Genomic DNA, 58,612 nt, shown 5'->3' on the forward strand with positions numbered 1-58,612 from the left:
ATTTCAGTAATGTTGTCCTCAAGTGCTGTTGTAGTTGGTACAGTTGCTGTTGCTGCTCTTGTTGTTGCATCAATTATATTTTGCAAATTTACGCAAGGCACAAATGCATGTCTCACTTTATAATAATAGCTGAAATACGATTGCGATTACAAGTACATACTCTCAACAGTAAGGAATATATCAAACTTTATGCATCAATGCAATCCACCAACTTATGTATATGCTAGGGGCATTAATATGGCAAGCATACAATAGTTTGGAGCAGCTTGACGTTCACACACATGCAAATGCACACAAATAATAATGATGATAACTAAATAACAATTTGCTTGCCACCGACGATTTGCCCTTCCCGAGATTGGGGCTTGATCAAGTGCTCAAATTGCAGCTCTTGCGGTCATGTCATTAATATGAATTTCAACTCGTTGAGAGCATCTATCTATTGAATCTAACCCAATATTATAATTTATTTGTCAAGTCCATTGAAAATCAAATTTTGGTTGCTGGTAGCCAGGTATTTATTTGACTTGAATATGCTTTCAGTTATTTATCTTAATTAAATTCACTAAATGTTAAAATTTATTTTGACAATACTCTATAATTTACAGTTTACCTATAAATTAAAAATATAGAATGTGGAATATTCTCGCTCTTGCTTTATGAACAGAAAAAATAACTATTACACACATAATTTATTTGTAAATACTTCTTGAAACCCGCAGCTGCTATACCAAACCGAAAGCCTTTAGCACTGATTCTAAATAGAAGATCGGAGTATATATAAAAAATCACACAATTAAAACTTAAGTTTTTTATTTTTCAAAAGGTTTTGTAAGCTAGAAATTGACTATCTTGCGACACCTGCGGCAAACCAGGCAGCATCCGCAAAAGTATTTTTGTATTTCTGGTTGAATAGTGCGCATATGTATATGCCTATTGTGTGTGTACATGCATGTCCTTGTGTATGTATGTGTGTGTGTGTGTGTGTGTGTGCGTGTGGTGAATGAAAGTGGTCATTTATGACTTGTCTTTGGTTGTTGCCCGCTGTGGGCAATTCAAATGAATTTTTGTGCGCTGGTCGACGGTTTTAATTGAAAAGCATGTTCGTTTTGGTTTGGTTTTGCTTTCGGTTGGGTTTTTGGGCTTTGGCTTGGGCTTCGGTTTAAGAATTGGCTGAGAGAGGGCTTGAAAAAAAAAAAACCTTCTGTATGCCTTCTCGCCTTCCCACTTGCCACTAGCTGGCTGTATGTCGCTGGGGGACTATCGCTGCGGCTGTCACTTGGCATTGTTGCTGGGCTGCTCTCTGCAGGCGGCTGGCAAACAATTCCAGGACATACAGCGTACTGTGCGCACGCGTTCGTGCATAAATTCCGCCAAGTGTCCATTTTTCTGATTTGTGTGCAAAGCTTCGATGTTTTTTTTTTTGTTTTTTAATTTTTACTACGCCCGGCGCTGAGTGACTGGCTCTAGCTATTTTGCCTTGCTGCTGGTCATGCAAATGCCGAAAACACAAAAATAGAAAATGAATTCATTCAAAGAAGAAATAGTAGTAAGAATTTTCTATTACATTTTGTGGCTGCCAAAGAAGGAGAAGAAAGAATGAAAGAAAAAAAAAACGCTCCTCGCGCAAAACAAGAAATTAAAATACAAGCAAAAACGTTTTAAGAATTTTTAATTAAAATCATCGCCGCGGTCGCTGGCCAACAGAAATGCCTACAATTCGGTATAATCAATGTCTAACCACATTGTGGTCCACGCAATGCCGGATATATACTTATTATTTACATATATATATACATGGCGTATACGCCGCATGCTAAACGGCATATTTAGTTGTTGCTTAATTTCTACTTAGAGCTAATCTCGCTTGTTTGTTCGATATTTCAATAAATTTCCTATTCCGTTTTCATTTCAGTTACTTTTTCTTTGTCGCACTTCATTGTCAGCATATTCTGACTGTGTTCGGCATCGTGCGGCTTGAGGAAGTCCGCTGCATCCCAGGGCTGCTGGTCAGTCGTGCCCCAAATGATGTACACCAAGTTGCCAATGAAGAAAACGATGGCTGTTAATGCGAACACAATTTGCCATTGGCTGCGCGAAGACTGAAACAAAAGTAGCAGTAACAATTATATTTCAAGTCGTCTTTTTGAAGATAAGCTGAACTTACGGGTTCGGTGACAATTACGCCCACCAGGAGCGGCGTTAGCAATGGAAAAATATTGCCAACTCCGTTCACGATGGCCATAAGCATGCCCGAATGGTTTGGCGACATATCGATGATGGTTAGAATGCTGCCAATGCCGGAGCCCGCATTCAAGCCCGCATTGATGGTCATCAGCGCAATGGCCAACTCCGTCTGGCTCTTGTCCAGAAAACCAATGCCAATCAGTGCCGCTGCCGGCCCCCAATAAGATATCGTATTGATGGACTTGCGCAACGTTGTCAGCGACATCCATTGCCTCGACATAGCGATATCCGCAAACACTAGATACACATACGACATGCACCACATGGCCAGGAATGGCAGTGCCGAATATAACGCATTACTCTTAATATCCATCTCCAGTACGCCGTGCATATAGGCGGGCGTCTGCAGCTGCATTGTTGAGTTTGCCCAGCCCTGGGCACTGCGCACTATCAGCAGTGCGTAGAACGGCACAGATGTCCAAATCGCACGCCACGGTACGGGTATCTTCTGTTCGTGAAAGCCATCATTGCGCCGCATGGAACGCTCAATGTAATCACGCTCCAGTTGGCCAACTAAACGTGAGTCGGGAGCATTGTTTGCCCCAAAGAGCAACCAGAGCACACACCAAATGCCGCACAGACCCGCCGAAACGTACGATATACCCGGCCAGCCCAGGGAGCTATGCGCAATTAGTCCACTTAAGCCCATGGCAAAAACGGAGCCACAATCGGATCCCGAGTAGGCAAATACGCCCAAACGATTTCGATCCTTTGGCGGCGACCATTTCGCCAAATGCTCGTGTATACAGGGAAATATTAGGCCCTGGAACAGACCCATCATGATGCGCAGCACACTAAACGCCACCCAGCCGCCCCAGCTGATGAAGTAGGGCGTCAGGGCGCTCAGCACCGCTGTGGCACAGGTGGGTATGAAAAGCACGATCTTGGCGCCAAAGCGACGCACCAGAAAACCTGCGGGGAACTGGGTCAATATATAGCCCCAGTAGAAGCTGGAGAGTATATACGATTTTTGCGCCTCCGTCCAATCATATTCCTGCAGACATAAAATGATTAGAAATCTATTTTAGAAATACATGTCTTGCATTTATACCGGGAAATCCGGATTGGAGGATTCCGCATTCGTCATGGCCACAACAGCAACGCTGACATTGAGCCGCGCAATATAATTGACAACAATGGCCACGAAGAGCAAAGCTGCCTGCAAATGTCGTATGCCAATAAACGGCCCTTAAGGGATGGGAGCAACAAATCCAAATTGAGTTTATCAGGTATAAATTCACTAAATATATAAAAGTAACTAAAAAACAAAAAGTCATATTGGTCGAATTGCCTAGAAATATTCACCGCACATCCCTCAAAGTCTATTACAGATTTACATATTTCTGATAAGCACAGAATAAGAAGATCATAGGCAATAAATACATGAATTGTATATTTCTAATGTGTATTTAAATAAATAATTATTTTATTAAAATGAATATACATCGATATATGGGTTTCCAAAAATATTTTAATTGCCTTAGATTTGACTATATTGAGATACCGCACTTAATCACTTGCCAATTTATAATTTACTATCTATAATATTATCTAAATGAACATAATTTTCAAACACAAATATAATTCGAGATTGATTAACTTCCAAGTTTTATTCAGCACACTTTCGATAAGCAAACCGAGTAATTAGAACAGTTCGATCATTAAAATTGTATTGTGGGCGAGATAAACCATTTTAAAATCACTGACGATAAGCTTAATGGCCATCCAATCAATACCACCTTTAGGGGGTTGATGTTTATGCAGTACATATGTGGAATAGATTAGGAACTCATTTTTTATCTTATCGTGAGAAAAAATTCCTTCCAAAGCCAATCAAATATGGATTTTCAACAATTTCATCCAAGCAATGCAATTAGGTTTGAAATTATGAAAAGTTGTGGTTTATAAAAAAAAACGCAGAAAAAAATGGAATGCATGACTTAATGCCACCAAGCAAACAATACAATAGTGATTATACACAATTCTGTTGTGATTTATAATTGAAGTAAACTACAATACAAATACAGTATTGAGATTCATATTTAATAAAAGTATTTTACAGCACAATTTTGTATGATTTTGATTATTTGTTAATTCGCAAAAATAATAATTAATGTACACAATTTGTTTATAATCTCGATTTCATTTTTCAATGTATTTATTTCAGCATTACAAGCATTACAAAAAAAAAAATAATCTCCAAATAAAATATCACGATCTAATCTGCTGCTTTTTGCATTCACTTTTTGCACATGACCTACATAATCCTTTTTCACTGGAAATATTCACCTGTATTTTCAACAACAGCGCTCATATTAGCAATTTAATTAGCTGCGACTATATTGTATTTTATGAGCGTCTACATAAATATAAATATTAAAAGGCTAACCGTTCACAGCCAGACAGTCTACAAACACGAAGCGTCCACACTTGTCAATATCAGAAATACGTCTGAGCGTTTTCGAAAGACCCCAGTCATATACAATACTACTGCACGTGTATATGAAGATTATCAAGCATTTATTAATGCAATTAGACTTTCTGGTTGGGTTCTGTGCTGTTCAGCTATAAAGTCCATTAAAATGTTTTACAATACGTACGATAACCGCTGGCATTTTTTTTTTTTATTCGCTACATAAACATATAAGCACGAAACAATTAATATATTGCATAACAGCTATAGCTAAATGAATAATATAAAACTTCATAACAGTTAAATGACGTTTTCATACGAATTTGTAAAGCAATTATTTCAAATTAACATATGTAAACATTATCGAACGTGAATCTAAAAAAAGATTGTTAAATGCATCAATGAAAAACTGCGTATCTAGAAAATGATACTCGTCTTACAAAAATATATATTAATTTCAATTTAAATAAGCCATTAAAGGTTGAGCAAATAGAGTCGACTTATCTGAAACCGTAAAATTCGAAATCTCATTTCTTAATCAGCTAAAGTATTCTAGTCAAGAAATCTCGCTTGTTGTTTGCTCAGTAAACGATTTCCTCACAAATTATCACAACCCATTCAAAAGTAGGCAGTATATAAAGTATATAGTATATAAATCAATAAAAACTTCTGTTTTAGGCATATCAATGATTACATACCCTTACAGATTGGAGTGTACCTAATGGCATATAAATCCATTGTAACTGTAAAATCCAACCGATTGTTCCGATTGTATGACAGCTATATGATGTATTGAGCCGATCTAGCTGGTTACTGTGTCAAGTTTCATGGCTAAAGGTAGCTTAAAAACTAGTTCACATAGAATCAGACAGACACGCAAATCAGTGATGCTGATCAAGAATATAGATTTACCTTATTTGATCGGAGACGTTTGAAACTTTATGACCAAATTGTATAACAAAAAGCTTTTCTAATATGCAGTTTATTTATCGAAAACCATAAAACAAAACAAAGAAAAATATACTAACTTATATATATGTATATAAATTATATAACCACTGTAAGATATTGTTTGTCAGTAGAGCAAGCACTTTAAGCGAAGAACATCTGCAAAATAAATGTGAAATTCATAAAATAATGGTGCAAAAATAGTTGATGATGACAAAATACATGGCATGGTGGCTATAGCAACACCCTCCACTACACCGTTTTAGGGGTTTACTGCCATGCAGCGAAGCTGAGCAGCTACAAATGGCTGCGGATGCAGTGGATGTGGCCCGAACAGCAGCTAAGCGGGCAGCAGCTGCCACAATCAAGTCAACAGGAGTCGAAAAATGCACACACCCATAAACATATGCACATATTCATATATATTTATATGTGTGTGTGTGTGTGTGTTTGTGTATAAAACAAGCATAGCATGGTAAATGGATAATGCTCAGTGTGCGCGCGTGTGTGTGTGTATCAGGGTCTAAGGTCATTTTCAATTTGCATAAATCATGTATGTCCATGTGAGACCCAGTCTGCATTAGTGTGTACCCTCAAATAAAACCACAACAATTGCTTGGTAAATAAAGCTCCGGGTAGACTAAGACAGCAGCTGCATTAAATTTCAACAAATTTATAAAGACGTATGCTACATTTATACATATATATGTATGTACTAAATAGCAAATCATATTTTATAAACGAATTTAAAGAAGCTAAGAAATACAGTGGTCACTGCGAAACTAGAACTTTAAAATGTTATATATATATATATTATCTAGAATAAATAAATCATGCCTTTGTCAATAGCAATTTTATATTAAAACCATTTATCAGTTGTCAACAAAGGTATTTCATTTACCCAACTAGGCGTTTACACAACGCCCCGAAACGCTTGTTTATGGCAATCAAAATTGTTGACTACCAAAAAATTTGTATGCTAACTTAGCAGTGGCAGTCAAAAAGTCAACCGCATCCAATGGACCTGGCCAGGGCTAAAACAGCCAACAACAGACAACAAACAAGAGCAACAGCAAGTTGATTTATAAGACTTTCATATGGCGACGCTTAGTTTTGGGCGAGCTGTGCCAGGACGCTCGTCTGTTTTGATCATTTGTGAATCATGTGTAGCTGTTATGACTTTGATTTATATGCTGTGCATATGCATAAGACCACAGGCCCAATTGCGCGACGCGTTCGCAACTACAAATGCCGACAAGCCCGGAAACGTATATGGCAGCGGTTAGCGCCCATAACCTAGTCCAAATGCATACACTTCACTGCGACACAAAACGACAAATTCTCGTAAAACGCAAATGGCGCCAGCAGCAACCGCCCACATTGTCCACATCCAAAAAGCACATCCCCAAAATACCAATGCTCTAACCCAAATTATTTGATTCAACCAAAAATACCATCGCACTGTGAATCGACTAGTTGGTCAGATTGAGGATTGCGGAAGAGTAAGGGAGCATGTTTGGGTACGATTTGGTTAATGCTCGGTTGCCGCCGCATTGTAAAATTTACGTAAAACCGCTTAATTGGGTTGCAATTATTTTGTTTATACGCGCAAAAGCGAGTGCAAATTTTAAATAAAACCGCCACTATAACGGTACAAAGCATTCAATTGCGGCGAACAAAGAACATTTGAATATTATTGGAAATAATATTAGGAAATAAATATGTTTATTGAAGACAAGACAAATACATACGTTGGTCGCGACTTGAATTTAAACCTAAATTAGTTGGACACAATTCTCGCTGAATTCAAACAGAAATATGCGAAATTTTACATTAATACACACAATTGCATACACAATAATGTTAACTATTTAAAAACAAAACAATTTAAACATTTTTAAAAAACTTATAGGACCGAATTTCGCAATTCCCATCGTCATTTATCCTAATTTGTGCTTTTCATAATCATATTGAACTTGGCTATGGCCGCCTCGGCACATTTCTCGTTTTCAGCCAGATCAGATTTGAGCAGCGTTCGCAATTCCTGTAAATTTGGCATGCTGCGACAGTCGCGTACATTGAGCAGCGTCCGGAATATGGACTCCCATGTCTGACGATGAAAGTAGCGAGGAATTGCCGTCTTCGGCATCCAAACGCCGCCCGCCTGACGCTGCGTCACTTCCATGTAACTGCCAAAGAGCAGCACATGCATCACTCCCACCAGACCAAATAAATCCAGTTGATACGTCCAGCGGCGTTGGGTGCGCATCTCAATGCACTTGAAGGCATCCTCATTGTTCACATAGTCGAACGTCTGATTGGGCGGAAAAAGTTTGGTGTCAATTGCCACACCAAAGTCAATCAACTGCACACTGAGCTCATTTGGTTGTCCACTCAAGCTGTAAATGGAGTATGGGAAATCAATGCTTAAATTGCAGTCGCTTCAAATTTAAATTTACAGAATATAAATGTTTTATGAATATTTTTCGATAAAAACTGTAATACGCTTGTATCGATTTCAGGCAATAGCTGTAAGATATTTATAAATCAAAGATAAGACAGATATAAATTGAATGAAATGGTTGATTCAGTTGTCTACTTACGGTCTCGTGAGTAGAAAGTTATCCGCTTTAATATCGGCATGAATGATGCCCAAGGCATGCAGATGATCGACAATGTCGAGCAGCTGACAGCAGAGATGCATCACAATATACTCATCCAAATTCTTGGTGGTGTGCTTCTTGTATTTGTTGCACACACAGATCAGCGAGCCGTAAGTCGAAAGTTCCATTATATAAACGCTGCTATTATTGCCCACCAGAGCATAATCGATGTGCATATATGCGGGTAGCTATTGAAAATTCAACAAACCAGTTAGTTAAGTGTTGCAATGAGATATACGGCTATAAAATATATTATATTACCATCTCCTCACTGGCCAGCCGAGAGTGCACCTCCAGGCAGATGTAATACTCCCAATAGTTGGTGGGCTTCTCCTGTTTGAAGGCGACTTTTTTGCCCGACTTGCAATGAATACCGCTAAATATGGAACCATAGGCGCCCTTGCCAATCATTTTGTCGACCTCAAACCTGTCGCCATTGACCTCGAGCGTGGACTGTGGCTTTAGGCGCTGTACATGTCCTTGCAGCTGGCAATTCGGCAGCTTCTCAATATACAGCGAGAACTCAATGGAGTCCAGCAGTGAATTTATGACATCCATACTGAAGGGATTCACATTGCGGCTGGCCAGCGTTTCGTTTAGCACGGATTCATCCACACTGGCCTTGCGGTGCTCAAAGTTCTCATTTGGCATCGATTCGTGCCAGGAATTGTGGGACGATTGCTTTGGCGTCAGCGGTGTTTTCTTGTAATATATGCTCCTATCATCTAAATCATTGCCGATGGTTTCCTCTATGATAATCGTCGGTCCAGGCTGCCTTCGGTGAACCGGTGATTTGCTGGGCTTGCCTCTGCTTGCCTCGGGCAGCACCGTCGAGTTCTTTATCATGCTGTTGTTGCTCGCAAACATTTCGGTCGCCGCATTTAGTTCAAAGTAATCGCCAGACTGTTTCTCCGATTCCGCCTGTGAGTTCGATTCCTGAAGAAACTTGCGCTTTGTTTCAGCTGTTTTTGCTGTTGATGTGCTGGAAGACGTTGAGGGGCATTTGCTTAGCTCTGTGAAATCATTCATAAACGAGGCGGTCAGATGAGCGGGTCCGATGGTCTCCAGCTGCTCGACAACAGCAGCTGCTGCTCCTCGTCCTTCTGGCTGCGTTTCGGGCAATGTGCAATCCAATATGACGATTGGCAGCGGCGGCAGCGGCGGCAGTAGGAGTGGATTGGACTCATCCCGAAATACATCGAACTTGTTTGTCGTTTGACTCTTATCCGGGATGGGGCAGATGCTTAGCTGCGTGCAATCCTTCATAAACGAGGCAGTCAAGTGCGCCGGCCCAAGAACTTCCACATCTGGTTGAGTTTCCGGTAATGTGAAGTTCATCAGTGGTGGCACCTCTGGCGGCGGAGGTGGCGGCATTGTATCATCCAAAAAGATTTCCAATTTCTTTTGAACAGTCGCTTGACTTTTTGGCGGCAACTGCGTCTCTGGCACAAAGGATAAATCAGCCATAAATGAGTCGGCCAATTTGTTAATGCTGGCTTTGGCCACAGGTAGCGAGTACTCTTGGTCGTCAAACACCTCAAAGCAATTCCGCTTGGGCTGCTCAGCTTGCTTCCTTGTCTTACTCATCTGGTTCGGCGTCTGCTGATTACAAAAGCGCTTCGAGCTGGCCGCGTAGAGTGGTGAATCAAATGCCTTGGACATTGGCGGCGACTGGGCAAACAGGCCGCAAATGTCATCTTCATCGCTCTGCGTTGGCAGCTGTGGCACCGATGGCTGCGCCATCCGTTGATGCATCGGTGTGTTCGGTATGGTCAATGGCAGTCGGGGCAAAGTTTCGGTTTTATCATCCTGAAAGCAGGATAACAGTGGACGGGTCACCGTTTCAGTTTTATCCTCCTGGAATCGCAACGATTTCAGTAATGGCACACTGGGCGCATTCGGCTCCCACATCTCCGGCCGCTGAAAGTTGCCAGCAGAAGCGGGATCGGTAATGGAAGGCATCTCCTCGCCAACGATGGATAGTTGACGCTGCAGTCGCGTCGGGCCCGGCGTGCATTCGCCACCCTGCAATGCCTCCGATTTGCCCGTCAGCTGCGAACCGGGCGAAGCGGAGGCATTCGATGTGAGCGTCGATTTGGTGCTGCCACCAATGGCATGCTCCGATGTCTCCAGTATGGTGGAGAGCTGCTTGCGCAGTATGGGCGAACCCACAGGTGCCGCTTCCAACTCCGCGTGCTCCTCAGTGGTCGGAGTCGGTGGAGCCGCCACTGGCGTCTCCTTGAGTATGGTGCCAAATTGACGCGTTGACTGTTGCTTCTGTGGCGCCTTGGGTGTGCTCACTGCCTGCGATTTAATGAATATGTTGAACATTTGCGTGGAGCACGTTTCATCCGCATCGAAGAATCCGCTCGAAGCTGGCTTTACTGCCGATTGTGGCGGCGGCATCACCTCATCCTCAAATATTTCTATTTTACGTGTGGGCGGCGCTGGCATTACAAATTTATCCTCCATAGGTGATGCTGCACTTGGAGCAGCAGTTGTAATTGCAGTTTCAATTGGAATTTGAGTTGGAGTTAGAGTTTCAGTTGTAGCTGCTGCAGGATCTACCCATATTTGGTTGGCCACTGGATCAGGTGTTTTGGGCTTGGCAACCGGTTCAGTCTGCTCTTGCTGCTGCAGCTCCTCTTCTTCATCCTCCTCCTCTTCCCTCAAACACGATATTCTGGGCATAACGGATTTTCTACTAGATCCTGGCTGCATGGCTGGGAAGAAGCTCTTTCGTCGCGGCATCTGTTCACCTGGCAGACACACCGTCTCCTCCATGTCTGCGACGCCTTGAGCAGCGCGTTCCTTCTGTCGCCACTTTGCCACCAGCTCCTCCAGCTGATACTCCTGCTGCTGCTCATCGTTGTAGATCTTGTCCAGCAATGTGGTTATAGATGGTGCCACAGGCGGCTTATAGTAGGCATCCAGCTCATCGCGTGCCTGTGGCTTGGAGACGCTTGCAAAGTTCGGATAGCGACGGACACCGTAAGCTGGACCATTGCTCCACCATGATTCGTTGCGCAGGACATAGGGATGCTGATCGCTGCGACTTTTGAGCCAGCAATAGGCACGATACTCCTCCGGCGAGAACTCCATGTTGGGACGTGGATACAGCATGCATTTGTTGTAGCACGGCAACGTATTTCCATCCGGCTCATCCTCAATTGTAACAGGCGTCACCCAAGCAGTCTGGGGTACATTCTTCGGTACAAAGTTCGCTGGACTTTTAAAGGGCTTAATGTCGTTGCCCTCGGGATCAATGATAGGCGGGTGTGTCTTCTCATCCACGTGTATGGCAAAGGCCGGATCATGTGCAGCCGTCGAGCCAAAGATCCTGCCGTGCTTGTGCGGTTTGCTCCACGCAATGGTTTCCTTGAGATTCTCCTGTTGCCGTGTCGCATCAATAATCGAACGTAAACTGGATTTGCCCTCAGCTACGGCCTCTGCTTCACTAGCAGCTGGCTGCTCCGTTGGCGGCACGTTCACATCGGCATTCTCATCATTGAATACTGCCAGCTGACGGTTGGGATTGCGACTGGCTCGACTCGTGCTGGGTCCAGAGTTCTGCACATTGCCGATGAGAAAGAAGAGTTCGATTAAATGGCCATGCCCAAAACTCAAATAATCTAAGATAAATACGATTTTTCTCATTATTTTTATGGGAATTCAACTTACTTGCACCACGCCGGGCGTATTACTTTTGACAGCAGCTCCCGTCCGTACGCTGCCCACTGTGACGGTGTTCTCACGCTTCTGGCCATGCAGCGAGCGCAGCGCTAAACGGCGATCGTTGAGCTCCTGTGTGACATCGGCTATCTCGCCCTCGTTATAAAGTAAGCGCTGGGCAACCGTATAGCCGAAGTGCAGTTGGGCCTCCTTAAGCTTCTCCAGTGGCTGGGCACGGCATTCGATGCCGAGGCGAAAGATTTCGTTTGCTTTGCGCATGTTGCCACTCAGATCGTAGCTATAGGCCCAGGCTATATAAAAATCGGCCAGCATGGTGCCAATTCCGCTGTTGTACATCTGCTGATAGCACTCAATCTGATCGCCTTGGTTGCCCATCTGTAGTAAATGGATAGCAAGCGTTTTATGGCAATGCTCTACAGCTTTACAGGCACACTTACGAATTTAATGAAGAGTTTTATAAGTCTTTGGTCCTGTTTATAGCGCTCATCCTGCTCGAAGCGGGTGAGGCATTTCTGCATGACCTTCTGCAGGCCGCAATTGGTGCCGCCCGCCGGATAGCTCTGTTCAATCCAGCATATGTAGGCATACCACGGCTCCAACGGATCGTCACCCTTGTAATTGTTTATATTCAACTCGAGCTGCTTCCGCTGTGCGCTCAGCTCTTGGGAGGCGTCTTGGGTAAGCGAGGCTTGCAGGAGGCACACATTGCGTCCACTGGCCAAGGGCTGTATGTTCTCCTTGGCATTATCGAAATCCATTGTATTCTTATCTTAAACTCTCAATGCACAAAATTTAGCAACTAAATCAAAAGCAAAAATCGCGCGAAAATAACTCAAACGACGCTTGCTTTTAATTGAATGGCGGCGCTACCTTAAAAAATATCGTTGACTTTATCGATAGATTTAGATTGTAGCAAAACTGCGGGGTACGCAGGTAAATTTACTAAAGCACCAGAGTTATCAACTTTGTTGAATATTATTACAAACCATTATTAAAATAATAGTTATGCCGCTTAAAACAAATGTAAAGGCTCTTAATTTAAGCTATTAATATTAACATAATAGTAATAATATATATATTTATATAATAACATACAATACTCAAAGCATTGAATTTATCGAGTCGCCTTGACTATCGATTTATCTGCAGACCTGCCGATTACATTTGACCCCTATTCGAACATAACGGCTAATGACTATCAATTGTACGCAATTTCACAATAAATCCAAATCTACGCGTGTTAACTGTAGCATTTTTATTAAATTGTAATTATAATAATTATAAGAATATTAGATTAGAATAATTTAAAAGCTCTGATAGGAGTAGGCACGCCAGTTATTGTTGCTGCCACCACCTCCCCCATAGCTTCCATCGCTGCCAAAGTTGCCTCCGCCGTTTCTTCCTCCGTCTCCTGCTCCATCGTTGAAACCGCCTCCTCCACCTCCGTTGTTGTATCCGCGGCCACCACCTCCTCCACCTCCATTGTTGAATCCGCTGCCACCACCTCCTCCTATATTGTTGAAGCCACCGCCGCCGTTGCCGCTGCCACCACCTCCTACTCCATTGTTGTAGGCACCTCCGAATCGTCCATTGTTGAAGCCGCCGTTGCCACCGTAGCGATTTCCAAAACCACTCGAGCGGCCGCCTCTATAGCCACGACCACCACCTCCAAAATTTCCACTACCACCGCCACCACCGAAGCTGCCTCTAGATTCGCCTCCACCGCCATCTCTTACATCTCTTCCACCATAACCACCGCCATCGAAACGTCCACGCTTGGCTGCTCCACCAAATCCACTATTGTTCTCGCGGAAGGTACGGGACATAAAGGGCATCACACCAGATTCACGATGCAGCCCATAATCGCCAGCATTCTGCTCGCAGAGTTCGCGGACCACGCGCACCAGTCGGGCGTAGCGGTCATCCAGCTTTAACACACCGCTGGGATTGTCGCAAGCAATGGTTATTAGATCTTCGAGGGCCGGCTTCAGTGCTCCAATCTTGGCGGCATGCTCGGGATCCATCTCGAAATTGAGCCAGTTATCCACGCGCACAATGCTGTTGGGCGCCAGATCGATTTTGCGCGAACCGAAGAGCATCACCTGAAGCGGCGTAACCATGGACATTTGCTTGCAGGACACGGCACGCGTGCGAATCTTCTCGCCGAAGACAAAGAATGGATAGGGGAAGTTCACAGCCAGATTGCTGCAGTTCACCGAAGTCTTGTGGAGCAAAGCCGCCTTCGACTCGGTGGTGAGCACCTTGCGCTTCTCCTTGTGCACACAGATGTTCGGATATAGTCCGAGACAGAGCAGCGCCGTTGCGACATCCAGCTCGGGATCATTGGCATTGGCATCCACCTGATGACCCAGCATGCACTCCTCGGGGAAGCCCGCCTGCTGCAGCAGATCGAGTAGCTGCATCTTGGCATCGTACATCACATTCATGGTCGACATTTGCAGTCCCTTCCAATCGCAGAAGCGCGCCTCCTCCTGCTCCCCACGATGCTTGGCATTCTGCCACAGTTGTGAGGCAACGATCATGGCCACATGATCCGAGCACTTGCGTCCGCTCAGCGCCTTCTGATGGTTGGCCAAACGTCGCTGGCCAATGTCCAAAGCAAACACCTCCGAAAAGGTACTCGAATAGGAGGCCATTCCAGCGACGAGATCAGCGCATCCAAATACTGCGCCCAGCACCATCATCTTGCCCAGACGCGGCTCAATGGGCAGCCGGGCGAGAAGTCTGCCCAAGGGCGTCAGATTATCGTTGGCATCTAGGCAGCGCATATCCCGCAGCAGCACCTCTGCCTCGATGACAGCATCCACTGGCGGTGGCTCCAGTGCCTTGGACAGGAAATGATGTATGGCGCCCAGGCGTAATAGCTTCACCGTCAAGGCGATCTCATGCAACGGTGTGCGGAACATTTCCGGCGTCAGATTCTCCTCCAGCTGGGCGAAGCGTGCGCGTGAGCATAGCGTGAAACAGAAGCCAGGACGGACGCGACCAGCGCGTCCCTTGCGCTGCTCCAGATTGGTCTTGCTGGCCCAAACGGTCGCATAGCTGGTCAGATTGTTGTGCGATGTGAATAGCTTCATGCGTGCCTTGCAAATGTCCACCACAAATACAATATCATCAATGGTAATCGATGTCTCGGCAATGTTTGTGGACAGAATGATCTTGGTGACGCCATCAGGCACCGATTCGAAGACCTTGCGCTGATCATCGCGCGGTATCTGCGAGTGGCAGGGCAAAATGCGATATTGCGGATTGCCAAAATTGGTCGAGCTCTGCAGATACTTCATCAGGGCAAATATCAGATTCCAGCCGGGAAGAAAGACCAGAATGGCACCGGGTATATTCTTCGATTTGATGTGCATCAACAATGACTCGAGCAGCTCGAAGCTGACGTCCGATTCGGACAACAAGGCCATGGCATTGCGAGTCTGCTGCGAATACTTGTCCTCGCACACCTTGTTCAGATTCGATTCGCCCTCCTCGTCGTTGTCCTTAAGCAGAAGTCGCTCCTCGTCGTCGGCCTCCTTGCGCTTGCGATGCGACTCTGCGGACGGTACGAAGCCGGTCATCTGAATGATGTCCTCCAGGAAGAACTGTTGCACGGGAAATGCACGTCCAGGCACCTCCAGCACCGGACAGTCGCCAAAGTATTTGGAAAATAGAGTCGTATCAATTGTAGCCGACATAAGAATAACTAAAATAAGAGAATGAGAATGTTATTTTTGGACCGTCAAAGATGAGACAAAGATGAGAGATAGTCTTCAAATTGATAACTCACTGTGCAAGTCCGGATAAGTGGCGACCATGTCGCGCAAGATGACCAAGAGAAAGTCGCTGTTCACATCGCGCTCGTGTATCTCATCGACAATAATGTGCGAGATACCGCGCAGGCCCGCCTCCAGTTTGCGCAGTAGGACGCCCACGGTGCAGAAGAGGATGGCGCCGTACGGACGCGGAAAGACGGACTCAAAGCGCACCGAATAGCCAACACTATCGCTCAGTTGCTCGCAGCGTTCACGTGCGACGCGCTCAGCCACCGAAATGGCCGAGATACGACGCGGCTGGGTCACATAGATGTTGGCATAGCCACCCTGGCCCGATGTGATATAGTCGTCGAGGATATATTGAGCAATTTGTGTGGTCTTGCCACACCCGGTGTTGCCGCGTATGATGACCACTTGACTCTCGTTGATGGCGTTCATGATCTCGGAGCGCATGGCTGCAATTGGCAGCTTGTCGCGAAACTCCAAAAACTGACGATATTCGGCATCGCTCTCGCGACGATCACGCAACTGGTGCTCGTAGTCATCAGAGAGTTCATCCAGCGAGGCGGTGGCCAGAGTGCCCTCATCAATGTTGCAGGCATGCCAGGCATTCCAGTTGGGCTGCGGCGGTGCCCAGGGAATGACAGCAATGTTGTCTTGACGCCCGTCGCTATCCTGGCTCATATCCAAGCGAGCTGGTGTAACCTGATTCCAAATAACACATGAGTTTAATGAGGGATTCAGTGAATTAATGTTAACTTCAAATACTCACGATTAGAGACATGGGCATGCCGTCTGGTTCGACTTTAATGTTGCGTGGATTGACCACAGGCAGATCGAGATCCCTGATGACCTCATCCACATCATCAATGAGCAGTTGATTCAGCTTGACTGGATATGGCTTCAGTTCCTCATCCTTTTTCTTTTTGAGCGTGCCGCTGAATGCTTCGATAACTTTCAAATGAAAGAGTTGACGCACCAGGGAAAGGGCGCAAGATTTGCTCGCCGCTTTCTTGTTGGAGCCAGTCTCCCTTGCGGTGACCTTGCGCTTTAGGGCCGGCACAAATATGGACAGCTCGGCCATATAGCTCCTACACACATAGCGATGGAGAGAATGGTTTAATTGTTTAATTGTTGGAGCTGTCTGCTTCTGCCACACTTACCAACTTACGGTCAAGGACATCAAAACTCAACCTGTGCTGTGCGCAACTGATGCAACTCTCTTTTTCTCTTAGTTACACACGGATGCCAGACTTTCAGAGCTACAATGTGCACCTATCTCAATATATATATTTTTATATATGCAGCCAAAATGATGGCTACGATTCTTTGTAATTGTTGGAGATTATTGGACTCAAGCCAATCTGCTGTCTGCAATGTGTGGACGTGTCTTTTGTATTTGTTGTGCCAAGTTGCTCTGAAAGCCCAGCCCAGTCGCGCTCGGCACAGTTCTAATCATGTACAGTGCACGCTCGATAAAGTGAACACTCTTTCAAAATACACTAACTACATTCTAAAACTAATTCTGTATGAATACGAAAGAGAAGCGAAAAATCAGATTAGATTTGATAGCATCTAAAAACTAAAATTACATTACATATATACCCTTGCAGAGAGCGTTATTATTTTCTTAAGATACTTCAGTTATTGTGACTAAGCCGTTTTATCATCATCGGATTATTATAATTTGGTTTGATTAAAAAGTCATACACAGAGAAATTGTTTGGACACAGGAAAAAATGCAAAAAAAAATATTATAAAATATGCTTTTATTTCTGTGTCCAAACACTTTCTTGACATACTGTATCTGCAAGGATATTTTATCCTCGGCACACCGAAGCGAACAACAATTAACAATTTACATTTCGACAAATAGGAAAGAGTCTTGCTTATTTGATTGGTTCACCTTATCGAGCGTGTGCTGGATTTGTGTGCATTTACTTTCAGACTCTCGGTGCCTGTTCATAAATTGCGCACAGCCCGGCATTTATAGCCATAACTACGAGCTGCGCTCCAGATTTGGGCCAACAAACGCCAAATCCAATGCGCAGCTTACCAGACGCAAAAAAAAAAAACAAAAAAACAGCAAAGAAAAATAGAAACCAAGGCAGTGGATAATGCAGTGGTGGATGCCTGGCGCACACTTACCTGGCATGATTTGGGCCAACGGGCGTAAACTTGTAGTCTTCACGAATGTTATTCGATTGCTTATAAATATTCAAGCAATCTTTGGCATTCTCTATGGTCCAGTTGCCATGGATAGCCGCGTTCACATCAATTGACTCCGCCTCGTTCATGTCCTTTTGTTCCTGGACATGATCGAAAAGGCTGAAGCGTTCACGTCCACCTTCATGGTTAAGTGGACGATATGCCTCGCCCAAATCCTGCGGTCCCGATGCGCCGCCAAAGACACGACGCTGCTGTACACCAGGCATGCGTGCATTATTGCTATCAACATCGATGCCAGCGGCAAATGCTGGCGATGCACCGGCGTCTGGTGGCACATCTTTCACATTCAGTTTGCCGGCGCGCACCAAATAGTTGACAAAATCACGTGAGGCATTCTTTTCGGCATCCTTCTTGTTGGTGGAGTTGCCCACAGCGACATAGGAGCACAGATCAACGCGCACCTCGCACAGAAAACGCTGGCGATGTTTTGGCCCTTAAAAAGGGAATTGAAAATGCTCGTCAAATGTTATTTGCCGGCTTGTTGTAAATCACTAATTATGTGGGCACTTACCAGTTGGACGCACTTCGAACTTGGGCTCCGTTTGGTTCTTGGCACAATAGGAAAATAAAAATGATTTTATATCCATTTTGTGCAAAGACTTTAATCAATAAAACAAAAAATATTTTTAGGAATTGATGGAACCGATCTCCCTTCGCCCAGAATGCTTGTCAAATGCAGAATGAGAATTGAGAAAATTGTGAACGCTTCTCAATCGTTCCTTCTAAAACTCGTGAGCGAACCAAGTTCTGATTCTTCTATCGAACATTTTCTGTTATCAGGGAACTAGTATTTGCACAAATTTAAATTATTCACAGCTGACACTATTTAACGGTTAAGAAACTAAGTAGTTAATAATATAAATGCAATTTGGAGGAAAATTACTCAAACATGCGTAGACTAATTATAGTAATCATAATATATAGCCAAATTGTACAAAAATTAGTTCGTAACAGGTACGAATTAGCAGCGATACAGTCCCTAACAGCTGTTAAAATTGCATTGTTAGACATCGCTGCTTAACATTATTCGATACAAATGTTACGAATTACATAGTTGCAAATCGATGGTAATTTATTTGCATTCCTGTAGCTGACACTTATGTATCGATGCTATCGCTGTAGCAGTGCTTATCGACTGTCGCGTAGGTTTTCATCGGGGAGCCATTTTCGCTGCAGCTGAAACTTGTAAATTAAATAACTTAAAAATGTGAAAAAAATGCAATAAATGGTCAAGCAGAATAGTGTAATAATGTATGTATGTGCCTCAATAGTGTATCAGTGTTTTTGAATTGTTTTCTTAATGGTCGCGTCCAATCCTGTTGTTTGGCCACCCAGCATCACACACATACATACATGCAAGAAATACCAGAAAAATACATACATCAATACGCACTCACAACAGAGCATAGTGTGAGCACTTGGTTTAGTTAGAGAGTAAAAATATACATGTACAATACATACAAATGCAATAGCAATAAGGCAACAAACAATTTAGTTAAATATTTAACCGACGACGCGCTACAAACATAGCCGAAATAGCAAAGAAAGAAAGAAAGAGAGAGATAAGTGCCAACACCCCATGTTGATCGCGAGTGAGCAAATAAGCAACAGCAACAATAACAACAAAAAATAGTGTACGTCCATATATATATATATATTTATATATATCTGTGTGTGCGTGTGTGTGTGTGTGTGAGTGTGTTGTCCCCAGTATAAACAAACGAGTGCAATTGAATTGTAATTGGCGTGCATTCAGTTGCGTCTGTGTGTGAGTGAAAGTAATAGTTATTGCACACACACACTCGTACAACAACAGCAACAACAACACCACAACTACAAACAACTTGGCTTCCATTCATTGCATTTACGTCATTGTACGTCACAAATCACTGCTGCTCCAGCGAAACAGCAACAACAACTTCTTCCATCTGCCTCATCATGGGCAACTGTTTGCGCACACAGAAACCGGACAACGACAAGCCGCACACGGGCGATGTACGAAATCCCCTCGACGATCCCGGCACCAGCATTGGCGTTGGTGTCGGAGTCGGCGTTGGAGTCCCACAGATAGCGATGCCCATGCCCGGTCAGCCGGCGGAGCAGATTCGTCCAGTACCGCAGATACCCGAAAGCGATGCTGCCAACGCGAATGCCAAAATCTTCGTCGCTCTCTATGATTACGATGCGCGCACAGACGAGGACTTGAGCTTCCGCAAGGGTGAGCACTTGGAGATTCTGAATGACACACAGGTGAGTGAATCATCACACAAAATGGGAGAGGGAAAGAACTGAAAGAGAGAGAGAGAGAGCGTGTGTGATAGTGAGCGGAGTGATAACAAAACTGAGCAATGAAGTTTTTCGAATATTATCTTATCAACAACATTTTCCATTTTCGTATATGTTTGAGTGGCATTAATCCAATTGGACTCGCCTTTGGCAAGTTATGCATAACTTACAGCATTGTACACAGTTTCTGAGTACTTTGATCATTTAAGATTTATTATAAGCCCGCCGCATGCAGTTGCTGTTTAATCATGAAAACTCGTCTTAGTCATGCCAATCACATGGTCGGAGTTGTTTTCAATAGTGCTGTAAATGACGATGTGACGATTGACTTATCGCTAAACCATTTGTGTGTTGATATCAAAATAGCAGGAATGTTCATGTTTCATTGAATAGAACTTATCAGAACTTGAAATCTATATTGTATAGTCATATATGGATATACTACTTATTGTCGTTAGCCAGATTTATTTATCGATGTACATAAATAACAAAGTAAAATAAATGAATAACTTGGCTCATCTTAGGTTGAACATAAAATCGATTGTTGAAAATAATATTGCTTATATTTAATGTGTATACACAAAATTCTATGCATTTCACATGAATAATTATAATTTATTAGCGAGCTCTTCTCGAATTAAATTCTATATTGCCAACATTTTGAGTCATGCGTCATCTCAACAATCTCAGCCAAACTTTGCAACTTTTTCATTTTTCGTTTCTGTTTCTGCATTTTTCTACGCTTTTCTGTTTCAATGTCACTGGCTATACATATATATATATATATTTTTTTTTTTTCTGTTTTTGGCTGGAAAAGGGGGGCATGTCGAGCTGGCATAAAACCAGACGCTGTAATTGCGGCCAACGTTGCCACCACTTGCGACTTGCCACTCGCCACTTGAACCGACTCAACAAAACTCAAACTCTCAACTTGAGCCCAGACTGTGCATTTTGTATGCACATCCATCCGTCTCTTTTGTATCTGGTTTTTATTTTTGTATGCATACACTTACTTCAAATAGTCTGCCTACTCTAACTTGCAATATGAATTAAAATAAAATAAAATATTTGTATATAAAAGCAAATTACAAACTGCCCACACGTTTGCTGTTCATAATCGCAATTATTTAATTAGTTGAAGTTATTAAAGTAACAATTGGCCTATTTACTCTTAAATAGAGCATACAAATATCCTTGTTTATGTTTGTCATTAAAATCACAATTGCAGCAGCTCAACTTGAAAAATTAGACCAACAATGAGAGCAGGCCAAGCACCGAAACATTCAAATACTTTGCATATTTTTGGTACAGATTCTATGATTAGCCCCTTGGAGGCCGAATAGCACAATCTCACAATACCACCCACACCGACTGGGGGCAGATTGTGATTCTATTGTGACATAAGGCGCATTCAACTCTTGTAGGAGACGACACATAAACACACATATCAAATTATGGCATGCATATTTAAAGCGTTTACGTCAGCACTCACAGCCATGACCACCTTACGACTGTGTCCGCTTGGCCAATTGTGGCCGCCTGGCTGACTGCTCAGACAAGTGGCGGCGCCTAAAAGCATGACGTCCACCTTTGGCTGTCGGCCAAGAGTTGCGCACTCACAAATGCGGAATGGCCATTCTGTATGATGTGCTGCAATTTTGTAGCCCTGATTACTCTGAACGCATTCCCCATCCCATTAAGATGTTTCTCTCCTCTCCTCTCTCTCTCTCTCTCTCTCTCATCTCTCTCACCCACTCTCTCTCACTCTCGCAGCTGTCACCAAGCAACCAGAGTAGTCAGCCAGCTCGAAGCCGTTTCCGGTAGCGCTGTGAGCAACCAGCAGACGCGTTTAATTAAAGTATAAGTACAACAACAGCAACAACAACAAAAACAACAGCAGCAACCAGACTTTCAACTTGTCATAGTAGCAGCAAAACAAACAAAAATCTGACCATAAACTTCTCTAATCGAAAGTGCACGACTGGAAGATTATTTATGCTTCGCTTTTAACATACTGTATTTGTAATTTTTGAAAGCATTCCTAGAAACCTTAACGGTTTTCTTGATGAATTATAACCTAAATATGAGGATAGAAGAGCTTATCAAATTTATGATAGGAACATATGGTTGCATAGATTGCTGCTTTTTTTTACTAATCAAAAATAGATGTGTGTTTATGTATTTATGTCTGATAAATACATTTTCACTAGCTCCTGATACCCCTTCTACAAACTCTTTAGTGTTTACAGGGTATGTAAACAAAAAAAAAGCTGCCCGACTTCCTTTTGTAAACTTTTTTTACAACTTCGCTCAGTTCAACGGCATGCATAGAAATCAAAATTGTATATGCTCAAATATTTTATGGGTGTGCCTCGTCCGCTTCGTCGTCGTCGTCGACGACATCGTCTTAGCTCGTCGTCGTCGCTACTGTTCATTGTTATTTACCAACACCCAACATACAACACAGCACAAAACAAACACACACAGCACAACACTCACACCAGCTTACACCAGCTCATTCATTCACACACACTTGCAGTTTAGTCGCCTTGCACATCGTATATTGCAGATTCTTTGCGTGCGCACTCTTATACTTTGCCAGAAGAAGTGAAAGAAAAATGAATCGCTTTCATGCTTTTGCTTTTGCTTTTGCAGCAAAGAAGTCGCTAGACTCATTTGGGCTCGGCTCTCAAGCAGCAGGAAGCTCAGTGAAACCCTTCAAGGATTTCCCTCTAGCGAGACTTTACTCTCTGCCTGCTGCATTATGCTTGCAAGTTTCTTTTGTTTGCTGCTGCAGCCTCTTAGTCGGAGATTATGCATACGCTTTTAGCTCTATACAAAGTTTTCAGATTATGTCTATGGCTATTCAGAGCATGTTACGTACACATATGAACACTTTTTAACCAAAGTCAATTCAAGGTAATTTAAATGTATTGTTGTACCGCTAAAACTTGATAAATAAATACGTATTTATATTTTCTTCATGCTGGAAGTTGACTATCTTAAAAGCTAATCGCTAGATTAACTAGATAGAAAACTCAGTTAAAGAAACAAGAATTATTTGAAATTAAATCATCTTGTTTTTTGAAACATTTGTATGCCATTGATTTGAGAAGTGATCCAAAAGTAAGCTAAGTGAATGTCTCGACTTGGGTCAATGGCTTAACTACGACTTTGGTTAACTGTAAAGTCTGGACCTAAACTAAGTAGGACAGCAGTCATGAATATAAATCTGGAGTCTACAATAAGCTGACAACAAAAGAAATCCCATTTCTATTTCACAATCTGAGCATGGAAATGTCCAATGAACGCGTATCTAAGAATAAAATCAATTTAATTTTCACTGGATTTTTTTGTGTACAAATACTTGCAACTGTAGCTACCAAAAAGGCAACAACCTATTATGAAATGCACTAGCAAAGTAAATAAAGCACGAGAGCCAGAGTGAGAGGGAGAAAGAGGAGGAGAGGCAAGTAGTGCATGCTAGAAAGAAAAACATCAAAATCAAAGCAAACAACAAATAAACAATGAACCCTAAAATGTTATGGTACATTGACCTTTCCACAGAGTTTATCGTGTACCGGGCTAATGATAGCAAAGGCACTTGTCTCCCAAACAATGAAAGGGAGAGGGGAATGAATGGTGTTGCTATCTGTCTGTCCATACATCAAGTGAGATGCGTATGCAATCAGCCAACCAATTGCAATTTATTGTTAACAATAATGCGTTGAAAAAAAAAAACAAGTTTTGATATTCCGATGAATATCTAACCGTTATTGTCGTTTATCCCAGCAACGCGAAAACCAAAGTGCTGCACAAATTTGGCAAAAGCCAGTTTCTACTATTGTTGTTGTAATGGTTGAGTTTTTCGGTTTTGTTGTTTTTGCTGTTGTTGTTAAGCTTTTTAACAAAAAGCAAACCAGACATGGAAAGCGCGTAAGCGAACCAAACAAAACAACCGAACAACGAGCGAACCGATTGTATAAAGTTTTAATTTAATTTTCAACTCTTATTTTTTCAACTTTTTTTTACATTTTCGCCAATCGTAACGAAGCAAAACCAATGCGTGAATGGTAAACTGCACGAATATAAAGCACAATATGTAATAAAAATTGCTAAGAGAAAAAAAGCAAATATATAAAAATATTTATGAGCGAGAAGGCGATGCCCTGTAAAAAAATATATGCAAAGTGCTGTATTCTGTACTTGAAATACGCTTTATATACAAAAAAGTATTTCGTTAAGAAAGCAAAATAATGATAAACAATTTTTACCTATTTTATGTTTACACTAAACGTTTTTTTAGTTGCCCAACTATATTTAGCGATATTTAACAAATTTTATGAATGCAAAAGTCTAAGAACATTGAAGATTAATCACCAAATCAAAAACTAGACTTTTGCTAAGATAAATGCATATACCCGCTGCTTGCGTGCTTACGCGGTATAACATAAAAACTTTGACTTGGCGTGTCTGGCTTCTGCGTGTTGTTGCTGTTGTTGTTGATGTTCACAGTTATTGCTGTTGGTTGAGTGAGTGTGCGATTTTTTAAACAGCTGGGCCGACGCGTCGCCCACTGTAAATTGATTGAGTCGACCAGCACAATCAAGAAAATGTTGATTACCCACCCAAACAAATATGAACTATGTGTTTCCAACTACCAACTACAAATGGACAAGTGCCGCTCTGGCAATAGCTATGCGTCCAAAACTGAAGGGTCTATGGGCACATACATGTATATCTTTCTATAGTTGTTAGCTGTTTGGCTCTGGCTCGATCAAAAGACTGCGAAACACGTTTCACATTTGCCAGATTGAAACTATAAAATGAAATTGTCCGAATTTTATTAATTCATTTGGATTTCGCCTTCATTTTTATTTTGCTCTTGACGACAGCTAAATTAATTATTGTTTAAGCTTTTGTGTGAAATGTTGTTCATTGCAACAACAACAACGGCAATAATAGCAATCAAATCAAACCGGCAGCATCTGGAGTTGTTAATTAATTAATCATAAAATTGTTAAAAATCAACGACATAAACATTATACATTTTCTTGTGAAACGTTTACTTGTCAAATTAGCGATAATCATAAATATAAGAATCATATATTGCAAATTTGATGATCAGAAAACAAATTGTTGCGTTATCAGCTTTTTAATAACCTTAGGTTCAGTTCGTAATAATTGAAGGCTTGCAGCCAACAAGAGCGAAGAGACTGTATTGACTACTGATTAGCGACATTTCGCCACCGTTCCAATGTTGATATGCTGATGCTTTCCTGTTGAGTAATTTTAATTGATGAATCAGAGATGGCATATGTCTAGCTTTCCAGTGCTATCTATCAGTATATAAAATGTTGATAATTTTTGTCGTTTATCTCATAATTAAACCAAAACCATTGATTTACTATGTAGCTTTTTGATAGCTTTATCTCAATGTTTTTCCACATTAAATCTCTTCACATATATCCGAATAATAAATACATAGATATTTACTTAATGCATTTGTATTGACTTATTGTCTCATTTACAGGGCGATTGGTGGCTGGCACGCAGCAAGAAGACACGCCAAGAGGGCTATATACCATCCAACTATGTGGCCAAATTGAAATCCATCGAAGCCGAACCGTAAGTACAATTTTCAGCAATATTTATCGTATTTATTGGTTTAATAAAGTTGCCAAGTATTGGACATTAAATATAGCCGGCATTATTTATTTAATGTTAACATAAGTTAAAATTTTAAAATAAAAAGGGATATAATAAATCAGGGAGTATTAAAATGTAAAATATTCCATTATTTATTGCAATGATTGAAAAAACCTAGAAAAATCCCAATCAGATCAAAATGGTAATAAGAAAAGTAAAAACGCAAAAAGAATATGAAATTTGTGATGGATAAGTTGACCGTGTTCAACTCGCTCAGCGGTTTCCCAGAGAAATGTTAGTATTGAAAATTTAGTTAAAGCCAGAGTAAAACGAATTGAAATCGATTTTGTTTGGTTTATTGACTGCCTAATACATATTAACATTGTGCTCTTCTACTTGTTAATAAATATTTGTTATTTGTATGTATGCATAATTATCTTTTCATGTATAGCTCTGGTTGCGGCATTCGCTAAATGTATCCCGGCCTAAATGTATGCAACATTTTTCGCCCTCGGGCATTGGGAAGCAGACATATTAAATTTTATAATGAAATCTGATTTGCATATTGTATTTAATTTGCCTTCATTCATATCCATTTTGTTTGTTATTAATGCTGCTATGGGCAATTGGCAAATTTTGTTATTGTTTTTGTTGCTATACTAACGCATGTCGTGGCTGGCGCCAGACTTTGTTCATATATGCTTTGATGGCATACATATTCAAATATCCAAAAATAAAAAAAAAAACCATTAAAACTGACACAACAGCCAAACTTTTTGATATTTTGCGGAATTTCAATGGTGAGATTTCCTTTTTTTAAAAAAAACTATGTCAGTTTGTAAGCAAACAAAACGAAAACTAAAAGTTAATAAACTGTAATTTTATGTGACATTGATTCATATTCTAGAACCGAACTAGGCTATATTTTAAGTACACTAAATAACCCAAAAACTCATTCAGCTGCGCGTTAAAGGTTTCTATTTATGAATTTTAATGTCGTGCTATGAATCTGTTCCCAATAATATTAATCATCATACTGCCACTTATTCAAACTAATTAGTTTTCATTGCATCATGTGCGTCCCTCGTATTGGGTTTAGTATGCCGGCAAAGTGATTTAGATTTAATGAGCAACCTTATGAACAGCCAGTAAGCCACATATCAATTCTATTTATCCAAAGTGTAAACACTGTATTCGATTACAACTGTCGGTGGGTCGTTAAATTCATTTATTTATTGTAAAACTATTATTTCTTTTGCCTCGTCTCATTTTGTTTGAAGCATATGTTCTGCTTGATATGAAAATAAAACTGAACGTGTGTCAGTGTCAAGTTCAAATGGCTCATGAAATGGCTCAGCTAATAGACTTGACACAATTTCGTGTCAATTTAAGTCAATAAGTGCTAAGCAACTGCTGAAGGATCACTTCTAGAGCCTTTTGACACACATTCCAGGCCAAGCAGAGAAATGCATTTTACAGAAAAAAGCACCGAATACCAAAACGAAATGAAACGCACAGCAAAGATAAGCATAAATTAACAGAGAGGGATGGGAATATGCTGTATAGAGAATGAGAGACAGAGAGAGGGATATTTAAATAAATGGCTGACTGGTCTGGGCGTAGGGAAAAGTTCAAAAACCGGTAAATCGAACGAAAAAATACACAACACAAAAATCATCATTAATTAAATTTATCTTTTCGCTGCTGCTGCTCTGTTGTCCATAACGGTAAATCTACTCAGACCCAGCCTCTCTCTCTCTCTCTCTGTCTCTCTCGCTCTTGGAGCCACTTGAATTGATATGCAGCACTTGGAGCAGACAAATATTTAACAATGTTTTTTAAAATCAAGGAACACTCAAAATCCCCGCCCGAAGGTTTAGCTTAACTGAAATTCCCAGTAGTGCATTAGTTTTATGCATTTCATGTAACATTTCTTAAGCATTTTCAAGGCCAGTGGATGGTTGCCTGTTGCTGTTGCTAATATTATTTTGGCCTAATTGTAGCCAATTGTAGTTGCCGCTTGCTGCGGGCCGCTTGCCGCTTGCCGCTTGCTGTCGTCATATAATTGTATGCATAACTCAGCATTAAGCTGGCTCGCTTCGTTAATTTCTTGTATTTATTTGCAATGCAATAAATTGTATTTAAGTGTATTCTGGCCAGGAGCTTTCTTCTTTTTAATCATGCTTAACAATTTCGTTAATTGTTTCTTTTTCTCTCTCAATTTTAGCAAATTTACATTAAGAGCTGTGCAACTTCGGAGAAGTGTGTCTCTTATATCTTCTCCATCTGTGTGGGGGGTTTTTTTTTTTGCTGGTCATTGTTATTGCGTAATTTAAGCCGAAATTCTGCTGATGTCGTTGTGTTTGTTAAACACTTATTGGCTCTAATTTCTTGAATCAGATTTTGGAAACTCCAGATTTGGAGCTGCTTCCGCATTGTCACGAGACTTTATAAACTGGGTCTATGCATATTAATTGAATACATTTGGAAATCTAATGGAAAAGCTGCGCAAGAAAAAGGGGAAAAACCCAAGCTAAATTGATAATGTATAAATTTGACCCAAAATGTTGTCATCTCTTAAAAACCCATAACTCTTACAAAAGAAAGTTTGTTTGCTAAAGAACTGCATAAATGTTGTAGGACAAATCTGAATGTGGACAGTAAATTGTTTCAGAAAGTCGCAGAAAGAAAAACTGGCAATGCTATAGAAACGTGGTCAGCTCGAGGTCCATTAATCTATGGTCATAATCTGAGTCAACTGAATGACTCTTGTCATAGGCATTTGCTTAAGGGGTTCAGGGTGTGGTCTAAAAGCTGGTTCATGTCAATAGTCAATTCTCAACACAATTCGTATGCATTCGATAACGATAGATGAGCTGATAGTAGGCTCTCCAACTTGCTGCCAACCAGTCGCAGGGCACAACAATTGAAATATGCATATGTAGGTCAAACAGATGGTATTGGGCTGGGGAGGGACGGCGAGAATGGTGCACTGAACTGCAGATGACATCAGTTGCCTTCAGAGTGAACAGCACATTCGATAAGACGAGGCTAAAACGAGGCTTTATTAAATTCCAGTGAATTTTCCGTATTTTTTATTTTTTGTGGTTGGAAATACCTGGCAGAGTCAGTTAATTGTATGCGTGCTGAGCGCTTTCATTTTGTTTGTTATTTTTTGGGTATTTATTTATTTATTTTTTTTGTTTGTTGACTTCCGTTGGTGGGAAAAACGGCGTGAATGCAAACTATTTGGCAATTGGCTAAGCGTTTGAGCCGTAAAATCGCAAATGGCCATTATCTGGCCACATAAATCACTAATAAAACGCCGTCTCAGCTGACTGCCAATAAGCTGACGATAAAGAGGCGCATCCGAAAAAAAAACGCATATCGGAAGTTCTATAGTGCGTTGAACCCAATACAAACTCGAGCTTTAAGCCACCCACAAACCTAAAAAATATCAAACAGTGTAAATAAATATGTGTATGCAGATTTATATGCCTCATAAATCACACTCAGAGCAATTTGTAGCATTTAAACTATGGAACAGCGGGCTCTGTTTAATGATAATGTTATTTATATACATATATATGTAGAGTGAATAAACCGCACTTACAATAATTATGCATTGAGCTTTTGTTGTTTTTTGCCGATTTAGTAATCTTCAGACGTTTCAATTGAAATGCGAAACTTACTTAAATGCAAGTTTAAATTCAAATCTACAATTAACAATTGTTTTTGTTTTGGTTGCTATCCACATGATAGCTGCCTATTTAGACGATTGAGTTGATTCGTGTTTGTGTTGCGTTTTTATTTTATGCATGTGTATATATAATTTGTATATATATATGTTTGTGTATTTCTGATCCAACCTCATCTTCCGACGCGGAAGGCGACGCCACCCGCAGCTGCTGATTTATATATATATATATATTTATTTTGATTTTGGCTGTAGTTGCTTTAAAATTGTCGCAGCGAAATTTGTGTTTGTGCTTTTGCCAATGATTTTGGTTGCCCAGTTTCAATGTCAGTAGCACAATCTACAGAAGGTAGTGTTATAGATGTTAACCGATCACTGAGAATACAATGTATATTAGTTTCGCACCTAAGAATCTAATAATTATATGATACAATTCTGTTGAATATTACTTCTGCTGACGGCGTGCTTCACATTTACCGTGTGCGGAATCACATGTGGGAATTTTAATATGAAAACTAAAGAGACTGAAATGCAAATGCATTCTGGGTAAATTTAAATGAGTAAATTTCTTATATAGAATTATTTTCGCTCTTGGCTACATTTTGCTGAAAGCAAGTGTAGTCAAGCCTGCTTTCAGAGAAGGAAAATTATAATGATAAAAACACTTAATCATTTTTGTATGCTTATTTGGGTTGTTTATAATTTTGTGTCCGTTGCAATTGTTTGTTATTGAATATGAAATAAAATGTCATTGAACTGTTTGACGATTGCTATTGGATTCGGCTTGCTTATGCTTTGCGTGTCTGCCTTTTTCATATTTTATATATACCAACCAGCAATATAATATAAATGGATATATAATATTCACTTTTATACAGTTTTGTTTCATTCGATTCATGTTGCGTTGCTTTGTATTCGACAACGTTGATGACGTTTCTGTCAGACAGCGCAATGTTCAATTATATGTGGCATGTTAACAGAATTCAATAGAATGCCACAAATCAAAAACAAAAAACAATTGTTTACCAAAAAATTGTCAGCAGCAGCAACAGAAGATACGCGACACGCGGGCAATGCTCTTCAGCAAGGTTAAATAATGTTTTTTTGAATAATATTTCCACAACTTCATTTAAAAAATTTAAATAATTTGCACAGCAAACTGTTTGATTACGCTTTCAATAAATTTCGTAGAACTAGCTCAGGAAGTTGAACATAAATAAAACCTGTAAAATCACACGAAACTGTATTGAAAACGATGATTTTATGATTTTCTAATACACAATTTTGTTCAATTTGTCAGTTGAGCTGTCATCAAATTAATTGAGCTGTCTAATTTGTCCGGAGACTCTGTTACAGTTAAGATTGTACTGTTTTTTTTTTAATGATTTCAACTAGGATTTGCATTCAGTTTTGGCAATTAATTCGCATTTTTATTGCTTTCCTGATGGCCTCCACACACGATCCGATCATTATGGGGGACAATAGTGTTAACCAACTGTTTATTTACTGCCAATTTAGTTATTGCCAGGCTAAGTACTATATGGGGTTGTTTCAGGTTTAATTGCGACTTGTTTCTGACTTCCGATTATGTTATTTGCTTAATTTGTAAGAACTGGAATTTCTTTACAGTTATAACCAAATCCTTATTAGCCTAACTTGATTTTTTTAATGTTCAATTATGCTATCTATGGTATTTAACAATTTAAAATATATAATCACACTTTAATATATTTAAATGAAGATATATTTATATTTTATATTCTAATGATTCTTTGCTTATTTTTATTTCTTCTTATTCCATTTTAGGTAAGTAAAACTATCTTATACCACACTTAAATCTGGGAAACTTTTGATGGCACTTTTGATGGCACATTTTTTGAAAATGGTAATTTGAGACCATGATCATTCAACTGATGTTGATGATTAATATCCATTTATATAACTAAAGGTAATTATGTATTTGATACGGTTGTCTCATGCACTTGTGTTATCATAAATTTTCGCCTGAACGTGGATCGATTAATATGCCTGAGGTGGCCTAAAAACACACTACAGCAGCAACACTTCATGTTTTTAGCATTCTTTAACATTTACGAGTTCAATAGCGTTCACAAGAACTCAACAGTTGGCATTTAAAGCGCATAATTTGAAATTTCAACGGCGACAATGAGGCGTATATTATAATGTATCCCCTTTATAATATGTTGATATTTATAAAACAATACAAATGCGAATTACTTACACAAAATGTCAAACAACAATAACAACAAGTTAATTATATTTAGACTGACGTTGATCTTTACAATCAACGCACTTTATGACTAATTACACACGTAATTGTAAAATGAAGTTAACTCATTTATCTTGTCAGCACCTGTTAAGAGCACGAACCGACCAATAACAAAGAGACAACACAAACGTGTTTGCGACTCTTTTGTTGTGTTAGAAGAGCTTAACAACAACAACAATTGAGAGCAGACAACAACAATCAGCTGTTTTCCCAGCTGCAGATCGCAGATCTTGTCGAGTGCACCGAAATCTGACTCTGACCATTGCGGACAACTTACAATCTGGCGTATAAGAGCGGCCACAAAGAGCGCAAACCGTCATCGACTCACGCACACAAAGCCGAAAGCTTGGCTCAATTGTCGCTCGATGCGCACATAGATACACACACATACACACACACGCAGTCAGACGGCTTTTGTGTGTGTAAGACGTACCGCCGATTCGTCGAGTCGTGCTGCTTAAAACCTTTCTATAAAAATTTCATAAACGTATCAGTTGTCTGCGAAGCGGTGCACAAAACGGACGTTGAACGGAAGGTGGCTTACAGTGCCACACAATATGTACATATCTCGTGTGATTTTACAATAAATCAAATATAACACATATATGTATATGTGTATATATAGGAAATTAAATATCAAACGCAAGTGCCAATTTTATTTATTGTGATTTTAACGTCGTTTTCGTGAGCGTTAGAAATTAGTATTATTTTGATTTTTGCATCGCATCGATTTTTGCGTCGAAACTGAGCTTTTTAGAGGCCCTGGCAACAAACCACACAATTGAAATATACAACATATACATACAGAAACTTGTTGCACGCGTGCGCGGCATGTTGGCATACTTTTAGCAGCGACTGTTTTTCTTTGTTCAACAGTGGCTGTAAATTTCGTTCGTTCGCGTGTGTTAGTGTTTGTAATATACCCGCGTGTGTGTGTAATGTGTATATGTGCTTAAAGTGCACTTACTATGTGAAATGGAGCAGCAGCATCGGGCCTCTTAGCAACAATTCATAGCTTAGCTACATGTTGCCGCAGCATACGACCAGAGGTAGAGTGAAGAATATGAGCTTAAAGCAGAAATACAACTTGACAAAGTGGCAAACGCCACAAGAAGCAAATGTGCAACACAATATGTTTATTATAGCTGTTGTTTTTGTTTATTTATTGCTATAGCTCTAGCTGGCTGTGTTTGTTGTTATCTGTTTTGCCGCTTTGTCAAGTTGCGCGCTGGCGCAGAACTTTCTATTTTCTTTGCTATTTCGTGCGGTGCTCTTATGGTTTTATATCCAACACGAGTACTCAAAAAACATACATATATTTATAGGTTTTTGTAGCCTTTAGAATTTCAATGAACGAATTTCATAAGCAATTGAGCATTTACCGTTGAAATGCCTGCTGAGAATAAGTTTGAGCCATTAGAAACTTTTACGTAATGCCCGAATGGAATTGTATATTACCTATAGACCTACAATACCTACCTACAATATATATATATATACATTTGTGTGTGTATTGCATTCATTAACATCCTCAGCTCTTATCTGCGGCTATGTGTTAAAATGTAAATATTTTAAGCCACTTTGCACCAAGCAGCAGTTGGGGCGCATTTTTCGAAGAGCGTTGCGATGCCTGCAAAAAATAATATGTTTGTATGCTTGGATATGCATAAAAAAGACTCTCAGTTCAGTTAGCGATATAAATACTTAGTTAATGGCACTTGCGCACATGGGGCTGTCAGTTGTTACTCAGTTCATTTTTTTTTTTCTTTTTGTTTTCGTATTTTACTTGACATTTCGAATTGGCTTAGTTATTTTTTTCGCTGCAACCTGCGCCATATCAATTTTGAACTTACGTGACTTGTACAAATTGCACTATTTTGCACATACAAACATACATTTATATGGTAGCATATTGGTTAAGTTTGTAGCGGGTTCCACAACATGGTTGGCATGTTTTGTTGGTCTTTTAGTTGATTGACTTTTATAATTCTTGGATTTCGCTTATCGCCATTCAACAGACTTGTGACGCTTGCCTCTTCTTAACTATTGTTTATATAGATGTGCTATGGCAATACACTTTATTTAAACCAATTACAATTATAGTGGTAAAACTCATAAGACTTCTAAAAGAAAATCATTATTTTTCGGTCAGTAAACCATTCGCTTTAAGTTTAAACTGTTTTATGTGGTTTGAATATATTAAAACAAAAAGAATTCTTTTCAAATTGCTTTTATGGCAATATGAAGAACATTTAAACCTGTAAAAGAGAGATTACAATTATATTTTCTAGTTTCTTGAACTTCGTTCAATGAAACTTTACTTTTAAAATGAATTTTATGAAAGTCACAAAAATATTAAAGTTGCCGGATTATGTGATTATCAAGCTTATATTAATTTTGCTTTTTATCTTCTCTGCTTTAATACAAAAGCGAAAAATGTATTTAAGTATATTTTTATTATTCGTTCTAGGGCATCATCTAGTCGAGCTTTTTTAACTGTAGTTTGATTTGGACTTGTTTGATTTTCTCGAGAGAGCTTTGCAGATTCCCACACGCTCCTGCCACTATCTTTTGTGACTGTTTTTTCAGCTACTTTGCGTCACAGTTGGCGTGTGGCTGCTGCGGCAGCTGCTGTTATTGTCTCTTCTTTGTAGTTCGTAAATTTCCTGTCCGTGACTCATGCTGTTGTCAGTCAGTCAGTTGACGGTAAAGCGATAAAGACACAAATACTTACTTACGTACAGACATTTACTTGTATTTCGCATAAAAATTGCTTTCAGCTCAAAAGGGCGCAAAGCGTATAAAAAAAAATTATAGAGTATAAAACAAAACAAAAAGAGAAGAGAAATACAGTGCAATTGTTTTGTGGTTGACTGTTGACATTTTGCAGCAAAGTTATCTGATGACTACATATTTCAGCTTAATGAAGTTGAAGTTTTAATGAGAAGAAACATAAATAACAAGAGCTATAAAAGTTGACATTGCTAATATTAGTGATGATTATCTTCAATAATAGTGAAAACTATAAAAACTTCTTTAAACTTGGACAATTACTGAGAATGCTCAAATATTTATTCATATATGCATTCAACTATAGATAATAAGTTGATAGCTCAATTTTAAGCTTTGTTGTACGCTTCTTTGAATTAGTGCGAATTTTAAGCTGTGGAAATTTTCCACAATGACGCGAACTTCTTGGTATTCAACGCCAATAAATAAATAAAAGCTTTTTTTCGGGTGTATTTCATGCTGAAGCATAACTCGAACTCGAAACTGGTTGTCGAAGGAGCTTCACTTTTATCTCACACTTGGGGCTTCACTCAGTTTTCGATTTTTGTGTAGACCTCTTATTTTTTTTTTTTTTTTGAGTCTAGCTAAAACAGTTTCCAGCCCATTTACAATAATTACATCCGAGGCTGCCAAAATGCTCGTCAGTGTCTGCTGATTTTATATATATATATGTGTGTGTGTATGTGTTTTTTTGTTTTTTTTTTTTGGGTGTGCTCTTTTGGGGGGCTGGTGAACTCGCTTCGCGTGGCCAAAGTTATTTGGCGCTACTAAAATTAGTCGATGCTCTCGTTACCATTGTGCAATGACCCAAATCAAAGTCAAACTCATTTCATACATGTGTGTGAGTTTTGCTTAGGTTTCGTGAGTAAAGTTGCTTTTGGCCAGGTTATTTTAAAACTTTTTGGCTTAGTAACAATTTGCACATGATTGGAAACTGCGCTTTCGGCAAAGTCAGAGTCAAAGACATCGAAACACGGTCAGTTTTATTATTTTTTTTTTTGTTTTTAAGGCGGAGAAAGTATATGTTTACCCGTAAATTTTAGCTTTAGTTCGAATTGAGTTTTGCTGTTGTTGTCTCATGTATCAAATTAGTTGATTATTATTAATTTGTATGGGGCGTGTCGTTTTGACTGACAATGCTTTGGGGTTTCATAATTTGCTTGGCAACAAATGCTTGGCAACAATGTTGCAGCATCAAATGGCTCTCACAAGCCACACGCAAAAGACAATAAGCAAAGAGCTAACCAAAAAAAAAAAAAAAAAAAAAAAAATTAAATAAAAAATCAGCAGAAAAAACAAACCGGTTCAAATTGGGTCGTAGTACTTTTGAGTGCAATTGTTACCTTTGAGCAGCAGCAGCAGCAACTACTACAGCAACAATAATAGGCAACACTTCACTCATTATGGTAGTTATTATGTTGGTCTTGTTTCAGTTGTCTAGGCACGCGCTATCAAGCCGAACCACCAACACACTCAATTCGACTTGGTTTTGTAATGAATTTCGGATTCGGTTAGCATAGGTCAGTCTCCAAGAGGTGGTTGGCGAGGGGGGTGGTGGGTACACCCTTAAGGCCTTTCGCAACTAACCTTGTTGGTTCTAATGCCAACGCATTGGCATTCCATTGGCCAATGAAACAAAACGCTGAAAGACACGTTGAAAACTTAGAAATAAATCGTTTATTAAATAAACATCTATTAGCGCTCATTTTGTATACTCACAGGTTTGACTGATTATCTTGGCTACTGTTAGCCTTCCGACTCGTTTTTTTTTTTTTTTTTTTGTGCTAATGCATATAATTTTTTTTTATTTCTTAGCGGTAAGCACATTAATTGAGTTCCCGTTTATATAAATAATAAAAAAAAATGACTAAAAACAAAGAGCGACTAGTTCTAATGGCAAAATGCAGCTAATTATAAACACCAACAATAACTTAGAAACACACATACAACACAGGGACTTTCGTCTGGGCGTCTGGTTCGACAGGTTTGTGCGTGCTTAAAAATATATATAAATATATATATATAAATGTATATATTATATTGTTCTTGTTGTAATTACTGGTGTCAGGTGTTTTATAGAAACAGTATGCACTCATGTGACTTTAATATATTAAAATACTCTATTCAAAAGCGGAAAGTGTCTTACTACGTATATAAGAATTTCGTGCGATAATTTCACTCGGCTCGCTTAAATAAAGATATCACTCAAGCAGATAAGTCGGCATTCTTGTGTCACTAAGAATTGCCAAGCAAATTAATATTATATATATTTTAACTGGTATAACATTATTTAATTTGTTTCGTATGGCTTTGTTGCTTACAAATTGCTTACGATTTTAGAGCGGATAACTTAAAACAATCAATTTTAATTATCATTATCAAGATGTACCATAAACGTAACTAATGACAGCTGTAAACATTTATCGTATTCAATTATCTAGCTTTGAAGTAGTATTTTCTACAAAACAAGCTTGAAAGTATTCAACAATGTTCTAAATGGATTAATGACCATTTTATAGCTGACCTAGAAGAGCATTAATGATTCGACTTGACTTAATTCAAGCATCTTTCTCACCTCTACTTTAAGCCAGCTTTTTTGTGCCAAATGAGTCACTGCACAACTTTAACAGCGCTTATCAAACGCTGATAATGAACTGACTACAAATGATTCTCAATTTATTGGCGTAAAAAAAAAAAAGAAAAAGAAAAAAACAAGATGCCTTGATGTATTTTTGTTGTTTCGTTTTTCGTATCGTTTGCTGTTTTCGGTTTCTTTATGGCCTGACATTGACATTTGCTGATTCTCTTGCTCAGCAGCTGTTTATATATAAATATTTTTTTTAGTCTCCGTTCCATTGCCCATGCAAACAGTGGATGGATAGGGCGGGGAGGTGGCTTGTACTTGTTTGTAACTACATCCATTTGTCTCCAGCCTGTCTCCCAGGATGTCCACTCCACTGCATGCATTGCGTCCAGTGACTTCTCTAAATCGTTTTGTCTGAAGTGCCTATGCCTGCGCTCGATCACTTTCCCCTCCCCAATTCCCCACTCTATCCCTGTTTTTTATTATTACTTTTTTTTTATTTGCTTTGTCGGCAAGTTGTCAGTCAGTCGCCGTAAACTTGAACTGCTCTGCGACTGCTGCCAAGTCCAAGTAGTTTCCATTTCCATATGCGGCACTACAGCCTTGAAGTCAAACTTATTTACATACATGTACCATGTGTACTCACTCTTATACATTTACATGGCATAAAAAAAAATAAAATAAAAAAATAACAGTTCAATGGTCAGCTAATGAAGACCACCTTCAGTGGTTTGTTTCTCTAGATGTCGCTGTGGTTATTAAACGCATAAACTTGCGTCTCTGCTTTAATTATTACCAATTATTTCAAGCTCAAACTGCCCACAACCAAAAAGACAAAAAAAAAAAACGAAACAAAAACCAAAAAACTCTTAATAAATATTTTCGTGGAATTGACAATGGAAATCATAATATTTGTTTTAGCTTACTGCTATTTACCGCTGACAGCAAGAATGATATTAATAGACTTGTTTGCTCAGCTGATTGCAAATTTCATGTTGTTGAAATCAACACCAGAACGCAGTCTGTGACATCTTTGAACTGGCAATTCAGCAATTTTGATATTAGCTTTAGCTAATTGTCATAGCTAACAGATGTACAATTATATACAAGTCGGTAAATTTTTTCTGGAATTCGAAAATTATCCGAATTTAAATAACATAAAGCTGAACACATTTGTATGCAAAGTTGTTTATTCATTTTTTTCTTTTATTAAAAAATCCCCTTCATTTACCTTACCCAACGAAAAATGAAGATTTATTTAGATGCGGTACTCTTATATTATGCTATGTTAAATATTTAAAGTTCTGTTATACCTGTTTTTCAATAAGAAAATCAACATTAAAACGTATCTAGGTAAATTGTAAATTATGCCGATAGCGCTTTTATTTGATATTCTATTTGAATAAATACAAGTCGAATGCTCCTCACACACAAAATTACGATTTTGTCACTATAAACACACTCATTTCATAGCACTCCCAATTCCATCACATGCAAATCCCATAAAACATACCATACATAGCGCCATCATTTTGAATGGTGTCCACACGACGGCAGCATTTGAATTTTGTATTCAGTTTATGCCAAACTGAAAAATAAAGAAAAAACAAACACAATACACACAAATAGTGCTTTGTCGTAAACTGTGAAATATACATTGTACTTGTATCTCTCGTGCATTCACTGCAATTGTTTTGTTTTTGCTTTTTCAAGGTTGTCTCAGTAGGAATTGAAGTTTATCTAGTGCAAAACTAACAAAGCAAAAAAATTGATTGGAATTGGAGCACTGTTAAATGACTTATGACTTGTTTTGCAGTTCAATTATCGCCAGCTCTGTGAGCCAGAAAATGTGCAATAAATCAAAAGATTAGTTGTGATTGGTGCATATTGGTAGTCTGCCACTCATTTTGGGAAGTTCGCATATTCATTTTTTTTCTTCTTTGAGATAAGCGTTGTACAGTTCGAGTTTTTTTTCAATTGCTTCTTTTTCCCAAAATATAGGATTCTAAACAAGTTAAATAGTTTCCCAGGTTATAATTAAGATGTTATGCAACAAAAATTCTGTAATAAAGACGTCACTGCCCTAAAGCAAATATTTTTTGTAGACTTTTCAACTGAAACTGAAAACATTGTAAACAAGTAAAAGCACCAAAACACGAAATAGTCAAAGCGAAAACATCAGCAAAGTTCAAGCGAAGCGAGAAAGTCAAGCCACAATAGCAACAAGAAATCTAAATACTCAAGCGTTTTTTCTTCTAACAGTTTATTGCCCGTTCGCTGCTCTCGCTCTCTCCCTGGCGGAGATTCAGAAAACACTTGCCCAGAGCGAACATTGAACTGTGCCGTTGTGGTTGTGCAATCCAAACAAGATGACCACCATGCCAGTGGTTTGGTGCACCGATCCCAACTCGGTGAACAACAAACCCACAGCCTTTGCCCTGCACGGCATACAGCTGCAGGGTAATGTGACAGAGAAGCAGGTAAATGCGTTGCGTGAAATGGTCAATGCGGCAGCTGAGGGACGCCTCATACTGCCCTCGGATGGCACATTTATGCTGCTCGACAGCGGTCTCAGCATCGAGAGCTCCATACTGGCCAATGCAGGCAAAGAGACGGCCAGCAATGGCAGCCCCAACGATGCCGGCCACTTGGACAACAACAACATCAACGGCAGCAGCGGCAACAACAACAACAATAATAATAAGAATCACAAGAACACATACATACTAATGCCCGTGAGCAATAAGACGGCGACAACGGCAACAACAGCAGCGTCAGTAGCAGCAACTACAACAAGCAATGGCCAATGCACGCCGGAAGCAATTGCAGCTGCAGCGGCGCAATTGGAATTTCTGCTGGAGCCAAAATATTCAACATTGACACCGCCCAGCTCACCGCCCAGTTCGCTGGCCGAGACCGAGCCGGGTGATGAGATACTGTACGAATTCCTCTGCTGTGCCAAGTGTATGAATGAGCAGCGTGCGGGTCATAATGGCACTTGTGCCAGCCGACGGTTGCAGCGCTTCTTGAGGCATTGTAGCAGCAACAATAGCAACGGAGGAAGCAGCAACAACAGCCACAATAACAACGAGGTCAGTGAACTGCTATTGGATCTAGATCCTGTGTGCAGCATTGCCAGCAAATATGCAAGACGACAACAGCAGCAGCGTCACAAACAGCTGGCGACTATCTCGATGGGCATTGCACGTAATCGTCACAGCAACAGTCGTCATCATCACCACGGCAAATTAGCCATGCACAGTGTGAAAATCTTTCATAATCGCAGCACTTACACGACGCTCAATGGCGCGTGTACTGCCAGCGTGGGCGTGCCAACAACAACAACAACAACAACGTCAACGACAACTACAATTCCCAGTGACAGTAACAGTAACAGTTCCCCAACACTAGCAACGGCAGCGACTAGAGCGAGCGTCCGCTTGGCGTCGGCCAGTTTATCGGTGACAGCGGCACTGTCAACATCGCAGCTGTCCAACGGAACACCGCTCTATGCGATTGTAAGCAAGAAGCGTGACGCGATCGTTGAAAACTATGAAAAGAACAACAACACGATCAATCAAAATACTAACAACAACAGTTCTAACAACAACAATTCTAACAGCAATAATAATAACATCATGTTAGCTGCCGTGCCCGAAGAGCCCATAACGTTGACAACAGCAACAGTTGAAGATCTAATCAGTTTCGAGGATGATGATATTGTCGAGCACCAACAAAATGCCAGCTTAGCCAATTTAGCAGCAGCAACAACAACAACAGCTAATATTAACTGTGATAGCCAGAACTCCCAAGTGGATCTGTTGTGCGCACCCAATGATTCGGCGGAAGAAGCCGCCCTGGTGTCATTGCAGGCAACACCACCACCCACGCCACCCAAACCCAATTCACCGGGCAGCAACAATTCGAGTCGAAAGACCAGCTTTGATTCCACCTGCACGATCAGCTCCATGGACTCTGGCTTCATGGAGATGCAAAATAAATTAGATGCGTTGGCCGCTGCCGCCGCAACCAGTGCGAATGGTGAGAAGATCGCGCGACGCAATTACAAGGAATGTCTGACGCAGTCGCGCAATCGTCGCAAATCCTACGAAGAGTTCAAAGCCATGTTTGCCGAGTCGACGCAGTCGTCCGAAGCGTTGGCGCGTTTGACGCGACGACGTTGTAGTGCACTGCAGGAGCAGCAGCAGCCTGTGGATACAACTGTTGAGGTGGCACCAGCAGCAGCAGCCACAACAGCCATGCCTGTGGCGGCAGATGACGCAACAACAGCAACAACTATAACTAGCAACAGCAATAACACTGTGATGACAACGCTCGCCTCAATATCAGAACAAGAAACCACAAACAACAACAGCAAACCGGATTGCGTAAACGAGTTTGCTACGACAGCAGCAACAACAACAGCGGATGAAATGGATACCGGCGACGATCTAACAACAACATCAGCAACAACTGTTGCCACCGCCACCACAGAAGCAATGCGCAAGAATTCTGATTTTCTATCGCAAATACTTGATCAACAATTGGCGGCCAAGGAACAGCGGGCGAAAGCGCACAAGCGACGCACATCGTACGAGGAGTTCAAGCGTCTCGTGCGCGAAATCGATGCCGGCGACATCGGCCAGCAGCAACTGACGTTGGAATGTCAGCTGGTGGACACACCCACAGCAGCAACAACAACAATACCAACATCAGCAATAACATCGCCGCTTAAGCGTCAGAATTCGCGTCAGCGCAAAAGCTTTGCCTCTTATTTTTTGCCGCGTCGCAACTCGACCAACAAAGAGCCAAAGACTGAAACTGAGACAGAGAACGAGCCACAGCAAGAACAACAGTTGCAGGCATACGCCAAAATGGCGGCCAGGAACAACAGTTGCTGTTCGAGTGTGAGCTCCAGTGCCACCTATAAGCGCAATTTTAAAATCTATGATAAGTTGGTCTATGGCACCATCTATGATATAATACAGCGCAAAAACGATATCTATCAGTTAACGTATCAGAAGTATGACAAATACATGACCTATGGCACCATATATGAAATACTGCATCGCAAATCGACGCCAATGCAGGGCAGCAATTCTTTGACCACTGGCAGCAATGACAAATGGCAGCGCAAGAGTCTGAGCTCAATTTTAGAACGCGACACGACAGCGACAACAACAACAACAACAGCAGTGCAAATGCATAAATCAAATGATGTGATTTATGATATAATACAAAAGCAACAGCAAAAGCGCGAAATGGAGGAGCAAAGGCGACTGCAGCAGCAATTAATGCAGGAGCAGCACCAACAGGATGCAACAACAGATGCCAATAATTTGGTCACGCACATCACGCACAAATATGGCACAATTTATGACATCCTACAAGGAGAGAAATTGGAAGCCAGCGATGAGGCAGCCAACATCGCCGCTAGCAATTCTGTTACCACAACGCGTTTCATCGTCAGCCATGTAGATGAACCACAGCAGCAACAACTCCACGTCGCTGCCAGCAACAATGTGCTTAGTGCACCTCCTACTGCTGCTGCAGCTGCTGCTGCAACGACTGAGACACCGCAGCAGGCCAGCAAATGTAGCAAAATGCGACGCTTGTCTAATATTCTAAGCTATAGTAAATCAAACAACAGCCACAACAATCCGCCACACTATGTCGCCAACATTGACAACAGCGAGAATATGGTCAAGCAGCAGCAGCAGCAACAACAGCAGCAGGCGAAACGCAGCCAGGCCAAGCGGCGCGTTGGCGTCAGCAATCTGCTGCTGCCGCTGGACTCGGAGGAGCTCTACACGCGCATCATTGCACAGCAGCGACGCGCCGGTAGCAACATCAAAAACAGCATCAGCAGCAACTCGAGTAGCGATGCCGATTGCCACGGGGCATCATTGATTAAATCCAATTCATTGGATGCCATCTCTATGTCTGTAGCCGTCTCACCTCCGGCAACGCCTTCGCCCCCACGCCCGCGTCGCAGTCTCAAGCAGCACAAATGCCTGCATCAACAGCAGCAGCAGCAGCATCAGCAGCAACGACAACAACAAGATAATTTACTGCCACCGTTGATGAAGAAGCATTCGCTGGATAATTGCTTGACGGTGCCGAAGCAGCCCCAGCGTCGTTGGTCAAATCAAATGCTGCTCAAATGCACCTGTCAAACGTTCGAGGAGCCCAGAAGCAGTCACAATCACAGCAACAACAACAACATCAGCCACTGCATTTGCCCAACTACCCCGCCGTTGCCGTTGCCGTTGCCGCCCGCCTTGTCTGTCATTGAGAAGAGCCGCTCGCTGCCCACCGCCTGTTCGCATACGTGCGTCAATTTAATGGCAGCCGTTGCCGGCTGTGCCGAGTCTAACAGCAAAACAGTAACAGCCACAACAGCACCAACAACAAACAACACAAAAACAACCACGTCAACTGCTCCGATCAAGAAAGGCAAATCGCGTCGACTTTCGGAATTTACGCGGGGTGAATTTTTAAATGAAAAATCGTAAGTTTCCAGCCTCGTACTGCACAAATATAATTTGTATGCATTCATTTATGATTGACTAGATTATTCCATTCGATACTGTTGCGAATTTGTCTTGTGATCTTCTTTCATTCAACAGTTTATGGCCATTGGAAAAAATCGCTTGTTGCTCTTTAAAGGCAAAACACAAGTATTTTTCACTCATTCAAACAAAGTGATTTAAATATTCAGACGGGAAATTCATACATATATCTGGTTTTCTTGACTTTTTATATATAATCATAGGTTTAATATAAAATGTCCTAGAGAGCTTTCAACGACTTATTACTGAAAGTTTATTAAGGTATTTCTTTCTGTAATTTGGCACGGGCACACTCCCTTTGTATATTTTCCTTGAACGTTTTTTGGCATTCGACTTGAAACTTCATCCAAATTTCTCAATATTCATGTATTTTTATTAATATTTCTAAATTATCCAAATATCGTAGACTTTTAAATATTATCTATCGAAATCAGCTTCATCGATAAAAGACATTTCCCATTACTATGCAGATATTTGTTAGTTGTTCATAAATATGTACAACTTGTCTCGTCAAACAAACTGAATTCAAGTCAACTTCAAGGCCAAAGCATTTCAAATTGGTTCAGTCTCTTAATTTGCATATCAATACGATATTGTACAAATTTTTTGTACTTGGGCCACACGTGTTGGCCACTTTTGGGCAAGAGGCCGAAAACCAAAACCCGAAAATCAAAACTCAAAAACAGAGACAAGCCCCAGACAAGGGGGCAAACAAATGCAAACTTGTTGATAATATCAAAGAAACGAAGCAAATGTAACACATGACACAAAACCACAAAACACAATATAGCCAAAATCGAAATCCCAAAAAACAATACAAAAATTTTATGTGGCGAGCAATGTTTGTTTAGCGCTTGATTAATACCAGCGTGTCTTGAAAATTGTCACGACTTTTACCCCTTTTATTTTTTGCTATCATCGTATGCCTAATGAACATTTTGATACCCCAAGGTATATTGAGGAGGAGCCACGTACATTGCTGTTGATAGCCAAATAATTGGCAGGTTAATAACATAAAGACGTGACGTCGTCGTCGATTACAACATGAAAACAATTTAACGAAAGATCGACGCCACCGCAATCAAAACAAAAGAAGGAAAGAGAGAGCGAGAGACAGAGAGTGAGACACACTGGCATAGATTTTACACAGAAGCTGTTTCTCATTATAGAAAAATTTATCGGGCACTTGTATACCCAGCCAACCACCTACTCCATTCATATAAAATACAAAAAATAAAAAAACGTCTGGCTCGATTGGCTTCTACCGATCTGAACAACTTGGGTGTGTTTTGCCTTGCTTGTGTGACGTTTGCATTTGACATTCATTAGCAAATGTTATTATTTTTCTATTACTATTTCTCAATGGTCAAGTGCCTCGCTAATGCTAATAGCATTGCTATTAGTCACTCTGCTACGAATTGTGTTTTCCCTTAACATTTTCTACAGAATGAAAGTCATATCATGCGCTAAAAATGTTTGCATACGTTTTTGGACTACACATATGTGGAATGAAAATAAAAAATACAAATAAAAACCCCACAGCTGTATGTGAATCTAACATGTCGTTGTTATTGTGGCCTGAAAAGGTGCGACTTTTATTGTCAACTTATTTTCCACCACAAATCCCTCATGTGCAAATGCACTCGATATGACGACATTTCCTGTTGTTAAACAGAGTGGGTGGAGGGTGTTTAATTTTCATTTTGTCTATCTAAGCTCTTAGTGGGAGTTTGTCAATTGAAAATATAGAATAATCATATGTAAATGAATTTTTTGTTTGCAAAACATATTTCGAACCGCTCTAAAACTATCGCAAACTATTTTTCTTTATTTATTGTATGAACAATGTTATCTATATTTAATTCCATTCGTTTTTTCCTCCATTTTTAGGAACCCTAATTGACCTAAAAACTAGTAAATTAAAATCACATTATAAGTAGCTGCTTGACTGCAATTTGTTGACAACTTTTCTGGTATTACTACTCGATTATACATGTATCTATTGTAGTTTTAACTATACTTCTGCTTCTATGTCAACCCGTTAATTTGCGACTGCAAAATTGCTTAGGTGCGGTTAGTTTCATTGTCTTATATGCGTGTGCGTGTGTGTGAGTGTGTGGGCGTTATGTGTGTGTGTTATGTGTGTGTGTTATGTGTGTGTGTTATGTGTGTGTGTGTTTGACTCAGTCAACCCACCCACCAAGCCATTGGAATTGTATCGCCCATTCGGCCAAATGTTCATCATTAGTTTTCTGTGTTTGTTTTGATCGGATTATTATATAAGAGCGCGGAATGCAACGTGCAGCACGTGATTAATTCAATTGAATACTTGACAATTATTTTCGGACTGCATTGAAGCGTTGCCGCCCTTCGGACCTGTACAAAATGTCGACTGACTAGCGCACTCGTAAATGTGATTTGATTATTGCTCTAATTAGGGCTGGGGTCTTTGATTTACCACACAACAAAACGTAGAATAGAACAAGCTTGTATATATTGATATTCAAGCTAATAAAGTCTTGTCTCTATCCTGCGACACATAATTGAGCTTACCAACAACCCTGAGCATTGGCAAATTACATTTACAATAGCCTATGTCTCTATTTAATTTAGTTGTCATATATAGCTAAACAAGCACTTCCTTGGCTATTTTCTAAAACAATCGATTATTTTACCTGACATTAATGAAGAATATTGATTGGGTGATGAACTCTAAAATTAATGAGGCTGGACGTCGCAAAATCGAAAGAGTATTATTTATACTTTGAAAAGACTTATAGCTCACAGCTAACATTTCATTCATTCTAGAAAAGTCTAAGCACCAATATCAAGGCAAATACAGGGTATCTTAAAATAATAAGCGAAAACAAAACACACACAGTTCAAGCCGTTTCCCATTGTTTACAGTTGCTTACATAAACAGAAGAATAAATGCAACATCTACGTATATACAATGTATAAATGCAATAATAAACTCATGATATTTTTCCTTTCTATCGAGCCAAAATCAGCGCCCGAACAATGCAATTGACATTGAACTGCGCACCGCTTGGCTCTGATCAAAGCTCTATAGTTAGTCATACAAAGTATATACAAACAAAAATCTGCGATTGATTTAAAATAGATACACAAATTGCTTATAAATATCATTTGCTGACATTCTCGCTAGCCATAATTTGCTATCCAAATTGTCAATAACAGCCGCAGTCGTGGCTTAAATTACATTTGCGTGCTGTTCTCTGTCTCTCTCTCTCTCTCTCTATCTCTCTCTCTTTTATGGCTAGGCGCGCTACAAGCTTGCTGAATTTTTACTTCTGATGTTATCTGGAAAGTGCATTTTTTGTTGTTTTTTTTTTATTTTATCCAACTCATGAAAAAACGGTCAGCAAACCGTGCCTGTTGCCGGAACTTGATAATTTTCTTGCCTCCGGCATTTACTTACAATACATTTTATGGCCTGTGGTCGTTTCTATTTGCACATTTTCACTGCTTAAATGGCCAGATGCAAACTGACGCCAGAGGACAGATTCTAAAACGTTTGTCCGTCGCATTAGCACTGAAAAAAGAGAGAACTGCAACTTGCAACTTGCAGTTGCGGCAAAATCGAAAGCCTGACATTAACAAATTATTTGTGCATAAAATTGTACCTGGCCATATTGGCCACAACAGCAGCAGCAGCAGCCACATCAGCATCAGCAGCAGGATAGTAACTGGTAAATGCTAGTTGGTTTTTGATGTTGGTTGCATGGCTATTTTTAGCTGGCAATTTTGCTATTAAGTGTAGCCAAGTGTTCGTCTGCATTGATTTGAAATTTGTTTCGCACGAACTGCAATAGCCAACCCCATCTCTTTCATGCCATACAAGCCGCACTCCTAAAATAAATAAATGTCGTTTGTTAGTCATGTTAGGCTCGTATCCTGTCCTGGCCAGCAACTGGCAAACAACAATTAAATAAACGCCGGCAACGGCGGCTGATGTCGCTATGGCGTTTATATTGTTGTTACCTGCCTAAGTGGTGCCTCTCCACGACAATCCAACCACCATCACAAAACAGTAACTAGCTAAACAACATTGTTGCCATTGGCTGGCCAGCTTGTTATTATTATTCCATTTTTTCCACATTTTCCACAGCGCTTATTCAACCAGCTTGTCTCCAGCTCTGGCTGCTTGCTCCTTCAATGGAAGTTCGCTTCAATTGGCGCCAACAGCAATAATGTGTGTGGTTTGGTTTTATAAATAGACACTTGCTCCCATTGTGGTCTTGTCAATAGTGGTGCGTGTTCCCATGTCCATTTGGTTTGTGATAGGCTTTAGTGGCTAACGCTTAAATGCATTGAATGGAAATACAGGAAATGAAAATCCAACTGGAGCATTATTCATCAGCAATTGTTTGTCTCTCTTATACCCATTGGTGTATTATCAAGAATACTAGTTTTTCAGTTATTGATATCCATAGAAATCAAGTTTTTTCTTGTGATTTAAGTAACAGCTGTTTTTTGTTTTTAACGACAGTTATATAAGGCCTGCAATTGTTTCATATGTTCGCGTATCTTTAAAAACTGACCCAATTATTGCACGCACAAGGAGTCACTTAATTGCATTCAAATACTGAATGAATTATACTCAATTAGGCCTATTTTGATTACATTTAAACCTGTAGTGACCCAATAAACCATTTTAAAACGTTTATGTGTTAATAAAATAAAGAATAATAATAATAAATAAATAATTGACTCATTTTAAATATTTCATAATATAAATGTATAGATAAAATATAATATAAAATTAAATATTATACCTATGAAATCTATTCAGCTGGACTCTTAAACTAATTTCTTACAAAGTATTCATTTTTTAACTAGAGTACTTATCGTGTCATATTCATGAATTTATATATATATATATCAATGACATTTTGTGTGGTGTGACATGGCTATAATATTTAATAGGCAAATAGATATGGCATATATTCGACCTTAATGCGTTATCTTCAGTTTCTCCCCACCCATTGCCCCAATTAAATATGTATTTTACAACTGGTTGCACTATGTAGCCCCAGCATGACTTGCGTCTCCAAGTGCAATTTGTTGTTATGCCCAAGTATTTGCATAGCTGCTGGACTGGACTAGCTGACTATCCAGCTAGTTCATTCATGTATTCCCCAGCTTAGTTAACATATCGCCTGAAATGAATCAATAACCAGACATATATTGTGTGTTTTACCCAATTAATTGCATTGGACTGAATATTGTACTTATAAATAATTCAATAGCCATCACTTTTTATATTTGCTTTTGCATTGTTTCACTTACAAATGTCGCGTGTCAAAAGTGATCCCTGAAGTATAGAAAATGTAATACTCATTTGAATTTTATAGTACTTTTTTTGCTAATTAATTTTTTTCACAATTCTTTACAGGTAAGTGTGCACTCTATACAAAACTGATGTTGAATACCAAAGCTAAAACCATAATATATTGGCTAAGTATAACGTAGATTATAAAGATTATGGGTTACATCCGTATATTGCGCATACGCCTTGAGTGTCACATACTAACGAAGACTTCTGTGCAAATATTGCAGACTATTTTTTTTACCCGATGTTTATTTAAGTTTATACAAGGTTTCTAATTACATTTTTTTAAATAAATATGTGCATGTGTCAGGCGGGGCGAATATCGAAACATGCAAAAGCCAAGCGACGACAAAACAACTGCAAATAAATATAAATAAAATCAAAACATGACCAACTATTATAGAGAAAGTGACTTGCTCACAATTTTACCATGCAAAGAAAGAAAACAAAAAAAAAATAAATAAAACTACATACTCCAATTAATATGCACAGAAACACTGGCTAACAAGTGGAAACCCAAATCAGGAATTAAAGCTTCACACTCATTAACAAAACAATGTTAATATACACATATGCATATGAAAAAACTTAAATGGAAATAGTCAAAACACAATAAACAAATTGGCCTCGTGTTCGAGGAAAAGTTTTGAACACATCCAAATTGATTGTGGTTAAATTGATGGCTTTTCGCTTTGGCCCGGCTCAAAAGCAACAACAACCACTGAGACAAGTCTCTTACGTACGCATCTGCCTGCTCGGCAACTGCGTCAGTAATTTTCTGAGGTAATCCAAGTTAATTCACAGCCTCTGAATCATGCGTGACGTTTCTTCACAAAACTCGTTTACCAGACGGACGCTAACAGAAAGCGCAAATTACATGTGCATATATACAAATAATCACATAGATATGGTTATAATATATGGATAATTACACAAACAATGCAGCAGCGTCATGACCTGCTTCAATAAATCCCAAGCAATTGCCAACTGGCAATTGGGGCAGCCGCTTAACAATTGACAGTGGAACGTCCAAACCGTTGCTTGGATTGGATTTAGCTGCCAAAGTTAGTTAGTGGCCTGGCCTGGTCTGGACTGGCACAATTTGTGCCTCAATTGTCTAGAATTGGGCACGGTGAAAATAAATGAAAAAAATAGCCAAGTAAACAGACTGGCATTCACATACAGCCGAGAGTGTCAATCACTGGTATCCAGATAGCGAGCAGGAACGCTCAAGTGGGCACGTCAAAGTGTGTTTTGGCTAGGCAAATTGGAGCAGGCCCCATGAAGATGTGAGCCAAGCCGTATGCTTCTCAATATGCCAATTTATATGCAAAGTGCAGACCGGACACAGTTCTCTGGCTGCTGCAATTGCGTCTTCGTCTCTGGGTATTTTGGTCAGGTTGCTGCATCTAATTAATTTTAACTCCAAAGTGCATGTCAAGCGCCTTGTTGGTGCATAAAATGCAGCGCCGCAATTAAGTTAGCAGCCAAAACAAGCCAAACATGTTGGCCCCAACCAAGTGGCAATAGCAACAACCACAACAACAGTCACCGCATAGCCATCGATGCTCGCTTGTCGTTCCAGTATCCATGGCCAAAAACTAGCCACCAAACCATGGCTGGCGTAGAAAAATTGTAGAAAATTGTAAATAGCTAAGAAATACAAAAGCAAAAAAAAAAGCGACCAAAACATGCAGCAAGTATCTTTGGCTCGCTGTTTGTTGCAGCAGCAGCTTGTGTATATTTTTAGACATTACGTTGCGTTTGCGTTGTTTAAAAATAGTTGCGGCTCAGTCGCCAACAGCAACTAGCCAAGCTACGCTTGCGCCTTGCCGCAACACATTTGATTTTGGCCAACTCGTAATATGTGTGTGTTGCCTTTTGGTTGTAGCAAACTCAACCAACAATCTATAAATAAAACTACACTTTTTCTACAACAATTTTTCATGTTACGCTCTGCGTATGCACTGCAATCTTGGTCATAATATATATAACATATATGTCTGAGCAAAGAGAGATAGAGCTGAATAGAACTACTAAAGATATGAACACAAGAAACTATGTTTCTGTTGTATATATTCGCTTATACATGCAGATACTCATTTCACAATGTTTAATAAAAGCAATTTAATCTTGAAGATCTCAATTTTCATTTAAAAAGCCAAATTGTCTAAAATGTGACTTAAATTTTTATTGGATAGCTAGAATGTTCCTAAGATTACTTCATAGTCGTCTACAGCTGGCATTGGTGCAGTGGTTTCACTGCACATTTGCCACCTAACATGGCTGCGGCTTTGAGGCCTGGAGTGTATGTAATTAAAGTGTTGCATATTTATGAAAGTCATGCCCACAACTTAAACGGCCCTCAATCGTTGTATCTATAAATAGGCTAAATATAATGGGCCAGTTGTTTGGCTTACCCTGGACAGCAAACAGAAAAATGAGCTGTAATGGCGTCTAATAAATGGCCATTGGCATAATGGACACGTGCTCCGTTGGAGCATACGCATTCACTGCTATATTAATATGATTGATTGATTAATCAAAGTGCATGCACTTGATGGTGTTCCTCCCATTCAAAAGTAGCAACCATGTTGCCCCTTCCATGGCATTCGGCCGACTGTTGACGGGCAAATTACTGATCAGCTTCAACTTTGTTGCAAAAGCTCATGATGGTGATGATGATGATGGAAATGGAAATGGCAGACAACCGTTTGGTTGATGACAACTGCAGCATGTGCTAATCAACTAAACAACAGCAACAACAACAACTCCCCTAACTTTGCCGTCCTGGCATCGCTAGCGGCAGACAGCCAATTAAAAGTGCCAGCCAAGTTAAGAGTCGCGTCGAGTTGAGTTGAAATCGAGTTCGAGTCCGAGTCTGAGTCCGAGTGCGAGGCACAAGATTCTTTTAATAATAGCTTTAAATGGTATTTGCGCAATCAGATTACTTGCAGTTTTGTCCGTTGAATACCAGCTAACTAAATGGCTCTAGGCCGTAACCACACAAAAAAGAAAATAAAATAAATAAAAAGGAATATCAACACGCACTCAACTCAACTCATTCCCATCGCCTGTCGCCTCTCTGTTCCCAGTTTGTTTGCATTCTAAGCCAAAGTGAAATTCAATAGAACTGGCAAATGCCATTTGCGAGCTGTGCATGCACCATGAAGACCATCTAGAATCGCATCCAGTCCTGTCTTGCCAATTGCTGTGCATATTTGTATACCCAGTAAATGTAGATATAGGGTATTCATATTTATATTTGATGGAAAAAACAATATGCAAATCATTTATGAATTGTAGTTTATTACTATATAAGTATTGTTTAAAATTCTTTAGTTTTTCGTTGTGTTGAACATATTTTGTGGCCTAAGTACTTCAAACCACTGTTTAAGTTACTTTCTTACCCTATTCGCATGCAGCTGAAACTGGCAGCTAAAGCTAGGAGCAAGCAGTCCACTGACTCTCTTTAATTTTTTGCAAATCCTGTGTGGGAACTTGGTATTTTATCTTTCAGGCTTGGTTATTCCCGTGCATGCACTGAATTCCAAACAAGAGCTATTATCCTGGTATTTGTATGCCCATATGTGCTCTGTAAACACATACACATAAAAAAAATTAAGAAATTTGCGTTTTAGATTTAAAAGTACGTTAAATCCAACTGTCTCTAAACTGCCCAGCTAAAATTACTTCATTAAACTGTGGAATTCTTGACGTTTACTCTGTATTTAATCTATATTAATATTCATGAGCTACTCCTACTTCAGCTAAGCTAACAAGTATTTATATTTATTAATCTTTACATATTTTTTATACTTAAATCGAGAAAATAATATTTAAAGCCTTGGATTTTTTGTCTGTGTACATCTATATGGGCATGTCCTTGTTCGCAGGAAATTTATTTTTATTTCTTGTTATTCACTCCTCTCCACTTGGACCACATTTCAAGACTTCATACGCCCCACAGCTGTCGAGGTTTGTGCCGTTGTTGCTGTCGTATCCATTGAAATGAAAAGTTTTGTCCGCCTAGAAAATGTTTTACGTTGATGCCGCTTCTGTTGCTGCTGCTTGATGAGTTTCCTCTATCGCATTGACGCCATCTAGTGGTCGGCAGCGAAATCGTGAGGGGTGCATAAAACCAGCATTTTAATGTTTAGACAAAAGATCGCAAATGGCTTCGTTTCTACATAGCCCACATAAAAGTTGACTATACTAAAGTCGTGAATATATATATATATATATATATATATGCAAATGAGTGTGTGTGTGTGTGTGTGTCAATTATTGCAATGTAACTGTAAGGATGAACATATTTTGTTTATGTTTGTTTTACATGCATTTTTATGATATGACACATTTTGGCTATGCTTTGTCATCTTTGCCCTGTTGTCACGAACTTCAAAATGTGAATTCGTTTCGCTTATATAACGACAAAAATCTCTTTAATTGTATCAACAGTTGCTTAAGGTATGAGAGCATAGAGAAAGATAGGTAGAGATAAACAAAAATATCAGTTACTATTTTATTAAGGTCAATGTTAATGGCAGAAAAGCTACTTTTGACAACTGCTAACAAAATTCGACTCATGTTATATGCGTGCATAATTGAATTGTTAAGGATTTAACAGCGAAAGACTCCTATAGTATATAAATTCATAATATTTTAAAGATATGCCTAGATTTAGCTGCTTGCTCATTGGTAATTTTTTATGTATAATACATATGAAACTGAACTGATTTATTATAGTTCTCGAATTAATTCAAATTAATAATTACCCAGCAACTATCAAACTTCACCTCCCATAAATATAAAATTAAAATATAAATAAAACAAATAATGCTTCAGCAAGTTCCGCAATTCTCGATTCGGAAGCACAATTAAAGTTGAATTTAAAATGCTTTTATTTATGCATATTTTTGTCGCTAAAAATGAGAAAGAAAAAAGCCATATTTTAAATGAATTAATGCATAGTATAAAAATGGTTCATAAATTACAAAACATTTGCAACTTCGATAAAAAAAAAGCGTTAATAATTGAAAAGTGAGAAGATAATTTAAATAAATTGTGCACGTTTCAGATTCAATTAATTGCATAATAATTTAATTTCGCGTAACAAACATATATAATAAAATATAAAAAAATGAAAATAGAATTTAACACGTTCCGAAAATGTATAGCTATTATTATTATTATTGTAAAGTTATAGCTGAGTGAAATGACTCAATTAAATTGTATCTGCAAATAAACAAAAATGAAATAAAAAGGGGAACACCCGCGCACATGCCTCCTTTCGATGCAACCCGATCGATGTAAATTTTTGTAGCCTCGCTTTTATAGTTTCCTTAATAAAACCTACAATTTTATGAGACTATCGTTAAACAATTTTAAATGCATTTACATCCATTTCACTAACGACAATTTCCTTAATTTTGTTGTTGTTGTTTATAATTGCAGCTGGTACTTCCGCAAAATCAAACGCATTGAGGCTGAGAAAAAACTGCTACTGCCAGAGAACGAGCACGGCGCATTTTTAATACGCGATTCCGAAAGCCGTCACAATGACTACTCGCTATCAGGTGGGTGCTATAAAAGGCATACGAAATGTCGTTCACTTCAATATATATATATTTTACTTATATACTTAATAATTTAAATACTTAAATAATTGCATATTGCAGTTCGCGATGGCGATACGGTTAAACATTACCGCATCAGACAATTGGATGAGGGCGGCTTCTTCATTGCCAGACGCACAACATTCAGGTGAGCAGTCGACGAATATTCTTTCAACATTTTAAACATTCAACTAACAAACATTCATCTCTATTCACAAAAAAATCAGAACCCTACAAGAGCTGGTCGAGCACTATTCCAAGGATTCCGATGGCCTATGCGTTAATCTCTGCAAACCCTGTGTACAGGTAAGCCGACTTCCTTAAAAATTATTTATGAACTCATTGTTAGACTTATTGTTTATTCGTACATACATTTAACATGCACTTAACACGCATTTAACATTCCATATTTCTGTCGCGCTAACATTATTAACATGGCATTTACATTACATCAACATTGTTATAGTCAATTCTCATTGTTTCATTTCTTTTGTACGTATACTTAACGAAACCGATTTTAAAATGTTTTTTTTTTTTTTATATTTTTATCTTTAATTAATATACTAACGAAATTATATAAAATAACAAATACTAACAAATAAAAGACAAATTCATTTTCGGGTATTTTTGAGGTAGGATTTTGTATTTAAGCACTCAACTTACTGTGTGTGTGTGTGTTTGCTACTGCCAAAAAAAAACACAATTACGCCAAAAATAATAACCCATTCATTTCATTAAAAACTCTTATAGTCAAAGTACAATGTGCAGCCAAAACAAAAATCCCCAAAAAATAATTTATTCAAAATGAAATAGAGCAATTTTAGACTAACCCATAAATGCTATAAAAAAAATAAAATGAGCAGTTAAATTAATTAGTTTATATTATCTGATTGATGTCTGATTTCATTTCATAAATATTAAATAATTAATAAAGTATTTTTAGCACTTTTCCATGCCGTAATTACACAAGATATTATAAATGCATATAAGCTATAATAACGGCATGGTGAACGTTCTGAACTTAACTTCAAATGAAAATTGCTTCACGGTGTGTATGATTATACTCATATATATTTTGCAATTACAAAATCGCGTGACTAATTTTTGCTAAAAAAGGAATGTATATATTTCTACGAATGCAACTTCAAATTTCATGCGCTCTATGGGTCTATAATTTGGAAAAGTACAAAATAATATGAAATATATATATATATATATTTATATAAATTTCAAAATCAAATTAATTTAATGTATTTCAACAAATTACACTTGTACTTTGACTTAGGACCACCATCTCGCAGCCAAATTACAACGTTATTTAAACTTAATCTTGACAACAACTCTGCTTGACTTACCCACACAATAAACAAACAAATACGAAATTTGTACATAATGCCTAAATGTATGCCACATTTAACCATCTCTCAATTGGCACAATCATTGAAACCAGTCTATAAGCACACACCATAGACAAAAATAACTCCCCAAATGCTGCAATGTTTTATCAAACACACACTAATCTTGTAAGTTTTACTCAGATCGAGAAACCTGTTACCGAGGGCTTATCGCATCGAACACGCGATCAATGGGAAATCGACAGAACTTCGTTGAAATTCGTGCGCAAACTGGGCTCAGGACAGTTTGGCGATGTCTGGGAGGGTCTGTGGAACAACACAACACCCGTGGCCATTAAAACCCTTAAATCAGGTAAGAAGAGGAGGAATATCAATGTATATCCACACTTTACTGAATTCTATATTCCAACTTACAGGCACAATGGACCCCAAGGACTTTTTGGCCGAGGCTCAAATCATGAAGAAACTGCGCCACTCCAAACTAATTCAGCTGTATGCGGTCTGCACTGTCGAGGAGCCCATCTATATTATTACAGAGCTCATGAAACACGGCTCCCTCTTGGAATATCTGCAAGGTATACTAAAACAAATATTACAAAACGCATAAAAAACGCTGTCATTAACTAATTAACAACTTGTACAAACATTTTGTGCATAAACCAAACCGCACCGCTTCAATCATCTGCCATTAAAAAATTTATGTATGTGTTTTTAATTTTTTTAGCAATTGCAGGCAAATTGCGTAGTATCAAAATGCAAACGCTGATTGATATGGCTGCCCAAATAGCCGCTGGCATGGCCTATTTGGAGTCACAAAACTACATACACAGGGATTTGGCGGCGCGTAATGTGCTCGTTGGCGATGGGAATATCGTAAAGATTGCCGATTTTGGTTTGGCCCGGTAAGTACTGAATACAAAACCAACTTAGCTAGAAAACTTGTATAACAATATTTATTTTCTGCTCTTGTAACAGACTCATCAAAGAGGATGAATACGAGGCACGTGTAGGTGCACGCTTCCCCATCAAATGGACAGCGCCGGAGGCGGCCAATTATAGTAAATTCTCTATTAAATCGGATGTGTGGAGCTTTGGCATTTTGCTCACCGAACTGGTCACCTATGGACGCATACCCTATCCAGGTTAGTTATACTAATCCGAAATTTACAAAACTTATTACTTATTATTCGTGACCCATCAAATTGCAGGCATGACCAACGCCGAAGTATTAACCCAAGTTGAGCATGGTTATCGCATGCCCATGCCACCCAATTGTGAGCAGCGTCTGTACGAGATAATGCTAGAGTGCTGGCACAAGGATCCCATGCGCAGACCCACATTCGAGACTCTGCAATGGAAGCTCGAGGACTTCTATACATCCGACCAGAGCGATTATAAGGAGGCACAGGCTTACTGATAAAAGCTTAATGCGCCCGCTGGCAAACGCGGCAGCTGCAATAAAGTGGCGCCCGGTGCTGCTGCCAGTCAAGCAGAGCAAAGCAACAAAATCGAAGAATGAGCAGCATCCCAACACGGACAATTCTTATTTAGTTACTTACTTCAGTTTTGCACAGATTTTCAAAAGCATTATACAACAAAACAACAACAACAAAAATGTATCCACATACCGCACGGGACTGAGTGTACGTCTAGGTATCAATATATATATATATATATATATATGTATAAATATATATATACATATATAGAAATACATGTTATTAGAGTTTAAGGGAGACAAAATTTAGTTATAAGGGCAGGATGATTGCAGTGTGCTAAGGATGAAAGTATAAGTAATAATTCAATTGGCATTTCGATACAACACGTATTTTGTTTCATTAAATATATGTTCTATACGTATGTATGCATGCGAAAGGCAATGACAGCAATGATTTACGCTGATGTGTTTATAATAAGGCGCTATTATTGAACGCTGATTAAATATATATACATATATATATTTATGTCATATATATATATATTTCACATGTATTACAAATTATGTGGCTCATGCATACATATAAATATATACATGTAATTATATTTATATATACACGAAACGCATAAAGTCACAGTTTATATAGGATCTTCATATAAATATGCATATTTTTCTTTTAGTTATATAGCCATTATATACGATATTTAAATATTTATGCTTTTAGTTAAAACATTACGTGTCTTACCTTATATTCACAACACATACACACACTCAACATAATCAACGACATATATGCTTTATCTCTATCGTGTAATCATAAAATGCAAAACAAAAAAAAAAAGAAAACACAAAATAACAAAAGAAAATGCTAGTAAAGAAAAAAAAACACTTACATAATGCAATGCAATAAATTAAAATCCATATTATTAATGTTATACCTTTTAATTGTAATTTTTAACCATTAAATTATATATTAAAAAGTATACACACAAAACACATACA

At 39.4% G+C, this 58,612-nt stretch overlaps 4 protein-coding genes across 10 annotated transcripts; 1 reads left to right on the plus strand and 3 right to left on the minus strand.

Moving 5' to 3' along the window:
- Nucleotides 1–1,655: 1,655 nt before the first annotated feature.
- Nucleotides 1,656–4,700, minus strand: LOC6560138 (putative inorganic phosphate cotransporter). Its single transcript, XM_001986607.2, has 4 exons — nt 4,537–4,700; nt 3,299–3,435; nt 2,168–3,241; nt 1,656–2,102 (listed from the first exon to the last, which is right to left on the minus strand). Exons 1-4 carry the CDS (start codon nt 4,559–4,561, stop codon nt 1,896–1,898), a joined length of 1,443 nt encoding a protein of 480 aa, XP_001986643.2. The 5' UTR covers nt 4,562–4,700; the 3' UTR covers nt 1,656–1,895.
- A 2,611-nt stretch (nt 4,701–7,311) lies between these two features.
- LOC6560139 lies at nt 7,312–12,760 on the minus strand. Its single transcript, XM_001986608.2, has 5 exons — nt 12,402–12,760; nt 11,953–12,339; nt 8,533–11,841; nt 8,212–8,459; nt 7,312–8,007 (listed from the first exon to the last, which is right to left on the minus strand). The coding sequence occupies exons 1-5, from the start codon at nt 12,720–12,722 to the stop codon at nt 7,554–7,556; spliced, it is 4,719 nt and encodes a 1,572-aa protein (XP_001986644.1). The 5' UTR covers nt 12,723–12,760; the 3' UTR covers nt 7,312–7,553.
- A 443-nt stretch (nt 12,761–13,203) lies between these two features.
- Nucleotides 13,204–18,589, minus strand: LOC6559256 (dosage compensation regulator). 2 transcript variants are annotated; one of them, XM_001986609.2, is made up of 5 exons: nt 18,487–18,589; nt 17,895–18,408; nt 16,519–16,837; nt 15,761–16,451; nt 13,204–15,676 (listed from the first exon to the last, which is right to left on the minus strand). In XM_001986609.2, the coding sequence occupies exons 1-5, from the start codon at nt 18,560–18,562 to the stop codon at nt 13,269–13,271; spliced, it is 4,008 nt and encodes a 1,335-aa protein (XP_001986645.1). In that variant the 5' UTR covers nt 18,563–18,589; the 3' UTR covers nt 13,204–13,268. The 2 variants fall into 2 exon arrangements, with proteins under 2 accessions (XP_001986645.1, XP_032590343.1); XM_032734452.1 differs by lacking the exons at nt 17,895–18,408; nt 18,487–18,589 and adding an exon at nt 16,910–17,235 and having other exon boundaries at nt 13,205–15,676.
- Nucleotides 18,590–19,221: 632 nt separating this feature from the next.
- LOC6560453 (tyrosine-protein kinase Src42A) lies at nt 19,222–58,152 on the plus strand. Of its 6 annotated transcripts, none has more exons than XM_032735507.2 (11): nt 19,222–20,225; nt 25,795–25,889; nt 54,657–54,778; nt 54,881–54,965; nt 55,045–55,123; nt 55,423–55,449; nt 56,356–56,524; nt 56,589–56,747; nt 56,897–57,074; nt 57,148–57,314; nt 57,381–58,152. In XM_032735507.2, the coding sequence occupies exons 1-11, from the start codon at nt 19,914–19,916 to the stop codon at nt 57,587–57,589; spliced, it is 1,602 nt and encodes a 533-aa protein (XP_032591398.1). In that variant the 5' UTR covers nt 19,222–19,913; the 3' UTR covers nt 57,590–58,152. The 6 variants fall into 6 exon arrangements, with proteins under 6 accessions (XP_032591398.1, XP_001986646.1, XP_032591399.1 ...); XM_032735504.2 differs by lacking the exons at nt 19,222–20,225; nt 25,795–25,889 and adding exons at nt 32,570–32,946; nt 39,534–43,782; XM_032735505.2 differs by lacking the exons at nt 19,222–20,225; nt 25,795–25,889 and adding exons at nt 32,570–32,946; nt 39,534–43,782 and having other exon boundaries at nt 56,906–57,074.
- Nucleotides 58,153–58,612: the final 460 nt, after the last annotated feature.

This window comes from Drosophila grimshawi, unplaced genomic scaffold (genome assembly GCF_018153295.1).
Source record: "Drosophila grimshawi isolate 15287-2541.00 unplaced genomic scaffold, ASM1815329v1 contig_1367, whole genome shotgun sequence".
Taxonomy (NCBI): domain Eukaryota; kingdom Metazoa; phylum Arthropoda; class Insecta; order Diptera; family Drosophilidae; genus Drosophila; species Drosophila grimshawi.

Excerpts from the sequence above, each read along its gene's own strand:
- LOC6560138 (XM_001986607.2), bottom strand. The coding sequence starts at position 4,561 with ATGAGCGCTGTTGTTGAAAATACAG. Across the intron at positions 3,436-4,536 it reads CGCTGTTGTTGAAAATACAG|GGCCGTTTATTGGCATACGA; the intron begins GTGAATATTTCC and ends CCATCCCTTAAG. Across the intron at positions 2,103-2,167 it reads GCGTAATTGTCACCGAACCC|TCTTCGCGCAGCCAATGGCA; the intron begins GTAAGTTCAGCT and ends CTTTTGTTTCAG.
- LOC6560139 (XM_001986608.2), bottom strand. The coding sequence starts at position 12,722 with ATGGATTTCGATAATGCCAAGGAGAACATACAGCCCTTGGCCAGTGGA. Across the intron at positions 11,842-11,952 it reads ATACGCCCGGCGTGGTGCAA|AACTCTGGACCCAGCACGAG; the intron begins GTAAGTTGAATT and ends GGCAATGTGCAG. Across the intron at positions 8,008-8,211 it reads AACTTTCTACTCACGAGACC|CTTGAGTGGACAACCAAATG; the intron begins GTAAGTAGACAA and ends CTCCATTTACAG.
- LOC6559256 (XM_001986609.2), bottom strand. The coding sequence starts at position 18,562 with ATGGATATAAAATCATTTTTATTTTCCTATTGTGCCAAGAACCAAACG. Across the intron at positions 16,452-16,518 it reads GCATGCCCATGTCTCTAATC|GTTACACCAGCTCGCTTGGA; the intron begins GTGAGTATTTGA and ends ATTTGGAATCAG. Across the intron at positions 15,677-15,760 it reads CACTTATCCGGACTTGCACA|TTATTCTTATGTCGGCTACA; the intron begins GTGAGTTATCAA and ends CTCTTATTTTAG.
- LOC6560453 (XM_032735504.2), top strand. The coding sequence starts at position 39,641 with ATGACCACCATGCCAGTGGTTTGGTGCACCGATCCCAACTCGGTGAAC. Across the intron at positions 55,124-55,422 it reads TCTGCAAACCCTGTGTACAG|ACAAATTCATTTTCGGGTAT; the intron begins GTAAGCCGACTT and ends AACAAATAAAAG. Across the intron at positions 55,450-56,355 it reads CATTTTCGGGTATTTTTGAG|ATCGAGAAACCTGTTACCGA; the intron begins GTAGGATTTTGT and ends AGTTTTACTCAG.